At 43.8% G+C, this 72,089-nt stretch overlaps 1 long non-coding RNA gene and 1 pseudogene across 1 annotated transcript; both read left to right on the top strand.

The window, feature by feature from the left end:
- The first annotated feature begins 33,709 nt into the window (after window positions 1–33,709).
- On the top strand, window positions 33,710–61,815 carry LOC136548460 (phosphatidylinositol/phosphatidylcholine transfer protein SFH11-like; annotated as a pseudogene).
- A 9,247-nt stretch (window positions 61,816–71,062) lies between these two features.
- On the top strand, window positions 71,063–71,504 carry LOC136551442 (uncharacterized). The gene is made up of 3 exons (XR_010782564.1): window positions 71,063–71,195; window positions 71,280–71,350; window positions 71,467–71,504. It is a non-coding gene; the product is annotated as an uncharacterized lncRNA (long non-coding RNA).
- Window positions 71,505–72,089: the final 585 nt, after the last annotated feature.

Genomic DNA, 72,089 nt, shown 5'->3' with positions numbered 1-72,089 from the left:
ACACCCTTTGAAGGACTCCCTATGATGAGATCTTGTGGATGTGCTTGTAGTAGAGGTGAATTCCTTCTATCAACCACTTGAGGGGGAGGTTGTGGAGCATCAACATCTTGAGCTTGTGCCACCATTTGATCATGAGAGACATGAGTATCTTCATTTTCTACTCTCCCATCTTTATCACCATCTTGTGGCACATTTGATGAAGAAGGTGGATCAATCACTTGTACATCATCTTCATCATCTTTGGGCTTGATGTCTCCAACTGAAATGTTCTTCATAGCCTCCCTCAATGGTTCATCACCTACATCATCAAGATTCTCATGTGCTCTTTGGGAGCTGTTAGATTCATCAAATTCCACATCATATGTTTCTTCAACCAAGCCGGTGGCATGATTAAATACTCGATATGCTTTGGACTTTGTTGAGTAACCAACAAGAAAGCCAATATCACAACATCTTTGAAACTTCTCTAGGTGTTGCCGCTTCTTGTAGATGTAGCATTTGCAACCAAACACCGAGAAGAAAGATACATCCAGCTTCTTCCCATTGAGCAACTCATAAGGTGTCTTGCCAAGAAACTTTTAAAGAAATAGGCGGTTGGATGCATAACATGCGGTGTTGATAGTTTCCGCCCATAGAGCTTCGGGTGTGTTGTACTCATCAAGCATTGTTCTTGCAAGTGTGATAAGTGTCTAGTTCTTTCTCTCTACTACACCATTTTGTTGAGAAGTATATGTTGCAGAGACCTCATGCTTGATTCCAACTTCATCACAATATGCTTCAATGTTTGTGTTGTCAAATTCTTTTCCATTGTCACTTCTTATCTTCTTGAGCTTCACTTCAAATTCATTTTGTGCTCTCTTGGCAAACTTCTTCAAATATGATGCAACTTCGGTCTTGTCATGAAGGAAGAACACCCAAGTATATCTAGAATAATCATCAACAATCACAAGACAATAGAGATTTCCTCCCAAACTCTTATAAGTTGTAGGTCCAAATAGGTCCATGTGAAAGAGCTCTAGCACTCTTGTTGTTGACATGTAAGCTTTTGTAGGATGAGTGTTTGCAACTTGCTTGCCAGCTTGACATGCACTACAAAGCTTGTCCTTCTCAAATCTCACATCCTTCAAACCTCTCACCAATTAATTCTTCATTAGCTTCTTGAGTGAGCTCATCCTAACATGAGCAAGTCTTCTATGCCATAGCCACCCAAGTGATGTTTTGGTGAATAGCCATGTCTTTAAGTAGGCATCTTCGAAGGTGAAATCCACTAGATATAGGTTGTTGTATCTAAATCCCTTGAATATGACTTGATCATCATCTTTCTTAGACACAACCACTTCCTTCTCGGTAAACAAGAATTGAAAGCCAAGATCACACAATTGACCAATGGATAGCAAGTTGAAGCTCAATGAAGCAACATATAGGACATTTTATATTGAATGATCATTTGATATTGCCACTTTGCCCAATCCTTGAACCTTGCCCTTTGAATTATCACCAAATGTTATCCTTTCTTGACCATCTACTTCTTCATCAAGTGAGGTGAACATATGAGGATCACCGATCAATTACCCAATGACTTCCACTGGTCTTGTAGTTCACCAACACACAAGAGATCAAGCTTGCTTAGGGACCCAAACTTGATGAGGGCCCTTGACTTTCTCAACAAGTGACTTTGCAACCCAAATTTTCTTAGGCCTATTCTTGTTGGGAGGACCTAAGAACATGACTTTCATTTTTCCACTAGAATCCTTTCTAAGCGTATATTGAGCATTGAAAGCAAAGGGTCTAGCATGCTTGGGCAAGGGTTGTGGTGGTGGAGTATGACACTCATGGGCAAAGTGACCTTCTTGTCCACACTCAAAACACCTCTTTGGCTTTGGCTTTGGCTTGTGTTGTTGTTGATGTTGAGCTTGAGCCTTCTTCTCTTGATTTGCCAAATACCCAATACCACTTCTATCCATCTTCATGACAGTGTTCATGAGTAGCTCACTTTTGAGATATTAGCCTCTTGTGAACTTGCTCAAGCCGGTCTTGAGATGTTCTTTCTCTAACTTGAGCTTCTTGTTCTCTTCTTTAAGTTCACCATGATTTTTCTCCATCTTGAGTCTCTTGTTCTCTTCTTTGAGCTTCTCATTCTCAAGAGCTATATCACAATCATGATCAAGGTTCTCTATCACAATAGTGTTGGTGGTTGATATCTTTTCAAGATCTCTCTTGAGCTTTTGATTCTCATGCTTGAGCTTGACATACTCATCATAGTTGTTGGTCTCAACCACTTTCTTACCTTTGTCACTAGATCCTTGCTCAATGCTCTCAATAATTAAGTCATCACATGATGTAGCTATATCAATCTTAACAACATGATTAGTAGCATCATGTGGCTCATTGGATAATAACTCATGAGAGACAACAAGATTATCATGATTAACCTTGAGATTTGTATACTCTTCTTTTAGCATATTGTAGCTAGTGGTGAGCTCATTATGTATCCCCTCAAGTTTATCATATTTTTCTTTAAGCTCATTTTAGATGATTTGAGCTCCTTGAGTTTGGATGACATAGTTTTATTTTCTTCTCTAAGCTCAACACTAGCTTTTTCCGCTATGTCATATTTAGCTAAGAGTGAGTCATTCTCAAGTTCTAGATTTTCATTTTTAGTATATTGGTTTTAGTATATTGGTTTTCTAATGATTCATTTTTAGTATATTGGTTTTCTTGTCTTTCTAATGATTTTAGTATATTGGTTTAGCAACTTGACAACATCATCATACGAAGGTGATTCAAATTCATCATCACTATCACTATCATCATTGCTAGCATGATCATCACCACTACTATCATCATCATTTTGTACCTTTCATTCACCCTTGGCCGTAAGGCATAGGTGTGTAGAGGATGACGGCAGTGGTGTTGGTGAAGATAGTGAACAGTCAATTACAATAGCGGACACATTCTCATTCTCACTTTCATCATTGGATGAGCAACTTGATGAATCAATATCTGTGAGCCAATCACCAATGATGTATGCCTTGCCATTCTTCTTCTTCTTGTGGAAATCCTTCTTCTTGCCATCCTTCTTCTTGTATGGCTTCTTTTTCTTCTTCTCATCATCATCTTCATTACTTGAGTCATCTATCGCAGAACCGACCAATTTATAAGAGTACAAGTACAATGGCAGCCCGCAAGTGGTTGCACTGTCATACTTGAACCCATCTAAACCCGGTAGTCCATCGAGTACCACGACGGGTCTCGATAAACGATTTACAACAACCAAGATCGTACAGGATTCAACATACATGCCACATATTACATAAAGTTCACAGATACATTTCATCATCAGAGTACAAATAAAAGTTATTACAAACCGAGTTTGATAGATAAAGCGGAAGCAATTAAGTTCAAAAATAAAGTTTCCAACATAGTTTGATACAGTGCCAAGTAGGATCATGGTCCACAAAAGCAAAGATGGGAATTAATAAAGAAGCCTGCCCAAGGCTTACTCCTCATCCACGGCGGGATAGAAGCAACTCTTGTAATAACCGTGATACACAGTGCCATCTGCAACAATGGGAAATAAAACCCTGAGTACGAGAAGGTACTCAGCTAGACTTATCCGTCATGAACTAGAAATAAAATGACTCCAAGGATTATGCAAGGTTGTATAAGTGGACGTAACTCGACAACATTTTGCATAAAAGCAATTGACTCATTGTATAATTATGATTCCTTTATTAAGTTAATTATAACTATCCATTTCTAGATTAGCAACTATCCTGTGCCAAACATGTGGTATATCATTTAGAAGCATACAATAGTAACCATAGCAGGTATTGTAATTCCATATTCATCCGAACCATCATGTTTCATAACATAGTTACTACGATGTTGGGACTAGCCAAGTTTCTCACTATCCAGGAGAGACGGCGATTCAAATCGATTTCAACTAGCTAGGAATTTATTCCTAACACAAACCCAGGTCTACCAGCCACGATAGCCTTAGGTCACCTTTGGTACAACTCAGGTACACATTTCGTGGGTCCGTACCGCGCTGCACAATCTGGAACACTAGATGCTAGGACGTTTAGGCCTAGCCTACCCTTGGGCTTAGACTGATCGTTCCCTGGAAGGAGTGCACCACAGAACAGGTCCCGGCCTGAGTTGAATTACTCGGCTTCACAGTCAGAACGAGTTATCCGGCCAACTAAGTGAGAGGCATGCGTTCAATCTTGTCAGAAGCGCCAACAATGGTATGGTCCTTAATCGACATAGACAGGAATAGATCCACACCCAAGACCTCCATGTCTTGTTGCTTCTCTATCGACTTCCCGTCCGGTCTCAATTTTCTTTTACCCCATGGTTCTGTTCCACGATAGCAAATATAGCCAACCGTGCTCCGGTATCCACCTATATCTCATAGGTGACAGGACATCACCTGACTTCTACCGGTCTAAGCATGGCTAAGCATATATTCGATCCTGGATCTATACCGATTAAGGGTTTAATATCTAGACAAGGAATTTATATGCATCAAGTGGTTCTATTCAACTCTTATAACCTAATGCATCAATCATAAGTACTTAATTAAACATTGTAAATTACTAGGAGACTTAAAATGCTTTGGGGCTTGCCTCGTAGAAAGGAAGTAGGGCAGTGGTCAAGACACTCCGAAAGCTCTTCAGGGTTCTACTCCACGCCTTCGGGAGCTGCGGCTTGCGGATTCTCCTGTTGGTCCCCTTCCTCTGCTTCTTCGAATTCCAGCAACGTTATCTCTTCCTCCGATCCTAGATGCATGAATATGGCATAAGTATTACGAATGCATATATGTTAACAAGTGCATCATGTTTATTGAGTAGGTGCATATCTCTCCTCGATTATTTAATTATCTACTTCCACAATGCATCGATTATACCACAAGACAGTAGCTACTTGCTTTACTCATAACTAGAGTTCTACTAATCCAAATATAGTGATCCTAGACTTTCTGGAAAGCTTATCAAATTCTCTACAACTTTGTTATTAACCATTTTTACAGTACACATCATTTTCAACAAGCAACTCATCAAACTCCAGAATCTGTCCGGAAACTATTCAATATGCAATACAAAGTAACAATACTTCTACTTCATGTAATCAGTCAAAATTTGACAACATAAAATCTACCAATAGTTTAAGCATACCAAATACATTTAAGATAATATAATGGTGAAGCCCAAACTATTTATTTAAATGCCTTTATTAATTTACTTAGATTTTTAGGTTAAATAATAAACATATACAGATGTACTCCATAAATTCTCAAAAATTTATAGTGCCTTACTAATGCTATCAAAGGACTACTGTAAAAGTTTCATGCCATTTTGCCAAGTAGAACATCCTATACAAAAATGACAAGGCAGCAAGGCTTGAAATAGCATAATTAGAAAACCCTATTGAAAAGTGTCAAGCAACAAATTTCCTATTTTTCTTAGCATCCATATACTACTAGGATAACCTCCAACAAATTTCATGAGTATTGGATTCCTAAATAATTTATAAAAATTTACACAAGGATCTCCTAATTATAAAAGAAAAATCTATAACTACAAATCTACACATGCACTCATCTTCAAATTTTTACCAGAGCTCATATATGCTAAGACTAGCTTACCACAAAGGTTTCATAATATTTGGAGCACCAGAACTCTAGATATAAAATAAACAAATTTGCATGCATTCAAAAGCACATTTCAAATCTCTATTTAAATCTCCAAAAATTTCTACTGTAAATGTCAAGAACATATTTTTCCTAAATACTACACTTCCTAAGGAGCACTACCAACTTTATTTCACAATTTTTGAAGCTACCAAGCTAGAGATCTAAAAATTACAAAAACAGCACCAGATCTAGATTTAAATGAACTAGCTTTTAAGTTGGAGTCACTGACCAGTGGGACCCGCTGGTCAGCAGGGCCCGCCTATCAGTGAAACCAAAATAGAGCCGGCGGCGCTGAGCAAGCTTGTGCGGCCATGGCTCGTCGACGGCGAGTCCGCCGGTGGTGACGTCTACGCGGTATGACCAACTTGACCGGGCGCATGTGTTGGGCTAGCTAGGTGAGCGGATGACCGGCGCGAAGGGTGACAACGTCGGCCATGGTGGCACAGCAAAGCTAGACAACGGCGCTATGCCGGTGGAGGCCATGGCGAAGTCAAGTGATGCACTCTACAGGACTACGGAGACTCTACGACGGTGGCTACGCGACCAAGACGGCTAGAGTGGTTCCGACGAGGCCTGGCCACGGTAGCGGCCATGGCGGCACTCCAGTGAGGCATCCCCACAGTGGTGCAAGACAAACATAGCTTACCAACAGAATGACTGTGGATGCTGCTATGAGGGAAGGATAGAGCAGAGGGAGGAGAAGCTCTGGGCGCGACTAATTGAAGAATGGGGCGGCAGTGAGCTCAGGCGGGCTCAACAGAGCGTCGCGATGACAATGGTGAGCGCATGAGCAATGGAGCAGGAGGAGGCAAGCGAAAGCAGATGGCTGGCTCGGTGGCAACTTAAACGCATAGCTGGTGGCTTGCTGGCCGGTGATGCCAGATGAGCGGGCCCAACGCCGGCGTACGGCCGCCAGATGGAGCGCGTGGCCTTGGCGATCACCACATGGCGAGCCGTGCTAGTTGGCCAGTTGGCCACTGAATCAACCGATTCAGTCGGTTTGGTTAAGCAAAGCCGAGCCTGACGATGAGTTTTCACGTTGATGTAACAGCTAAACCGTGGCTCCAATTCATAACTGATCTAAACAACTTTCGTAGACATAAGTACCAGCTACAAATCTTGTTCAAAGAACTTGTTCTAATTCACAACAGAAATGGAGTAAAATCATCCCAAACATCGGCTGTCAGTCAGTCAAGGTTCATGACTTAGCAAAAATTTGCTAAGTGTTGCAAATGTTGATTTTTCTGATTTTTGTGATCTAATTTCACACATGCTAGGAGCTGAATCAGTTAGTGACCCAAAAATAAAAGTTGTTCCTTAAAGCAAATACTACAACTTTGCTTTAGTGATCTCCTCCATGCAAGGTCTCTAACACCTAGTTCAAACTTGGTCAAACAAGCTACATTCAAAAGATGGTACATACTTAAACTATGACTTAATGACCTAATTAGCCCTAGCCATAAATACCAAAGTTGTTCATGATGATATTCTAAACATGTTTAAGCTATTTGCAAGGTCACACAATCATCTACATGTTTACACTCATGATCATATGCACATACACATGGAAACATGAAATAATAAGAATGTTGCATATGTTTCAATCAAATGTTTCAAGTGTCAAAGCTTATATATGAATGCTTTATGATCATGCTCATGCTATGCAAGTCAAGTTATGCAAGGCTAACACCCGAGGTGTTACATCATCTTTCTTGCCCTTGTACTTCTTCTTGTACTTGTCTTTCTTGGGCTTGGGGCATTGATGAGCTAGATGAACAAGTTCTCCACAATTATAGCAATCCATCTTGGAGATTGGCTTCCTTCTATTGCTAGTGAAGAATTTCTTCTTCTTGCCATCAAACTTGACATTTTTCTTGTTGAGCTTCTTAAGCATCTTGGCGGTTCTTCTCACCATGAGAGCAAGACTTGCATCATCAATTTCATCATCACTTGAGCTCTCATGTTCAACTCTTGCTTTGCCCTTCTTCTCTTGGCTAGCCTTGAATGGCAAGTCTTTCTTCTTGGTGGAAGAAGAGCCATCTTATGGTGTGATGTGCATATACATCTCATGTGCATTGATCTTTCCCAATATTTGAGTTGGTGTAGCGGTGGAAAGATCACCTTGATGAAGCACGGTCACAATATGCCCATATTTATCAATGGGGAGGACACTCAAGATCTTTCTTACAACATCGGATGGTTGCATTTGTGTGAGTCCAAGCCCATTGACTTGCTCTACAAGAACATTCAAGCGTGAATACATCTCATTAGCACTTTCTTTAGGAAGCATCTCAAATGAATTAACCTTTTTCATAACAAGATGATAGCGTTCCTCACGCTCACTCTTTGTTCCCTCATGGAGCGCACAAATGTTCGACCATAGTGCATGGGCGTCCTTGTGGTTCTGCACATGGTTAAAAACATCTTTGCAAAGGCCTCTAAAGATGGTGTTTCTAGCCTTTGCATTCCATTTTTCGTAATTAACTTCATCGCCTTGAAGGTGTGTGGGATCCTTAGGTTTTGGGAAGCCTTGTGAGGTGGCTCTAAGAATTCCAACATCTAAAGCTTCTAAATAAGCCTCCATGCAGATTTTCCAATAAGGAAAATTATCTCCCTCAAAGATAGGAGGAGGTCCATCCCCGTGGGACATTTTTCTCTAGGCGGTTAAGCCTAATTTAGTGAGCACGAGACTCTGATACTAATTGAAAGGATCAAGATGTCCAATAGGGGGGTGAATTGGGCTAATTCTAAATTCTTTGCAATAATCAAGCCCTACACTTATCCTACTTCACCCCTTGTGCCTAGAATATATTTGTATTGTTCTACCACACAAAAGTTTAGCACCCTAAATTCCTGATGAGGACATCACTACTTCATCACATACAAGCCAAGTAGAGGAGGAGGTCTAGCATGGGCATCCAATTCATCTTTTTTATGGTGGAAGCCTAGTCCAACTCAAGTTCGAGTCTGATTCGGGCTCCAGGACCAGTCTGCCTTAAACTGGTCACCCAGGATGCATCCGGACTCCGTTTTCGACGATCCATATATGGTTGGAAAGCTGATTTGATAAGGAAGCCAATCCAAGTGCTTTCACATCAAAAGACCTTCAGAATCAATGGGAATCATTGAAACAAGTCAGCATCTAGAATCTACCAGGGTGCTGCGACACCGTCTTTTGGTCCGTTGGACCGTGTATTGTGTTTGGGCCCATTAGGGGGCGCATCTAGGGGGGTGACGCCCAAGACTCTATAAATAGCAGCCGTCGCTCTCCTTAGGGTTTGGGTTTTGTTTAGTACTTGATTTCCTCATGAAACAGACATTGTTTTGCTGCAACTTTCGCCGCTAAGGCCGCTTGCTATGAACCAGGGCCCCAGTTCTTGATCTTGTTCGCCTGTGGCGATTAGTCCTTTCGAATAAAGACTTGAACTCCTTCTTGATTTCATAAGCCTCATATTTATTTACAATTTTAGATTGCGTTCATCCCGTTCTTGCTTGTGTTCTCGATTTGCTTGCAGGAAAGCCTTCTCGGTGAGGTCAATCGCGTTCGCGTGGTTGATAACCAACGGAGCAGTGGTGTAACAGTTGTGGGGGTCTGAATCAATCTTGGTTCGAAGCCTAGATCATGAACGTCAAGTCTCCACCAATTGACGCTATCATACCTTTCAGAAGATCGGGCCTAGTCTACATCAAGTGGTATCAGAGCCCTTGTTGCCTGTTAGGTATAACTTTGTTTCCCCCTTTAGATTATTACTGTTTTTGCATTACCTACAGTCCACAAAAAGCCAAAACAAATATACATCGTCACATATTCCCTGTCCTATAGCCTCATTGTGCTGTGCAAGTTTGTCTCTGATTTGCGTTGTTGAGTTTATGCCCTAGGACAAGTTCTTGTTGCTGGTTTTAGATCGTTTTTTAAGTCCAGTTTGTGTTTTCCCCTTTGTTTTTCATCATAATCCATGAACACCTTCAAGTATTGCTGTGATTCCTTTGTATTCATCAAACCCTAGCCCATGCCATCTTATTTGTTACACTTGTCTTCACTGTTTTCATCAAATCCTTGCTGTCGTGACTAATTTTGCGCACATTGTTCCCGTTTTGTCCTCTAATTCGGAGTCCGTTTTTAAAACTGGTCTAGTTTTCACATACGAACTCGAATTTTGATGTTCCATATATCAAAATCGATCAGAAAAAATTTTTGGATCCATCCATCCCCCACATTGTCGGGGTCAGATTTTTATTTTGGTCAAAAAGTGGTCACAAGATTCTCTTTTCGTGGTCACAAGGTCTTTGTCGATTTCGAACACGTCTTCTAGAAATTCCACAGGCCACGTCTTTCACTTGTTTAAGCTCATATTTTTTGTAGTTACTTCTTTTGTACTCCTAAGTGAATAAAAAATATCAAAAAAATAAAAAGAAAAAGTCAAAGAATCCCAAAAAAACAACGATAGCCCAAAAATAGAGAAAAAAGAGGGGCAAAAGTGGAACAATATCTAGAGGAGCACATAGAGAGCGCCATTTGAGCTGTGTTTGCGTGTGCTGATTTCTACCTTGTTCCTAATCATATTCTTGCTGTTCACATCACTTGATACATCTAGTACTTGGAATGTGAGTAGGCTAGCAACTAAGACAAGTACTTGGCATACTTATTCAGCTTTGCTATTCAATTGCAAATTTTGTTATTCCTTGCTACTATATTGTGCCTATCCAAGCTCTACTTTCTTCTAACCAAGTACAGGTTTGCCTTGCAACTATTACACTCAAGCTACAACGGTATCACAATCACCGACCGATTGCACTGCCTGTTGCTTTGGTAAGAACACTTGTAAGACCGCAGTAAGACGCTTGAGAGTTGAGTGCCTTATTTTTCCTTGTCCACAACCTAAGTAGTTGGTAGGGATAATACTATTTGTGTTGTCTTTTTCTTTCTACTAACCATGTCAGGAAAAGCCGGAGGCAGCAGCAAAGGAAACGAGGACGCACCTATAGATTTCAATGACTGTGTTTCTAAGAATGAGCTTCGTGCCGTTCTTGATGACAAGTTCAATGAGATCCTTCAACAAATCACCAATTTGGCCAAGAGGATTGAAGATGTTGAACAACAACATCCTGAACCACATCCTAAAGATGATGATGATGATCTCTCTAAGGAGGACGATGGCGACACGAAGGCTGAAGCCAAAGCTCAACGACATGCTGAGGATGCATGTAACCGTAATCAGTTGAACTTTAACCGACATGGTATGGGTGGTAACAACCAAGGTAATAATGATCCTTTCTCTAAAACCAAGTTTAAGATACCTCCTTTTTCTAGTTCTACTGATCCTGAAGCATATTTAGATTGGGAGATGGCTATAGATCAAAAATTTAGCTCCCATCAAGTACCTGAAGAATATAGAGCTAGACTTGCTACTAGTGAGTTTACTAGTTTTGCTCTTTTCTGGTGGAATGATATTTGCAATAATGCTAATGCTAATGCTCAAATACCTCAAACCTGGACTATACTTAAATGACGAATGAAATCAAGATTTGTTCCTCCATACTATCAGTGTGATCTGCGATTAAAACTGCAACATTTAAATCAAGGTAGTAAAACTGTTGAGGAATATTATCAGGAGCTTTTAATTGGTCTAGCACATAGTAACATACAAGAGGATGATATGGATAAGTGTTCTAGATTTTTTGGAGGTTTATGTCATGAAATACAGGATGTTCTTGACTATAAAGAATGGACTAGATTTTCCCAATTATATCATTATGCTATTAAAGCTGAAAGGGAAGTACAGGGACGACAACCTAGGCGATCCATGACTCCATCCACGACTCCATCCATTCCTTCACGTCCAACCGAGGAGAGTAAATTTTCTAATGTGCAGACACCACCAGTGCCTATAAAGAAGAATTCTCCTATCACACCGTCTAGTGGATCTGCTACACCTTCCTCTAGCAGCTCTTCTAAAGTTGTGTGCCACCACTGCAAGGGCATGGGACATATTGCTAAAGAATGCCCCAGCAAACGTGCATATATTGCTACTAATGATGGTGGGTATGCTAGTGCTAGTGATGAAGAGAATGAATTTGCACTTGCAACTAATCTTTATATAGATAAATTTGCGGATAGTGCTAAAGATCTTGATGAGGTAATTGATAGTGTGGCATGCACTATAGACTACAAATCAATCCTTGTGTTAGCGTGTTTTGAGTACACAAGTTGAGCCAGTAGACAAGCTACAATGCCATAATTTGTTTCAAATGTTCATTGTCAATAATTTCCGTGTTCGTGCTATAATTGATGGAGGGAGCAGCAATAACTTGGTAAGTTCTAAGCTTGTCAAGACTCTTGGTTTATCTACATGTGCTCTTCCACATTCATACCATGTTTAGTGGTTCAACAATAGTGGTAAGGCAAAGGTAACACAGTCTGCTCGTGTGCAATTTTCTATTGGGTCATACCATGATTATGCTGATTTTGATGTCGCGCCTATGCAAGCTTGTTCACTTTTGTTAGGCCACCCTTGGCAATATGATAATAATGTTGTACATCATGGTAGGCAAAATAGATATACTTTTATGTTTAAAGGAAAGACCATTACTTTACTTCCTTTATCACCTACTAAAATTGTGCAATATGAAAAGGAACTTGCTGAAAAGAAAATGAAAGGCCATGATAAAGACTTTAGCAAACCAACAAATGAACCATCAAGTAACATGAAAGAAGTTTATTTGCTCTTAAATATGTTCTTATTGATCATGATGAACCATGTTATGCTCTAACTTGTACATCGCCTATATGTCCACTTGGTCCTACTCCTAGTGCTATGCCTCTTGTTGGTACTAACCTCTTATAGGAGAAGGAGGATGAATTCCCAATAGGGAAGCCACAATAGAAGTTGCCTTTGCGAAGGATGGGGTGCCAAGATGAACGTCTTCTTCTGGAACCATCGTTGCTGTCATCCAATGGAGGAGACGATCTACTTCAGTCAAGGACGACTTCAATTCAAGAAAGGGAGGATGATGAGGACATCACTACTTCATCGCATACAAGCCAAGTAGAGGAGGAGGCCCAGCATGGGTGTCCAATTCATCTTTTTTTATGGTGGAAGCCCAGTCCAACTCAAGTTTGAGTCTGGTTTGGGCTCCAGGACTAGTCTGCCTTAAACTAGTCACCCAGGACGCATCCGGACTCCATTTTCAATGATCCATATATGGTTGGAAAGCTAATTCTAGGAATGTAAAGACAAGAAATGAATTGCTAGCATGGCAATTCTAGGAATGTAAAGACAAGAAATGAATTGCTCAAATGTAAATACTCAAAGTAAAGAGAGGGAAAGGAACGCGGTGATGTTTTGTAGAGGTATCGGAGAGTCGCCACTCCCCACTAGTCCTCATTGGAGCACCCATGCAAGGGTGTAGCTCCCCCTTGATCCATGCAAGGATCAAGTGCTCTCTATGGGCTAATTCTTCAACACTCCATGGCGGTGAATTGTCCACAACCGCTCACAACTTGAGTTAGGTCATCCACAAGTTCAGCTAGATGATCACCAAACTCCCAACCACCACCGAGCCATCTAGGTGATGGCAATCACCAAGAGTAACAAGCACAAACTCTCACTTGACCACGATAAGCCTAATGTGAAGGGTGGATCATACTTGCTACTCTCCTTGCACTAATGAGGACCTTAATCTTGGATTCTCAAATCTCAATCACCTCACTAGGCTCTTGCTCTTCTTTGCACTCTCAAGGGTGTTTCTCAGCTGAACAAATGGGCAAGAGACCTCCCTTGGATGAGTGGAGTAAGTATTTATACCCCCTCATTCAAAACATAACGTTTGGAGGCTGAGTCATCACTCTACGAGGTGACCAGATGCTCTGGTCAGGGAGACCAGATGCTACAGTCAGTTATCCCTACCACTATGTCAGAAAAAGCCATTAAGTTCTAATCGAACTCTGACCTACGTCCGGTCAGCACTAACCGAACGTGTCTGATAACAAAAAATGCTCTCTGGAACCTTACTGATGTTGACTTAATGCTGGCACCTAGAGTTCAATCACTTTGCTCTGCCACTATGTCAGAAAAAGCCATTAAGTTTTGATCGAACTCTGACATGCGTCCAGTCAGCACTAACCGGACACGTCCGATAACAAAAAATGCTCTCTAGAACCTTACTGATGTTGACCGAATGCTGGCATCCAGAGTTCGATCACTTTGCTGTTTAGTGTTCGGTCAATTACTGGATCCTGACCAGCATTTGGTCAGCACTGACCGGACATGTCCAGTCAAGAAAATCCCTCCCTGGAACCTCTCTAGAGTTGACCAGACACAGGCACCCAGCGTCTAGTCAAATTTCACTCAATGTCCAGTCATAACTAGACGACTTTAGTTGATCAAATGAACTGACCGAACTCACCCTCTAGCATCTGGTCACAACTAGACCAACGTCCGGTCAGTCATTTGACCCTCCATTCACTTCCAACTCAAAATCCTATGTGAATGAAGTTTACTCCAATTGATCTTAGGGCTACTCTTGAGCTACATAGTGCTAGATTTGACAAGTGTGCACCACACCTAACCCACTAGACTCACCTAGATCAAGCTACTAGTCCATACCCCCCCTTAATAGTACTACCAATGGAAAAACAAAGTCCTAAACTACTCTAAGTATCTCTTCAACACCAAATGACACTTAGAACTAGTCCATCCTTAACCTTGTCGTCCATCCTTTGAAAACCAAAATGATTTCCATCGACAGGGGCATGACAACCATAATTGCCCAATCAATTGTCATTACCATGACCTAACTCAAATTGCCTCTACAAAACACATGTTAGTCATAGTAATCTCGTGTCGTCATTAATCACTAAAACCCAACTAGGGGCCTAGATGCTTTCAACCATTTCTATCATGGTCTCTCTTGTAGTCTGTAGAAGGAGTTGTACATAGGGAACTACCAGACTTTTGGTGCTATGATGAATTTTTCTATTGCCATGGAGGGACTTCAGCGTGACTCCTAGGCTAAGTGGAAGCGCAAGGGGGTGATTACTAGGTCTTTTAGTCACCCTCAGGCTCAGAAGGTGCAGGTTGTCAGGTGGGTGCCCTATCAGTCTTTGGGTGGGCAGTCATTACATCAGCCTCAACAGACCGACCAAGCACCTCCCACTCAATATCATGCTCCTACTCAGCAGGCGCAACAACAATAGCCCCTGGGATAGTAGGTTCCGCTGTGTCAGGGGTAGGGGAACAAGCCTGGTGCTTGTTTCAAGTGTGGTAAGGAAGGCCACTATACTCGAGAGTGTCCACAGAACTAGCCTACATAGTCTGCTTAGCCCTCACCCAACTCCCATCTGATCAAGCGAATGATCATCCAGAAGAAGGTGCCCGTAAGCCGCTCTAGGCAAGTCAACTTCACAAAGGCTGAGGAAATCTTATAGAATGAACCGGTGATGGCTGGTATGTTTACCATTGATTCCCACCCAGCATATGTGTTGTTTGATTCTGGTGCATCACATTCATTCATGGGCATGGGGTTTGCACAAAGGCACAGTATATCTCTTATGGCTATACCTATTGCCTATAGAATCAGAACTCCGGGTGCATAGTTGTGCATTAATACTTAGACGAACACAATTGGATTAGTGCTAGCCACTCACACTTATCACCTCCAGTTAATGGTGCAGCCTAGGCAAGGCATTGATGCAATTTTGGGCATGAACTATGTCGGTGTTTCGAACAAACACCGGCTAGTAAATTTATGATTGTTGCGTGTTAGGCCTAAATGGTGCACTAAAGGACACAAGATTTATACTGGCTTGAGCTGAATGTCCTTACATCCAGTTTGCAGTTGCTCGTGTTATTAGTGCCAAAAAAGGTTCATAGTAGGGGGGACAAACTGTCGAGAAAGGGAGAGGTCCTAGGTCTCTGATGGAATGGTCGAAAGGGATGCCAAGAGCTCGGTCACTGCTCGGCTGTATGCGTGATGTGTTGTGTATGTTGAACTGATCCATCAAAAGTTGGTCCCTCTAGTGGGGAACCCTACCCTACCTTTTATAGGCCAATGGGGGAGCAGGGGTTACAGATGGGAGAAAGAGGAAAATGCCAAAGGTATAGAAGGTCCTTTGAGGGAGCCGGGTCTTCTTTTTTCCTTGTGCCTGCTCTGCTTAACACGGTAGGCCATGTCAGAGGTGGCGTGTGCGCTGATCCTCATAGGCCATGCCCTAGCCTCTTTTAGCAAGTGGGTGCATCCCATCCTACACTGCTGGACGGTACGGCATGCTAGAGAGCCGAGCTGTGAACCCTCGGGGAGTAACAGGGGAAGTGACCATACGCCCATCATTGTAAATGATGTGATTTCTATCTTGGACCATAGTGGCTATCGTATGCCTGTGTAAGTATCCACACCTAAGGACTCAAGGCAGCGCCTACTACACTATGGGACAAAAGTTAGTGCCTACAACACTATTCAGGCACTGTTACGTCGGAGAGGACCTAAAGCGCCCGTCCCATCGTAATCTGATGATACCTTCCTATAGGCGTGCAGGGCATGGTCCTTGGTACTACATTTGACTTGAATGTCTAGTCGTACCATGTGCTTGTCATCATGAAGGAGTAGGGTGTAATCGTCGGGCGAGGCAGAGCCCGCCCTCGGTTGTCGGGCGAGGCGGAGCCTATCCTTTTACGTCAAGTGAGACAGAGCTAGCCCTTAGCCATTTGGGTGAGGCGGAGGCTAGCCCTCGGGGGTCGAGCGGGATAGAGCCTGCCCTCAGACATCGGGTGAGGTGGAGCCAGCCCTTAGCCATCGAGCAAGGTGGAGGCCAACCCTCAGGGGTCAGGCGACACGGAGCCCGCCCATGGACGTTGGGTGAGACAGAGCCAACCCTTAGTCATTGGGCAAGGCGGAGGCTAGCCCTCGGGGGTTAGGCGGGGCTAAGCCTGCCCTCGGACGTCAAGTGAGGTGGAGCTAGCCCTTAGCCATCGGGCAAGGCAGAACCAGTCTTCCGTCATTCGGGCAAGAAGCGTAATAGTGCTCTTTGTCTGACTAGAAGCATCAACATTCGATGGTCATTAGCCCCACCTCATTGGGTACCCTGGTATTACGTCCCCGATAGTAGCCCTCAAGCCCTCGAGAGATTCAGATACAATCACTCGGAGGGTATTTCGATTCGCCAGAGGGTGCGCGCAAGCGCACCCGTTGGGTGTAGCCCCCGGGCCCCCGGGTGATTCGGATAGAATCGCCCAGGGGGTAATTTCAGACCCTTCATGGGTAAGGCTGTGAGATTTAGTTTTTATCAACTAGGTAGTTTTTTAGGGGAACCCTGGTATCTCGTTCACAGGGATCTCGTCTAGGGTCAGCCCGGTTGGGGCTCGACTGCGGGTCAAGGTCCTACTGATGCTCGTGTCCCTGAATCCTGGTCGCTTGCAGGCCCATCCCTTGTTGGGACAACCATTGAGACTATTGTGCTAGGCCTTGGACTTCTGGGCCTAGGTTGTAACACCTCAGGTGTTTGGCTTCCACATTTGCACTTGCATTTCATAAACATGAGCATCATTCATCCATTCATGAGTTAGAATCGTATGAAACATGCTTTCGAAACATTGCAACATATTGTTATAGTCTATGTGTGATTGTTTTAGGAAATGCATAGTGTGTAACACTCAAGTGCAACATGTGCAACACACTTTAGTGAAACATGGTTACCTAGTACAATGCCACAAACTCATGAAACGCATGAAACATGGTTTTGAAACAGAAGTAACAAAGTCACTTGTTTTTCCTTATTTCAATACATGTGATGCTTGATTTTGGTGTGACCAATGTGTGGTGTGGCTAATTATCCTCTTAAGCAACTTAGTTATACTTAGAATATCATTAGGAACAATGTTCATGTTGATCATTTTTGCCTAATTAAGTTTCCAAGTCATGGTTTGACTATTATGGACCCCTAGAGCTCCTTGGTTTGACTATAAAAAGTATAGCTTAGATTGTTTGCATGTCTAAGCAACCTAAAGCAAAGTTGTAGCAAATTTTATAAGGAACAAACTTTGTTTAGGATCCAAGTCATGAAAATGTGCAGAACATGCTCAAATAAGGCCCACAAGTCAGTTTTGAGGTTTATTTGGAGACTAAAAAAATTGTAACTATTAACTGCATTCACCGTTTGTTGTGGCTGACTTTGGCTTAATGTAACTCGTGATTCTTTGAGAATTAGCTGATACTTTCTAAAGCAATGTTGTAGCCCTATCATAGCTCTACATTTTTGCTTCAAGGAGATTTTGCTAACTCACCACTGATTAGGAGTTTGAAGGTCATCAAGTATCGTTGTCAGGCGTCGATGGCTTAACTGAATGGATGCTACAGTGGCCTGACCGGTAGCAGAGCTTCACCGCCACGTGGCGCCGCATGTCGCCGATGCCCTGACTGCGTATGCCACATCGGGCTACCGCGCACCAAATGAAGCCCCAACACGCGCCTATGACTCCACTTCGCTCACATTTCATTTTCCCATTCTCCTTTGCTCTCTCGCTGCAGCCATAGCGGACCACCGCCGTCGCCCTTGCTCCGTCGAGCTCGCATAGGCTCGCCACGGCACCACAGCCAGCAAGATTCTACCCAAAGCTCTGCTAGCACCCCACGAACCTCGTTGACCTTCTCGCTGAGCTCGACAAGCCATAGGTGAGGGCCTTTAGCCATTTCCGACGCCATCGCCATGACCGTTACCTCGCTGGAGTTGGAGCTCACCATGGCCAGCATAGCACTACCTTTCTCCTCCTTCCCTAGACCTCGCCTAGTCTTCTACATCACACGTAGATGCTCAGGTGATGGTGCTACTACCAATGCAAGTCCAGCAATGCTGGAACATGGCCGAGCGCCACCGTGCGCCATGGCCGAGCCACCGTGCGTCATGGCCGATGTACCTAGAGGCCGATAGGGCTTAGGTTGAGTAGGTCAATCGACGCGGGAGGTCGAGGTGGTCACGTTGATGCCATCCTCGTCACCGGAGACACCGCCGTCGGTGAGCGCTGCTGGTTCCGCGCTGTCCCGAGCCACCTCCTCTGCTTTCGTCCCACTGTCATGCGGGCTCGGCTGACCATTGGGTCCCGCCTATCAGTCACTATGAATAGAAAGCTAGTTCAATTATTTCCAATTTTGATGCAGTTTTGTAAAAATTGTATCTCCAGTTTTATGCATCCAAATTGGGTGGTTCCAATTTTTTTAGGATCATAGTGAAGTGTAGTATTTAGAAAAAATATAACATGAACATTTGTAGTAGAATTTTTGGATGAATTAAATAGAAACTTGAAATGTGTTTTTAAATGCATGCAAACTTATTTAAATTATATCTTGAGTTCCTGTGCTAAAAAATTATGAAATTTTGTTGGTGAGCTCTTCTTGCTTAGTAGAAGCTCTGGTAAAAATTTGAGAGTCATTGCATGTATGGTTTTTGAGTTATAGATTTTCCTTTTATCATTGAATGATCCTTGTGTGAATTTTTGTAATTTATCTATGAATCCAATGACCATGAAATTTTGGGGGGATGTCCTAGTACCTTAAGGATGCTAGGAAAAATATAAAATCTATTGCTTGACACTTTTTACTAGGGTTTCCTAATTATGTCATTTTAAACCTTTATGTCTTGTCATTTTTGTGTAGGATGTTATACTTGCTCAAATGATGTGAAATTTTTATAGTAGTCTACTTGGAGCATGTAGTACCTACTGTAATTTTTGTAGATTAAATGGTGTAGTTTTCATATATGTTTATCATTTCTCTTAATTAATTAAATAAATTAAGAAAGGCATTAAAGGAATGAATTGGTGGTGAACACTTTACTTTTTGGTGTTCTTGTGATATGTGTGATAAGTGAGTAAAGTTGGTTTTGTCCAATTATTTGTTTGCAACGTAAGTTAATAAATATTTCCTTGCATTATGTCTTTCTGGACAGTTTTCCCCATGATATTTTGGTTTGCTGGGAAAGTGGTGAATACAAAAGTTGTAGATACATTATGTATCAAGCTCCTGTCAAAATTTGGTGGCATTTGGCCTAGTAGTTTAGGAGCTACAGTCATTCAAAGTTAGATCACAGTTTTGCTTGCTCTCTGTCTTGTTTGGACCTGATTATGTAGTTCTATAAATTTGACCTAATAAAGGTTGGAATCATGCCTTGAGGTTTGAAAATGAATTGTAGTCAATTTCATAAGCTTTCCAAATTGTCTTATTGCCTGTCATTTCAATTTGTAGATCTCTAGTTATGATTAGTTTACTATACCGCTATATAAGTTCCTGTTTTGCTGAATTTCGAATGATTGTGTGTGTGCTCAGTTGCGATGTTCTTGTTGATTGTTTAGGTGCTAGCCTAACTTGAGAACATGCTTAGGTGTAGGTGCTAGGTATTTAACTGAAGATGAGCAATTGTACATTAGATTGTATAAACTTGGTAAGTTAAAGTGATTTTAATAGAGCTTAAGTCGAAAAATGCGGACTGCAGTGAGCATGTGCATTCCCCGAGCATTTCTAACTTTGTTCATGTGCATCCATGATATTTATCTTACACATACATGCAATAGGTGTGCCAGAGGGAGTGACGCTTCTAGAGTTTGAGGGAGCGAGCCAGGAGGAGGAGCCCGAGGTGTAGGCAATCGACGAAGCAGCCGCCGAGGAGGAGTTGCCCGAGTGCCCTGACCACCGTCCTTCCTCTTTCCTAAAAGGCAAGCCCCAGAGCATATTAAGTCTCCCATGTTTTTACAAATATCTTGAGTATCTCTTATTGTTGATGATGCATTAAGTATAGGAATTGGTTGGAACCAATTGTTGCATTATATATTTATCCTTGTCCAGGTATCGCACTTGAATCCTATTTAAGTTTAGGAATGGGTTAAATGCTTAGCCATGCTTAGTGCGGTAGAAGTCAGGTGATTTCCTATCACCTGTGAGCTTTAGGATGAGGTGGATCATGGTTGGCTATATTTGCTATCATGGAAAAGAACCATGTTAATAATGAATTAAGACCAGGTGGAGTCTTGTGTAGGTTTGGACATAGTGACTCTGTCTGTGTCGTTTAAGGACTGATACATTGTATGTCCTCATGTCATGTTGAACGCAGCCTAACACTTAGCTGGCTGGATAACTCATTCCGACCGCAAAGCCTAGTAGCTTGACTCAGGCCGGGAACGCGAGTAGTGGCGCGCATTCTAGAGGTAGTAAGGATGTGCGGAGAGCCATTAGCATAAGTCCAAGGTGGGTTAGAGTCCCGAGCAACCTTGGCAGAGTGGTTCTCTGAGAATGCCGATCTGTTCGGACTCGCGACTCCTTAATTGTGCCAAAGGTGACTTGATTGCGACCCTAACAGGGGAAGCAGGGTTTGTGTTTAGGAATACCCCTCCAGCTGGATAGCAATCGATTCGAATCGTCGTCTCTCCTGGATAGTGAGAACTTGACTGAGCAGTGGCAACGTAGATTCAATTAATTTAATGGTATGGTTAAATGGATGATGATGATGATAAGGTTGCCATGATTTATACCTGCTATGGTTATTAATGTTTGCATCTTAATCAAATGATTACTTAGTATAGGTGCTAATATAGATGACAGGTTAATGGCTAAAAGTCACTGCTAGCTCAGGTTAAGAGTTGCTCATTATTACTTATGCTTTTCCGCAAAAAGAAAGTGTCAGCCAGATCCACTAAATTAAGCTATGCATGATCCTTGGTGTCTTTTGTTTTGGTTTCCAACGGGTAAGTCTAGTTGAGTACATTCTCGTACTCAGGGTTTATTCCCTCTTGTTGCAGATGACCTTCTATATCAGGGTTTCTGTAAGTATTGTCTCCACCCAACGGGTGATGAAGACTAGATCATGGGCATGATCTCTGTTTCTCTTATCCGAATGCTTTTGTGGGTTGTGATCAGCAAACTGGTATTCGTATTTGAACTTGGGTGTGTAAGTTAAACTATTTGCTTCCGCATACTTTACAAGACTTGTTTTGTAATAACGATGACTCTGAGGTGTTGTAATCTAATTGCAAACCATCTGTGAAATGTTGTAACGTATGATATATTATGTTGAATTACTGTGATCTTGGTTGTATGCAAGTTGGTTTGAAATCCTTTATGGTTTTAGTTGACTACCGGGTTTATATGGGCTCAAGTGCGAGAATTTGATCGTTTTAGCAATTGTTTTTGTACTTGTGCTCTTATAAATTGGTTAGTTCTATGACAGCTGGTATCAGAGCTAGATTCAATACTAAACATGTCATATGGGTATTTAAAAACAAAAGCTTTTGTTGTGAAAACGGTTTTCCAACTTATAGTTATATATAAGTGTTCAAAAATCAAAAAAATTATAGTGTGCTGGTGATCACATCCCTTGTAGCCCACTTAAGGACTTCTAGGTGGCTTATATAATTACTAACTTGGGGGAATTGATTGTTTCTATTTTGTCGTCCATGCAGCATGCTATTGCATGGGTGCCATTCGCTTGAATGGTAATGTATGGATCAATTGCCTCTATGCTAAGGTAAGTGTGAGTTGTGAGAGCATGACCGTCCAACTGTCGGTCTAGGGGAGAGTTAGTTGTGGTTACTAGAATATTTACATGTTGCATACATGTATATATGAAGGTACTTAATTGTGGGTACATCTGTTGGGTAGTTTGGATACCAAAGTATATATATCTGAGGATAAATATACGGAGAGTGTGGGGGATAGACCCCCTATACCCTCATGGGTATACATGGGCCGCACCACCGGAGGTAGCCCGGCCCGCAAGATCAAGTTGTACATCGCAAGGCTACAAGTTGTACTAGATATTGTAATAGTACCAAATAGGATATTTTACTTGTAACCTTGTCCCTTCGGAGTATATAAGGAGGGGCAAGGGTCCCCTAGAGGACAGATCCATACAGATGATATAGTATACATCTCAATACAATACACCAAAGACACAGGACGTAGGGTATTACGTCGATCAGACGGCCCGAACCTGTCTAAATCGTTGTCTCTGCGCCTTGTGTCACCATCTGGTTCCTGATTACACGCATCCTACCGATAATCTACCACCACGGGCACCCCCCTCGGTGGACTGCCGACCATATTTCGTCGACAGTGGCGCGCCAGGTAGGGGGTGTGCGTACTGCTCTCCAAGCAAACAAGATGGTCATCGACTCCGGCTCCATGGCTACGCCCAATGGCCTCACGTTCACCGTCGGCTAGATCACCTAGACCACCGGCCCCGACATCTCCATCGCCATGACCGCGGAGAAGGCGTGGATTCAACCCGCGCCGACGACTACTTCACCTGCATCGGCTATGGCTCCGACCACGGGGAACACGACTCCGACCACGGTGAACACGGCTCCGACCACGACGAACGTGGCTCCGACCACGATGGATCTGGCTCCGACCACGGTACATCTGGCTCCGACCACGCCTACAGCCACGCCGACAACCCGTCGTCCGCTTCCCCGCTACAAAGGAAAGCAGATCGACGACACCGACTTGCTCGACTCCATCGATCGGGTCGGCATCAAACTCGCTGAAACCCTAGCTCTGGTAAGTACGATTCAAATCCAACCTAACGAGCAGGTAACAGCTCTCCACAACAGACCTACCCGACCAGCTCGGACCAGTCGTCCTGTGCGACTCGAAACAGATCTTGTGGTCGTATCAACTCCTGAGGAGCGTTTCGCTCATCGCCGGCCAGCCATCGCGACGGGTCTCCAACTCTGCGAGTACGAAGCCCCGACGGAGAACCACCAGGTCCATCCCTACGGCCTGCAAAACGTTGCCTCCAGCTACGCATACAACCTGCGACGCCGCTCGGATCTATGTCCTATACGCCGATCTCAGCCAAAGCCATGCAACATCGTCAACATGGTCCGGATTGAGGATTATTAGGAAGGATCCGTCCACACAGTCCGAGAGGGCGACTCCAGCTCCTCATCCGGCATCGCGTCCAACGCATCTGTCCACACCGAGCTTCAGCGTCACGAAGATGAAGGCGTCAAATACGATCTGGATCTACCAGACCACGCCCCGGGTTTCCCCCAATTTCCGTCTTTCCCGCCAAGACGAGGGGATTTAATCCATGTTGTTAGCAACGACGAGCCGCCAGCGGTTGGCGAAACAGAACAAGAAAAGACTGCACGCGAAGCACGCAATATTGACCGGTTTAATCGCCGGCAAACCGAAGCTGAAGCAGACCAGGAGGCACGACGCATAAGGGTCCAGCCACGTGACCTCAACAATGCTTTCGACAGGGTGGGGGACAAACAAGTCTTCAAGACCCCAAGCGCCAACGTAGCCGTCGCCATGGCGACAATGCAGCGGCTGCCCAACACTCCCGAGACTCAAGTAATCCGTGATGACATACAAGCTTATCTGACGGCAGCTATGGCTCAGACCACAGAGATGAACCAAGCCCGGGCTCCATCCGTTTCTGTCGAATCAAGCCACAGCCGCCAATACTCAAGTCGCTCACAGCCACTCAACCAACGTGGCTCGCGCAATAACGACCCATCAAACAATCGTCAAGACGGAAACGGTGGTCGTGATGGTGGTCGGGACGACAACCGCCGCCGGGAGGATAACCGCCACGACGTTCGAGGTGACAATCGCCGTGATAACCACGGTTGCAGGGCTAACCCAGATGGCAATCGAGATCGCCGCGATGGCAATAACGATCTCCGCCATCACCTCGGTGGACGTGATCTACGTGCTCGCATTAACCAGAGAGCCGACGATCGTGCATCCCATGAAAGCTATCGCCGTATGGAGTATGACACCGTCCACGGTCCGCCGGGTCTGAAGCAGTTCACTCCACACCTGCGCCAAGTCATATGGCCCAAGAATTTCAAGCTCGAGAAGCTTCAGAAGTACGACGGCAAGGAAAACCCCGAATTATGGGTCATGCTCTACGAAACTGCGTGCCGCTCAGCCATGGCTGACGAGCACGTCATGTCTAACTACTTCCCAGTCGCTGTTGGTCATGCAGGTCACCAATGGCTGGTTAGCTTGCCAGCGAACTATTTTGACTCTTGGCAGGAGCTCAGGCAGGCCTTCATCGACAACTTCATCGCTACTTGTGAACAACCCGGCAACAAGTATGATCTGCAGCGGATCCGAGATCGAAAGGATGAACCACTGCGCGAGTACGTTCGGCGTTTCTCGGAGATGCGCATCAAGGTCCCATCAATATCCGACAACGAAGCAATCGAGGCTTTCGTCACCGGCCTTCGCTTCCACGACGCCCTAAGAGACAAGCTCCTCCGGAAGAGACCCGAATCGGTCACAGCGCTTTTAGCCACCGCTAAGAAATATGCGGACGCTGACGACGCTAAAAAGATAATCGTTGAAGAAGCAGCAAGGGTTCCACGCTCCGACCACCCCCCACACCGCGACGATTACCGTGGCAATCGTGGTCGGAACGACAATTTTGACCGCCGCAACCAGCGCAACGACTCCCGCGATCACCGTGATCAACGTAATCAACGGCGCAACCGCCGCGACGATTATAGGAGCAAGCGCGCTCGGGAAGACGACGGCGAGGTCAATACCGTGAAAAAGGGCAGCGGACGTCGAAACTACGAGGACGACTACGCCAAAGCATTGAAGGGACCCTGCCAGCTCCATCCCAAATCGAACCACACCATGGAGAATTGCCGCGTCCTCAAGACTATCTACACGCGTCAACAGGCTCCGGATACGTCCGACAAGCCTAACGACGCGGGGGGGACAGCGCAATGAGGACAATGACGACGACGATGCAGATCCTCGTCATAAATACGTCAAGCCGACTGATCGCGTGCACACCATCATCGGCGGCAAGGTGTCCATTGAGACCAAACGAGAACGCAAGCTGCTCGCCCGCGCTTGCTTGAACGTGGCGAACACCGATAACCTTCTCACCGATCCGCGGCTCCCTCCGTGGTCTCACCGTGAAATCTACTTCAGCAGGAAGGACCAATGGGCCGCCATACCCGAGCCAGGGCGTTTTCCCCTGGTCCTCGATCCTTGTATCAACAAGGTTCAATTCGACAGGGTACTGATCGACGGCGGCAGCTCCATCGATATTCTGTTCAAGAACAGCCTGCCCGCTCTGAAAATAGCCCAGGCGGACCTAAAGCCGTACGAGGCACAGTTCTGGGGCGTTCTCCCCGGACAGAGCTCCACACCTCTCGGGCAGATCACGCTACCTGTGCAGTTTGGGACTCCGGACCACTTCCACACCGACTCCATGCAGAAGATGAAAAGCATCACCGACTCCAAATATGAAGACCACATACAAATCTACACCATCGCCGATCGTGAGCTGTCCGAGTCTCCGACCACGTCCCGAGCGGCTCTGTCGAGCTCCAACCACATCGATCACCAGACCACGTCGCAATGATGATTGCCGCGAAGAACGGCGCTGTGACAACCGTGACCATCGTCGTGCTACAAGTCGGAAAGCTCGAGGACCGGACAACTTCATCGCCACCGACCAGATTTCATCGCCATCGGGGACTTCGTCGCTCGCTCCTCGACCTGTGCTCGGGGACTGCCTCGACAACTCTCCGACCACAGCTTGGGGACTTCATCGCTCGCTCCTCGACCTGTGCTCGGGGACTGCCTCGATCACTCTTCGACCACAGCTTGGGGACTTCGTCGCTCTTTTCTTGACCTACGCACGGGGACTTTGCGTCTCGGCTACATGCGACTGGCAACTCGCATACAGCTGGGATATTTTTCATCGCACTTAGACCTTGTTACAAGGTTTATACCTCACCTTCCAGCAAGCTCGGGGACTACATCGGTACGATGCACCTGCCGGTGCATTTCGTATCGCCTGTACGACGATTGGGTTCTCAACTTAACTGGGAATTCTTTTTAGACCCTGGCACCACGGGACTACGTCACCTACTACCAGGCTCGGGGACTAAGTGGGCACACTTCACCTTCGCGGTGATTGTGCTCGATCTGATGATCAAAGACGCTACGCTTCAAGACGCACTTACATTTCTTTTCAGAAATACAAGTGGGCACACTTCGGGGGAAATATTTTTCAAATTTTATCTTGAGCCCCTTACATCCTTCTGGCAAGCTCAAGACGGCGCTACTCGAAGGATACAAGGCGCTCGGGGACTAGCTGTGGGGGATAGACCCCCTATACCCTCATGGGTATACATGGGCCGCACCACCGGAGGTAGCCCGGCCCGCAAGATCAAGTTGTACATCGCAAGGCTACAAGTTGTACTAGATATTGTAATAGTACCAAATAGGATATTTTACTTGTAACCTTGTCCCTTCGGAGTATATAAGGAGGGGCAAGGGTCCCCTAGAGGACAGATCCATACAGATGATATAGTATACATCTCAATACAATACACCAAAGACACAGGACGTAGGGTATTACGTCGATCAGACGGCCCGAACCTGTCTAAATCGTTGTCTCTGCGCCTTGTGTCACCATCTGGTTCCTGATTACACGCATCCTACCGATAATCTACCACCACGGGCACCCCCCTCGGTGGACTGCCGACCATATTTCATCGACAGAGAGTATCTTAGTTTACTACTTACATTATTAGCATTATATCTTGTTGGGTTGGGCTGCAATAAAATTTTCTGCAGGTACGCTAACAACGCAACATGTAGATCGACTAGTTACCGCCAATTGAGAGAACGTATGTATGCCACCGTATATTCCGCTAAAACTTAACTTTTCTTAGGTTTGTGAGGATGTACGGAACGAGCATGCATCATATTCACTCATGTCATTCATATTGCATTACTCCCTCCCTTATAATTGCTTATCCCAATTATTAAGTTCCATCTCTCAACAAAGTAATCCTCTCACGAGAGTTGCATCCCTTTTTGATACAGATGGCCGTGCCCATGTTTCTTCCTAGTAGCAGCACCTTTTTGGACCAGTTTGGTACGCCCACCTTGCTCTAGAGGGTGCTAAGCTTAGTTGGGTACCTAGAGGCACCCCGCTACACGTGGAGGCAGGCGGTGCCATTGGGAGATGTGCCATGGTACACTATGACCTTGATAGTGCCGCAGAACCCCACGAGACCGTTGTGGCATGGGTGGAGCATCGAGACTGATGGGCAAAGCCCATGGGAGGCCACTCAAGTTGTTGCCCTTGATGTGCTTATGGACATAGCACAGAGCTTCGGGGATGAGTTAGTGGGTGGACTAGCTTCATCCATTGATGAGGACATGACCTCCATACATATGACCATGCTTGGAGAACCATATGGAGACCAAGGAGATCAGCAAGTGTGTCCAAGTCAAGAAGGAGGTCCGAGGCTAATTCGGTTCGAGTCCCTGAGGTGGAGGCCCAAAGCAACTCAAGTTCGAGTCTGTCTCGGGTTCTAGGACCAGTCTGCCTTAAATTGGTCACCCAGGATGCATCCGGACTCCGTTTTCAATGATCCACATATGGATGGAAAGCTAATTTGATAAGGAAGCCAATTCAAGTGGTTTCACATCAAAAGCTCTTTGGAATCAATAGGAATCGTCAAAAGAATTTAGCATCCAGAATCTGCCAGGGTGCTGCAACACCAGTTTTTGGTTTGTTGGACCGTGTATCATGTTTGGGCCCATTAGGGGGCGTGTCCAGGGGGGTGACGCCCAAGACTCTATAAATAGCAACTGTCACTCTCCTTAGGATTTGGGTTTTGTTTAGTTCTTGATTTCCTCGTGAAACAGACATCGTTTTGCTGCAACCGTGCCGCCAAGGCTGCTTGTTGTGAACCAAGGGCCTAGTTCTTGATCTTGTTCGCCTGTGGCAATTAGTCCTTTCAAATAAAGACTTGAACTCCTTCTCGTTATCATAAGCCTCATATTTATTTGCAATTTCAGATTACATTCATCCCGTTCTTGCTTGTGTTCTCGATTCGCTTGTAGGAAAGCCTTCTCGGCGAGGTCAATCACGTTCGCGTGGTCGATAACCAATGGAGCAGTGGAGTAACGGTTGTGGGGGTCTAAATTAGTCTTGGTTCGAAGCCTAGATCATGAACATCGAGTCTCCACCAATCGACGCTATCATACCTTTCGGAAGATCGGGCCAAGTCTACATCAAGTGGTATCAGAGCCCTTGTTGCCCGTTAGGTATAACTTTGTTTTCCCCGAGTGGCTCCTACTGAGGCTAAGTGGACTCAAGAAGTTGGCCAGGCCTTGGTTCTAGGCCATGGTGAACGTGTTCAGAGCGACAATGCAGGAATGAGTGCTATGATGGCCATCTTGAAGCTTTGTCGAGTCAGGCAGGACACCCTTTCTAGTGTGTTACAAGAGCTGGCAAGGCAATGGCAGCCTAGCACAAGTTCAGGTTGCTTGTTCGCAAGTATTGCCGTAGGGCGGAGGCATGTGGGTGAGCTCAGCTAGAAGTAGATGAGATTTGGGGTATTGCAAATTATCGCCTACAGCAGTGGGGGCAAACAGCACGCGAGAGAGATGAGCTTCATAACCAGCTTATGAACCTCACCATAGAGAGAGATGAGGCAGTACACGAGTTGGACTGTGTGACCCATCATAGAGATGCATCCCTAGAGCTAGCAGAAGAAAGATGTCAGGGCTGGATCATGGCTAACCATAATGCTTTTCAAAGGGAGCATGAGCTCCAAGAGCAGCTTGAAGAGCTTCAGGTTGAGCACCATCAACTGAACAACCGTCTATTTCCTATTTCGCACCCCATACCAAGGTATCCTAATGTGGGTGGACCTCAAGTGATTGAGGCTGATGAAGAAGAAGAGGACATGTAGATGGATGTCAGTGCAGCTGAACCTACAAATGAAGAAGAAGAGGAAGATCCTGAAGAAGTTTAGGGCGTCTCCGATGTGGACAGCAATCACTTCGATGAGTAGTTAGTTAGCAAGTCTCACTAGTTTAAGCTTTTGCAGTCATTGGTGTAATGGACCTCATACTATGACTAATGTTGGATGTACCTTTTAATTCAAACTTGGCATGTAATGTACCTTAATCCGCTCCCTTCGGGATGCGTATCTTGTTGGTTAAGTTTAAAACTTGTCATGTTGGAATGCACTGCGTATGGTGCTAGTACTCTAATTGATGATGTGGTGATTGGAGAATGAATTATTGCCTCTGTTTATTGTATGAATTTTACATTCTCTCTAGTAAATTCAGTTTGGCATAATTACATTATTCCTCTCCAATGTGCTAACATCACCAATAATTGCTAGTTGCGCATTGTTGCAGACGCCTCGCACTCGTTCCACTGGTGCAGTTGGTGATGATGATGATCTTCCACTGCCACCACCACCCACACCAACGGAATTGATGGCAATTCTTGCTGAAGGATAGCGCACTATGGCTGAGGCTCTCCGCACGATTGCAAATCATGATGGTCGTGGTGCACGCCAAGGACTAGAACCAAATTAGTATAGCGACTTCAAAGATTTCCTTGACACTAAACCACCGATCTTCAAGGAGACTAAAGAGCCCCTCCAAGCTAATGAGTGGTTGAACACTCTTGAGCAAAAATTCCATCTACTTCGCTTGACTGGGGTGCTAAAGACTGAGTATGCATCTCACCAACTACATGGGCCAGCTGGTATTTGGTGGAGTCATCATCAGTCCATGCCCAAATCACTTGGGATCAGTTCAAGTCTGCTTTCAAGGGAAATTATATTCCTCCTAGTCTCATGGCAATCAAGCATATAGAGTTTATGAAGCTGACCCAGGGGAACAAGAGCTTGAATGAATACCTACAGGCTTTCAATAACCTTGCAAGGTATGCTACCAAAGACTGCCATTCAAAGGTAGAGCTGATAACTTGACCTCAATCTAGTTCAAGCAGTGGGGTGTGAGGCAGAATCACACAGGCCATACTTGAACTAGGCAAGAGTCGATAACTAGCCTATACCAGAGTTGCAGTGGGGGTCGACCGGATCAATGCAGCCATATGAACAGAGGTATAAACCATGATGGTACTTACAGACAAGTAGTGGAGGTCAACCAAATCGATGTAGCCATACTCACTGAAGAACTCGCTGAGATCTACTCTACTCCTACTCCTAAGGGGTGGCTGGAGCCGAAAAAAGCAAATTGACTCGTATTTGATTGATTGATTCATTCTTACAATAGTCGGGGTTCGGTATTTATACCTGGAGCCTAAACATGAATCCTACTTGAGCACGATTTGTTATAGACTTTGCCATAAAAATGAAAATATTCCTAATTTAAGATAAGTTGGACTCTAATCTTTCCCTTTTTGTAGAGTCCAATATGTTTTTCGTTCTAGCGTCGAGCGTAGCCTTGTCGATATCTGCTAGCGCTGTCCGAAGAAAGCCGATTCCAAGATTTCACATTTGAATCAGCTATTTCTAATCCACCCGCAACTGATCCCTTGATGATATGATCCTGTAAGCTTCTAGGTCCCTATGATTTTCCAAATTTTGGTGTAAAAACATGCCCCCAATTTTGGGATAAAAGTAATTTTATTCTAAAATTATCCAATCTGCATCCCTGATTGATCCACAGTCATAGGTAGAGAACCTCGATCTAGGGTCCACTATTTGTCGCCGCTTGCATCCATTCATGAGCCTATGCCTCAAAACTTTTTACAAGAGCATCACTGTTTCACGGGCGTTTGGATTCATCTTCCTGGGCCAGCTATAAAACACTTATCTGACCCTGGCGAGAGCAACTCAGCACTTTAGCCATGTTTCCCTTCCATCCGTCTTTTCGAGTGCTCGTGACTCCGCTGGACCCTCCATGGTCTATCCTTTTGTTATGATAATCTCAAGTAGTTAGAAGATTCTTGTGCATGGGGTGATTATGTCACTTATTCTAGCGCTTCATTGAGCAAGAAGACCAGCCATCGCGGTTAGAAGAATTCTTGTGATATCACCTGAGTCTTCTCTCCATGCTCTCAAAGCTGTTTTAGTGTTTTGTGAAGACTAGAATATGTGGACACCTTCCCCTTGTTTGTTCCATCAAATGCCTATTGGGAAAGCCACAAGCTTCTTTCCAGCGGTCTCCCAGTCACCGAGGAATTAGCTGGGTACCTGCTAGGCAGGAGGCTCTTCCCTTTCTCTTGCACAATCTTATCAATGGGCCAATGTGACTCGGTTCATGATGACCCTCAGCCTTATGGGGATCCAGACTCCCTTCAATCCAAAGAAGCCTTGGTGGGTAGATCTCTAGTCAATGTAGATTCTTTGTATCCGTCCCATGATGCTTCATAATTTGGGGAAATGATAAGTTCGAATTTGATACCCTTCCGTTATCTGTCTCCTAAATTCCTAGAGTGCCGATCCGTTTCCGTTTTTTATTTCAATTTCATATCTCTGGTGAAACTGATTTTGCCTTTCTGGGCTATATATATGGGCCATGGCTGTGGACCGAAGAACAACTCACTTCATCTCAAACCTTCTACGTCCTTAGTATAGCCCCTGCCTTTCCCGTAGATTTGATACTATGGAGAACAGCAAGAGGTCCACTGAGGAGGTCTTCACCGGATCTGCATCATCGCGCCAGCGTCTTCGCCGCCAAGAAGGTACAACCTAGGATGCTCCTACCACTCTAGAGTAGAGGGTCGACTCTGTTCAGCCTTTGGGGTTCCCTGTAGCACCAATTCATCGCCCGCTCCCCTGCTATCAGAGGAGGCGGATCGATAATGATGACCTTCTTGCCGCCTTGACCATCATGGCTAGGGTCTTGCCAAATGTCTCTCTCTTCTTAGTACCTCCAAAATACAAGTATTGTCAAGTGCATATTTGATCCGATAAGGTCTTTCCTAGTTGGGTGACCTTTCACCGAACCTGCTATTCCCTGACCTCTTAATTGTGATATCTTGCAATCCTCAGTTATTGGCTTTAATATTTTTCAAGAGTATGTAGCCGAAGGCAACCCAAGTCTTTAAAGTAATCCATCCCAAAATTCTAGTAGACTTCGGCTTGATAAATCCTTTTACGACGTGACACACCTTGAACTTCCCAAAGAAAGACTGAGCTGTGTCCATGCACAAGTTCAAAAGGCGATCACATTAGCTCCTTCGCTCTTGGTCACCAAGGGCGACCTATTTTCAGCCCTCCTTAGAGTCTCGTCTCCCTTTTCGGCCAAGGGGCATTTGAATAGGCAAGAGGTTTAAAGAACCACTATAGTCGACTGAGCATGTCCACTTCGGCTAAAGAGCCGATCCTTTGAGAATAGCCGATTCCAGACTTTCAATCTTAATCCCACTCAAGTGTAAAAACATGGCCATCATTAAGGGAGCCCCTCGATCTTCTATCCTCAGTTATCTGGTGCCGTATTTTCTTTGACACTAGTGAAGCGGCGCTTTGCCTCCTATTAATTGTGGTTGTCTTTTGTGCGTCCCGAGGCGTCCGTCCCTTCGCTTCATGTCTTCAAATACCAGCCGATGTCTTTTGCCTCGAACACATCTCCATCTGCAACTTTTCATTTGCTCTTCTCTGCCTGCCAAAACCCTGTAGCGCTTTTGTGGATCCAATTATTCTTTATGGCCGGCGAATATAACCGATGCAAGCACGCGGCAGAGGAAATCCTAGAAGAGAATATGTCGATGAATCAGTGCCTCCGGCACATGAGGTGAGATTGGCATTTCTTGTTCATGATGATGAATAGTTCTAATCCACCTACAGGCTTGTTGTGAATGACAGTCTCCGTCCTCTTCCTAGGGCTAGTGGGCCCTCTGACGCTGCATCTTTTGTGTCGGCCTTGTCATTGGATTCTACCGATTCCTACAATGGCGACGACGCCGGCGTTATCTTCACGAGTGGAGGATGGCTCAAAACCGTTACTCCGAGGTGACTTGGGAGAACAGCCAACTAGAGATTAGCCTTGGGGTTTCCTAGGCCGCCCTTCATGTAGCTGATGAGGAGGCCAGTGCCATCCGAGCACGGCTGGCCAAATCCGACGCCATGGTGGCAGGTAAGATGAATCCCATGGAGGCTTTTTACTCTAACTTCCATTATCTTCATCTTGACCGTCTTCTTGTTCTTATGATTATTAGCCATGATAGCATAGTTGGAATCTCTCCAACTGGTGGTGAACGCAGCCATGGACGCCATCAATGCCCAAGGTTCCTCCACCAACATTCATCTCCAAGATATCCTAGTCCACGTTTGGGAGATCGCCCTCCATGGCATTCGTCATGGTGCAGCGGTGGCACTGACCGTGGCACAAGTCTGAACTGGGTATGAGCTTCACACCATGGAAATAGGTTTCCCAATGGGTGATGGCCCTGAGGAGCATGAGGACCTGCTTGATGAATTCACCGTGGCAGCGGAGGCCATAGTAGACATCACATCCGCTCAGGATGTGGTGAACAAGGTCTTTGATTAGTTTGTACTTAGGGTAATCTAATGAACAATGACTCCTGTTCTTTCCGTGGATGCACCTTGGTACAATGCTCTTGTGTATGACTGTTTCTATCTTTTGTTTTTTTTTTTTGCTCTATAGGCGATACATATCGTATCGGCTTTTATTGCCTTCGAAGATTTTCATTTTTGAACTAGAGGCAATACCCTTACGGCATCGGCTATTAGAGCCAAGAATGAATCGTCTATCGAATGTTGCCCAGACGCTAGGATAACGTCCAGTAGAATTTTTAATATCAAAGATTAGACGAGTAATCAACCCAGGTCAAGCGCCCGATTAAGCGAAACAGAACTTCTCTTAAGAAATCCATTAACTCTAAATCGCACTTACACTTTAACTCAGCATTCACATACGTCGGCCTAAACCCATCTCCAAGACTTAATGCTCATTTTTCCTTCGATCCAACGGCCGACGTGAAGCTGTGACTTTTCTACTGAAACAAACTCTCAGAGCCGATCGCTTGCATCGGTTGTTGGCTTTCATTGCTGATTTTAATGAAGCCACCTTCCCATGACTTGCTAGAAAAACACTCGAAATCTCCTAGTTCCCAAAAGACTAGATCGGCTATCGCAATGCTTACGGATTCATCAGCACAAACCAGTTCAACATCGTCTCCATATCATTGAATCAAACACTGATGCATGGTCGACGGTATGCAGCAATTCGCATGAATCCAATCACGACCGAGGAGTAAACTGTATGATCCTTTCCCATCAATAACAAAGAACAAGGTGAGCAGAGTTTTACTCCCGATCATCAGTTTGACGTTTATTGCCCCTCGGGTCTTGGATGTATTTCCTCCGAAGTCTCTAAGCATCATGTCGGTCTCAAGCAAATCTCCTAGTCCCTTGCCAAGCTTATAGAAAGTGGTGTATGGCATAAGATTGACAGAAGCACCTCCGTCCACCAACATCTTGTTCATCGGCTTCTCATCAACAAAACCTTTCATGTATAAAGCCTTTAAGTGTCGATGCTTGACTGGCTTATAAAATATTACTTACTGCACAACCATTAACTTGGCAACCATCTTTTCATACTCTGACTCGTCGAAGTCTGAATAAACTTCCTGATCTGCCGAAGCTCTAAATTCTGATGGTAACAGAAAAGCCATTTGGATATTAACCGATGGTTGTCTCTTATCAGCTATCTGCTTGGTACGCTATACTTAAGTTTTACTGGGCGCCTGAGCCTATTCCATCTTTATGTTCCTTAGGTGTTGCACCCTCCTTTTTTGGATTCTCATCAAATCTCCTGGGCACCACTGCCCTTCCTGCCACATGTATATCCTTTTAGTGCCTTCCTCTTCATTATCAGCCTAGTTCTGTCCAATGACTCTCTTTCCCAACTGATCATGAACACTTTTGTTTTTTAAGCGCTGATCCATGTTGTTATAATGATATGCATCTTGAGCATGGATAGACCAGCGGTTGGTTTGAGATTGCCTATACTCCTAATATTGATTGCTACATTCTAGATAGTTGTGTCTGGTAGGCAACTTCAAACCTTCATTCCAGCAATGTCTAAAGAAGGGACAATTCCAATGTAATTTAGCTTGTTCTCTGTCATACTTCTCTTCTTCTAATTGATGCTGGTATGCTTGATCTTTTAACCAATGCTGATAATTCTTTTTCTTCTGCCGCTGCCATTTATTCAACAGAATCCGAGATGTGACCCATGGCTTTGATGTCTCTGCTTTTGATGTCTTCCCCTGCTCGTATCAGCTCTTTTGTTCAGCATGATGTCCTCTAATCTCTCTATACTCATCAGCCGATATTAGCATTTCAGGATTGACTGTTCTAGTTTCTCTCGATTTGGTCAATGTTAGGACTTTGGTTTTTCCTTTGAACAGCCTAGCATCAACCATGTTCTGATCTCCTAGGAAAGGATTATCATCGACTTTCATCTTCTGAGGCGTATCGAATTTGAGCCTCCCTTGCTAAATAGCTCTCTATATATGCTGCCTAAAGATTCTACATTCATTAGTGGAATGAGAAGTAGCATTATGGAATTTGCAAAACTTCTTGTTTTTCAACTGATCAGGGGGCAACATGACATGACCATCGAGCAACTTGATATGCCCCTTCTCAAGCAAGAAATCGAAGAGCTTGTCTAATTTGGTAACATCAAAGTCATAACTCTCCTCAACTCCTCTTCCCCAAGGATTTGGCACCATCACTGTCTTCTTGCCCCAATTCCATTCAGCTACAGCAACCTCTTCTTTTTCATCTTCATAGCCATCATCGACTGAATATGGATCGTAAGCTTCGGCCACTGAGGTACTCTTCTAGAATCGGGTGTCTCTGCGTATGCTCTAGAATTGGCTATTAAGTGCTACCACTCATTGAGCCAATTGACCCAAGTTGTCAAATTCCTGTCCCAGCAGTTTTTCTTTCCACATCGGCAGCAATCCTTAGACAGCTAAAGCAGCTAACTGATCATCGGCCAAGCTCAACGAGAAACACAGATTCTTAGTCTCTTGGAATCTCTGAAGAAACTCAGTGCCTGATTTATTAGTCCTCTGCCTCATGGTTGTCAAATTGGTTATTTTCTTCTCTCCAGTCCCAGTGTAAAAATATGTACAAAACTTCTTCTCTAGGTCAGCCCAATTGGCAATGGAGTTGACTGGTAGTGACGAGAACCAAGTGAAGGCTGGCCCTGACAGGGACAAGGAGAAGAAACAAACTCAATGGGCATCCTCAACTGATGCTTCGCCCAAATGTGTAAGATATCGACTGACATGTTCTATTGTGCTTGTACCATCTTAACTAGTGAACTTGGTGAATTCCGGGAGCCTATAATTTATAGGGAGGGCGACCAAATCATACCATTCTGGATATGGGCATTTGTACGAAAAAGTCATTCCTTTTGGCTTTAGACCAAACTAATTTTTCATCATCTCGGTCACCTTCAGCAACAACTCGTCAGCTTGTGGATTTAGATTCCTTGGTATTTGCTGACCCATCTGTGGATTGAAATCCCGCGTGCCTTGATATCTTGGACTTGGTATCATGTGGAGGGTGTTATAATCTGTGCCATAATGATAGCCTTGTGGAATCTCAATCTATTGGGTCCTTTGCTAGCTTGCTGCTTGAAGTCTCTGATTATAGACATAAGGATCTATATCTCTATAGATCCTCTGAACGGATGGTGCTATCTTCTAAGTCGACGATGGTATGTGGCCTGATGTGCCAAAATTGATCATCTAGTTTTGACTTTGCCCCGCTAGCTGCTGCACACGCTGTATTGATGGTCCAGGATTGTACTGTATCTAATTCATAGTAGTACCTAGAGTTTGTTTAGATGAACCTTGAAGTGCCTAGACTTCACCATTACCAGTTGCTGCTACTTCTTGATGGCTGGTGCCGACTTGATTAGTCCCTTGGATCAATGGATCTGGAATGTTGTAACAAGTCGATCCAACCTAACTAACTGGAATTCCATGAATCGCCTCTTTCATGGCATTGTGAAATGCGTCAATGAAAGCTTCACTGCGGCTTGATAGGGCATCATGAACAGATTTGTCTATGGCTTCTGCAAAGAAATGCCTGTCTTCAGCTTCAACTGTATCTGTCTGTCCGTGTAGTAGAACTCTTGGTAGTGGAAATTTCTGAATAACTATGCTGTCACGTGTTTTGGTGTAGGACAACAAACACTTCTTCTGAAATTCTTCTGTACCTTTGTTGATGGTATCCCTATCTTCATCAGGTAGGTCTTCATAATGTACCATAAGGATGTCATTGTTGTTGTGAACCACCATGACGATTGTGGTGTCCCACCGAGTGTGCCAGAAACATGTGTCGACACATAATTTCATCCCATGCCGAGGACACACACAGCAAGCCAGAAGGGTCCACTCGAGGGAGCAGATCCGCCTAGCTTCAGCGCAAGGGTGGTTGATCCTACACAATCCTTCCGAGGCATGATAGTCAATTTGACCCTACAATTGACAAGGAGAGAAAGTTTATCAGTAATTAAGGGCGGAACTTACCGGTGTTGCCAGACAGTTCCAAAAGTACAGCTGTGAGAGCCGATATAGAAGAAAATTGGCTAAATAGCCGATCCCAGTACATTCATGACAATAAGTTAGTTAAAGCTTATGGGGTTGTGTAAGAAAAATCGGTTATCATTCAGAATAAATATCATTTAAGCAAACATTAATCAATGGCAATAAGATATCGATGATGGTCAGTTTATACTGAGCCAATGATTACAAGTAACCGAACTCCTATTTATGTAAAGAAACAATTCAACACCACTCAACCATCTAATAAAGATAAATCTAATGAACATGTTAGATCTCATCTATCACTATGACCAGTGGGGCATGAGGCAGAATTATGCAGGCCGTAGAAACAACAATAGACTAGATGACCCTAACTCATTACTAATATCAGTGGGGCATGAGGCAGAATCATGCAGGCCATAATACAATAACAAGATCATGAGGCTAACATATCTTTCAACTTATCTCTACTTCAATGGTCTCATAATGTGATCTGTTCGCGAGAGCGCTCGATATCGGCTAAACAGCCGATTTAGGCATAGCGCACAGTTAAGGTCATGCCTTCTCAAGAACGGATCTATCAACTAACGATCCCCACTCCATGGTGCTAACAGTGGGGTGAGAGGTAGAATCCCATAGGTCATGATAACGGGCCATGGAACGGTTCTCGCTAACCAATAGATCTACTCAAGATCGAACATGCCTTAACCGCACACTATGCACGATTAAGATTGATATAAAACAATCGATAAAAACATAACTCGTCATTTAAGATGTAGATTAGATCAGTTTTAGATTAGCAAACGATGGGTTAAATAAGATATAAGGCCGATCTAGATCAATCTCAATCGGGCAGAGTGATATTGCTGTAATTTAGATAAACAATGAAAGCAATAAGCAATATCGGTAACTTAATGAATCTACCAAAGACTGTCATTCAAAGGTAGAGCCGATAACTTGACCTCGATCTAGTTCAAGCAGTGGGGTGTGAGGCAGAATCACACAGGCCATACTTGAACTAGGCAAGAGTCGATAACTAGCCTATACCAGAGTTGCAATGGGGGTCGACCGGATCGATGCAGCCATACGAACAGAGGTATAAACCATGATGGTACTTATAGACAAGCAGTGGAGGTCGACCGGATCAATGCTGCCATACTCGCTGAAGAACTCGTCGAGATCTACTCTACTCCTACTCCTAAGGGGTGGCCGGAGCTGAAAAAAGTAAATTGACTTGTATTTGATTGATTGTTTCATTCTTACAATAGCCGCGGTTTGGTATTTATACCTGGAGCCTAAACATGAGTCCTACTTGAGCACGATTTGTTACAGACTTTGGCATAAAAATGAAAATATTTCTAATTTAAGATAACTTGGACTCTAATCTTTCCCTTTTTGTAGAGTCCAATATGTTTTTTCTTCTGGCGTCGAGCGTAGCCTTGTCATTATCTGCTGGCGCTGTCTGAAGAAAGTCAATTCCTATATTTTGCATTTGAATCAGTTATTTCTAATCCACCCACAACTGATCCCTTGATGATACAATCCTATAAGCTTCTGGGTCCCTATGATTTTCCAAATTTTGGTGTAAACAGAAGTCATCATTATCTGCACCACCGGCTTGATAGGCAAGCTGATAGTCTTCAAGCCAAAGCCCGGGGTTTGTCTCCCTGGAGTACTTATGGATATTAGTAGGTGGTCGATACCTTGGCGGGAACACAGCATTAAGGATGTGCCGACTGAAGGCTTGAGGCCCTAGGAGGCCAGGGCTCGAGCTTCGGTCCTCACCGCTGTCGTAGCATCTGTCGAGTCAAGGATGATAGCCACAGCGTGCTCCTTCCCTTGGGTTGCTATAGGCACATCTGTGGGCGTCGAGGGTGCTACATGCATCACGGTTGTGGTCGAGACATTGATGTACTAGAATTGCAATGCGCTGCCCACCGCCTTGCGGCGCTTGGTGGACCGATGTGTCCCTAGCGGGACATACCAAGGGTGTATGCTAGCTGGTGTCGGGCTCATGTCACCGAGACAACAAGCTCTTCGCCTGTTGCACTGCCGCACGCTCAAGTAGCGTGCGGATTTTGCGATGGGCCTGGCGATCCTTAGGCATTATGGCCTCTAGAAGGCCACGGAGCAAGGCCGTTGTGGCGGCGATGTTCTGGCTCGCCCGAGCGAAGTGGGGAAGGGTTTCATCATTGGTAATGATCCTTTAGTTTATGTCATGGGCCACGGCACGTGTGTGCCCACCATCTCCGCGGCGCCTGATCTCCTCATCGACCTCCACGTACTCCTGAACAAGTTGTTGTCCGGCTTCATCTATTTCCTGCTTTTGGGCACTCAGTTGCTCCACCCCTACGTGAGGTGGGGCCGCTGTCCCCCTCTTGGTTGTGCATCCGAGGTTGCCTGCCAGGGTAGTCTCCTCCGCGGAGACACTTTTGACATGCCCCTCGGAGGTTTCAGCCATAAAACATTCCTAGGAAGGATGATGGCTCCCCCTACCAGAGTTAGAGCCAGAGTTTGACCCCGGCCCCTCCACGGGGAGGCCATGGAGGGATTCCGTAATACTTTCAATCATCCCTATCAACTCAATGATCGAGGGGGATAGGATCATGCGATGTGCCACCAGGTGGCTAACGGTCGCCACGGCGTTGCGGAGACCGAATGGAACACCATTGGGGCTCTCCATGCGGAGTGTTCCAAAGAGAGGGTGAGGCGGCATGGGTCCTCCCTAGACGGTTGTGGTCTAAAAGAGATGTCAGGCTAGCGCTCAAGCCTCCTATAGTTGAAGTTGACGGAGGGGAGAGACTAGACGGCGGCGTGCACCAGCGCCAACTCTCCTCCCAGTGTGATGATGAAGTTCAGGTCACCGAAATGCACGTGTGCGCCCGGGACCTAGCTAATTGCATGGTTAGCCATCTAATGATTGATTTGGAATGTGCAAAGGCCCCTACTTGGTGCGCCAACTATCGATGTTTCGAACAAACACCGGCTAGTAAATTTATGATTGTTGCGTGTTAGGCTCGGATGGTGCACTAAAGGACACAAGATTTATACTGGTTTAGGCTAAATGTCCCTATGTCTAGTCTGCAGCTGCTCATGTTATTAGTGCCAAAAAAAGGTTCGTAGTAGGGGGTACAAATGATCGAGAGAGGGAGAGGTCCCAGGTCTCTAATGGAATGGTCGAAAGGGATGCCAAGAGCTCGATCGCTGCTCGGCTGTATGCGTGATGTGTTGTGTATGTTGAACTAATCCATCAAAAGTCGATCCCTCTAGTGGGGAGCCCTGTCCTCCCTTTTATAGACCAAGGGGGGAGCAGGGGTTATAGATGGGAGAAAGAGGAAAATGTTGAATGTATAGAAGGTCCTTTTAGGGAGCTGAGTCTTCCTTTTCCCTGTGTCTGCTCTGCTTAACATGGCAGGCCATGTCAGAGGTGGTGTGTGCACTGATCCTCGTAGGCCATGCCCTAGCCTCTTTTAGCAAGTGGGTGCATCCCATCCTATGCCGGCAGATGGTGCGGCGTGCTGGAGAGCCGAGCTATGACCCCTCGGGGAGTAATAGGGGAAGTGACCATACGTCCGTCACTATAGATGATGTGATTTTTGTCTTTGACCATAGTGGCTGTTGTATGCCTATGTTAGTATCCACGCTTGAGGACTGAAGGCGGCGCCTACTACACTATGGGACAAAAGTCAGTGCCTACAATACTATTCGGGCACTGTTACATCGAAAAGGACCTAAAGCGCCTGTCCCATCATATCTTGATGGTACCTTCCTGTAGGCATGCAGGGCATGGTCCTCGGTACTGCGTTTGACTTGAATGTCCAGTCGTACCCTATGCTTGTCATCATGAAGGAGCAGGGTGTAATCATCGGGTGAGGCAGAGCTCGCCCTTAGTCATCGGGTGAGGCAGAGCCCGCCCTCAAACGTTGGGTGAGATGGAGCCAGTCCTTAGCCATTTGGGCAAGGTAGAGGCTAGCCCTCAAGGGTCGGACGGGGCAGAGCCTGCCCTTGGACATTGGGTGAGGCGGAGCCAGCCCTTAGCCATTGGGCGAGGCGAAGGCCAGCCCTCGGGGATCGAGCGAGGCGGAGCCCACCCTCAGACGTTGGGTGAGATGGAGCCAGCCCTTAGTCATTGGGCGAGGTGGAGGCCAGCCCTCAGAGGTTGGGCGGGGCAAAGCCTGCCCTCGGATGTTGGGTGAGGTGGGGCTAGCCCTTAGCCATCGGGCAAGGCGGAACTAGCCTTTTGTCGTTCGAGCAAGAAGCATAATAGTGCTCTCTATCTGACTAGAAGTGTCAACATTCGATGGTCATTAGCCCCACCTCATTGGGTACCCCAATATTAGGTCCCCGACAAACTGGTTGCGAGTTTATGGGGTAGTCTTGGACCTTACGCAGAGAGTTGTTGAGTTACGGCTTCCTTTTTCGAGGATAGGATGTTTCTTCTTATGCCCTTAGATCTAGCCTTACCAGTTGCTGCTCATGTTGAAGCTTCTCCTAATCTTGCCTTTATTCCTATGGTCTATGAGTTTTCGGATGTCTTTCCTAAGGATCTACCTGGGTTACCACCGGATAGAAATGTGGAGTTTTCCATTGAGTTAGAACCAAGCACTGCTCATATTTTATGGCGTCCCTACTGCATGGCTCCTAAAGAACTAGCTAAAATGAAGAAGCAATTAGAGGAATTATTGGAGAAGGGATTTATCCATCCTAGTTCTTCCCCATTGGGTTGTCTAGCTATTTTTGTGAAGAAGAAGGACGGTACTCTACGAATGTGTGTGGATTACCGCCCCCTCAATGTGGTAACCATTAAGAACAAGTATCCTTTACCTCGTATTGATACTTTGTTCAATCAGTTGGCAGGTACTAAAGTGTTTTCAAAGATTGATCTTCATTCTAGGAATCATTAAATTAAGATCCGGCCACAAGATATACCAAAGACAACTTTCTCTACAAGGTATGGGTTGTATGAATACCTAGTCATGTCTTTTGGTCTCACCAATGCTCCTGCATTCTTCATGTATCTCATGAATTCAGTCTTTATGTTGGAGTTGGATAAGTTTGTAGTGGTGTTCATTGATGATATTTTGATATACTCCAAGAACAATGAAGAGCATGCACAGCATCTTCGGATAGTAATGGCTCAATTAAGGGAACACAAGTTATATGCCAAATTCAGCAAGTGTGAGTTTTGGTTAGATCAAGTGCAGTTTTTGGGACATGTTCTGACACTTGAAGGTATCTCTGTAGACCCAAGCAAGGTGCAGCATGTGTTAAATTGGAAATCTTCCAAGTTAGTGCATCAGATTCGTCAGTTCTTTGGTCTTGTTGGTTATTATCGGCGCTTCATTCCTGACCTCCAAAATAGCTCAGTCGATGACCAAACTGCTCTAGAAAGATGTCAAGTTTGTATGGAGTCTGGCTTATGAAGAACCTTTCCAAGCCCCAAAGAAATTTCTTTACCACTGCTCTTGTTCTTGCCCAACCAGATATTGACAGGCCATTTGATGTGTATTGTGAAGCCTCAAGGATTAGATTGGGATGCATGCTTATGCAGGATGGGCGTGTTATAGCTTATGCTTCACACCAACTGAAAAAGCACGAGGTGAATTATCCCACCCATAATTTAGAGCTAGCTGTTGTGGTGCACGCTCTAAAAATTTGGAGGCATTATTTGTTGGGAAATAAAGTACATATTTATATGGATTACAAGAGCCTCAAATATATTTTTACTTAGTCCAAGCTGAATATGAGGCAATGGATATGGTTGGAGCTAATCAAGGATTATAATTTGAAGGTTCATTACCATCCTAGAAAATCTAATGTGGTAGCCGATGCTTTGAGCCAGAAGTCATATCAAATTGAAGAAGCATGTTTGTCTCTCAACCATGCTGAGTTCCTAGCCCATATTGCTCTAGTCTCGGAGTTACTTGAGCAAATTATTATAAAGCAAAGGCAAGATGTTTTAGAAATTCCTCACATCAAGAAGTTAATTGCCGAAGGGCATGGTCCTTAGTTTAGTATTGATGACCAAGGTGTGGTGAGGTTCAAAAATAGATTGGTGGTTCTATCAAGTGAGGAGCTTAGAAGAAAGATTTTGGATGAAGCTCATCATTCCAAGTTGTCCATCCATCCAGGAAGTAACAAAATGTACCATGATTTGTGCCACTTGTATTGGTGGTCAAATATGAAGCAGGATATCACCAAGTACGTCATAGAGTGAGACACTTGTGGAAGAGTTAAGACAAACCATATGCGTACACCGGGATTTTTGCAGCCCATGTTATCCCTATTTGGAAATGGGAAGAGATTTCCATGGATTTCATTGTGGGTCTACCCCATACATCCAAGGGCTATAACTCTATTTGGGTCATTGTGGATCTTCTCACTAAGTCTGCTCATTTTCTCCTGGTAGATACTAGGTATTCTGCCAAGAAGTATGCCAAGTTGTATTTTGATCGGATCATGATCCTGCATGGAGTTCCTCTTACTATCATCTTTGATAGAGGGTCAGTCTTTGTCGCTCATTTTTGGGAGCAACTCTAGGAATGTCTTAGTACTAGTCACCTTAGAAGTTTAGCTTATCATCCGCAAACTGATGGTCAAACAGAAAGGGTCAATCAGGTACTTGAGGATATGTTGAGGGCTTGTGCCATTTCTTTTCTAGAAAAGTGGGACGAATGCTTGACTCTAGCTGAGTATTCTTATAACAATAGCTATCAAGAAAGCATTCGTATGGCATCTTTTGAAGCTCTGTATGGTAAGAAATGTAGAACACCTCTTAACTAGGTTGAGGTGGGTGATCGTGGATATTTTGGGCCTCATTTTATCAAAGAAGCTCGAGAGCAAGTCAGTATTATTTAGAGCCATTCGAAGGTAGCTCAAAGTCATCAGAAAACTTATGCGGACAAGCGAAGAAGGCCCTTGCAATTTGAAGTTGGAGATCATGTGTATCTCAAGGTATCTCCCAAGAGAGGTCTACATCGATTTGGTGTCTATGGGAAGCTAGCCCCTCGCAATGTTGGACCTTACAAGATTTTGGCCCGGTGTGGTTCTGCTGCCTATCGTATCTAGCTCTTGGATATTTTATCAACAGTACATAATGTCTTCCATGTTTCCTAGTTAAAGAAATGTTTGTGGGTCCCTGATGAAGTGGTGGAAATGGAAGGACTTCCCCTCTAGCCTGACTTGTCTTATATTGAGCATCATGTCAAGATCTTGGACAAAAAAGAAAGAGTGACTAGAAACAGTGTGGTGAAGTTTTACAAAGTTCAGTGGCAAAATCACTCAGAGGACGAAGCAATGTGGGAGCAAGAAAGTTATATCTTAAAGCATTATCCCTACCTTCTTTATAGTTAACTGAGGTAATGGTTTAAATCGGAATTTATTTCTTATCGCTTTTTCCACACTAGGCACATGAAATCTCGGGATGAGATTTTGTCTTAGGGGGGTAGGTTTGTAACACCCTCAGTGTTATACTATAAATCATTTACTAAAACATGTTAAGAGCATCATGTTTATGTGTTAATGCATGTAATAGAGTGTGTAGATCAATTTCCGTAACTCAAAATGATCAACAGAAATGCGAAATGAAAGTTAATTCCATAGTCATGTTATATCACTTAGGGTTTAAAACCAATTTTATTAAGCAAAAATGCTATAGAACATGTATGTGATACTTGAATAAAGTTTGAAGTACAAACTTTATAGATGACAATGAAATACATGTGGTCGAAAAATGATATTACTAGCTAAGATTTCCAATAGCTTAGAAATGCAATTTGAAATAGAGGTTTGGGTGAAGATGGTTTGGGTGTTTGGCCAACCGGTTAGTTGTTTTGGATGCTTTAAAAAGCATGCATGGCACGTCCTTCTTGGTTTCCCCACGTAGGTGCGGTCACCGCGTCCCTGAGCCATGACATCGACGCACTGGCCACTCATGCATGCGTCTGGCCATACTCGGTTGCCCGCTATGGCCGACAGCCCTAGCGCATAGCTGCCCCACCTCACTGCCATGCTACTACCCTGTCGCTAGCTCCCAGCCATGCGTCGTCATGCCGTCGTTGCCCTGCCTCGCATCACGATGTTGCCATTGCCGTTGTGTCACTCTAGTATGCGTGCTGCATCACGCTGCCCCTCCCTGGCCCGGTTGGGTGCCGTCCGCATGTGGCCATGCGCGTCGCCGTCGCTTTGCCATTTATGGCACTACGGCCATGTGGGCCACGCCGGTCGGGTGCGCATGCCTATTGGCTAGCGTCGTGTTAAGGCATGGATGAGACAAACCCACTACCGCACCCATCTCTCCCTCCCTCTGCTTTTCGTCATCGTCGTGTCGCGTCATGGTGAAGCCAGAGAGCGAGCACCTCATCAATTCCTCATGCTCGTGTCTCTGCCTTCACACCCCCTCTCCATCTAACCCCGCCCTGCTTTGACTCGCATTGCGCCAAGCTCCAATTTTGGAATCTTGCTACCGTCGTGCCGTTAAGGCTCGTCGCCACCCACGTCGTGGCTAGTCTCCACCACTTTACCCCGCGCCAATTCCTTTACACCATTAGTTCGCCTTGGCTTCCTCTTCATCATGCGCATGCTAGTTGCAGCTTTTGTGCCACCTCCTCACTGCTGACGCGGCCATGCCTTAGCGGTCTGCTGTTCACCTCACCACACGCACGTGGCCAGCCTTGCTCGGGTCGTCTCCGGTCGAGCTGGCTTCTTAGTAAGGTCACTAGTGAGTTGTCCTTGCTCACCCGCTGCCCTACTACCTTGATTGTTGCGGTGGCTCACCTAAACATCATCGCCATTGCCGCAGGGTGTCTGTCATCATGGAGAGGTCCTTCTACGATGTCTCGGCTCACGCAACCACCGCCCATCATCTTGCGTCGAACCCTAGGTGAGTGTCAGCCTCGTAGCTAGGTCAATGGGGGTCCCACGTAGCCGGTGTAAGCGCTTGTGCCACTGCTCACCGTGCCAGAGCGTGTGGGGATGGCCGAGGGCCTCACCGTTGTAAAGAGGAGAAAGGTCCGAGGGTTCTCTTGCATAAGTGTTGTCTATAGGAATAGTAACATGGACTGCGGGTTGTTTTGCTCATAGTCCAGGGGTGTTTTTGCATATGTGCCAGCGTAAGCAGGCCTCCTCACCGTGGGTCGCCTCCATGCATGGGCCATGCCTCGCCTATGGGCCACCGCGCGCTCACACGCGCGCACGTGTTGCGCTGTGTGGGCCGCGTGGGCCAAAATCGGTTTAGATTTTTCATGGAAAATAGAAATAGCTTTTCATTTGTAATTCTAAGCTAAATTTTGGTAAATCATATAAAATCATGTAGATGTCCAAAAATTATGAAACCAATTTTGTTAGGTTCTAAAAATTGTGCTCTATCTGTTAGTGTATTTAGTTCATATATATATTTGTTGATACCAGCTGCTATTAAATCATTTGTGAGTGTTTAGTATTATTTAGATTAGTATTTGTAGGAATTTTTGTGTTAAATTGGTAATAGCTTTGACCATAAAATTTTTATAGTAGATTCATTGTATTATTATGTGCTCACTGTAATTTTTGTAGCCTTAGAATAGGTTGAGAAATATGGTAGCTAAGTACTCCTTGTTGTAGTATATAGGAAATCGTTAATAAGAGTAAGAATATATTTTAGTTGCTAAGTAGCACTTGTAGGTGAAACCCTACTGGTTTGATGGGAATGATGATTAGCTCGGTATCTTAGTCATTAGAGCTAGTTTAGTGGCTTAGTAGATGTATTCTTATTTTAAGAACTATTGTTGCCTTAATATTGGGTGTTGCATCATCATTGCATGCATGTAGAGAATGAGTTGGTGGAGTTCATGACTGAGGGTGAGCAGGAGTACGAGGAGGTGATTGAAGAGTATAAGGAGGAGATCCTCGTGCAAGAGGAGGTCCCGGAGCCACCATGGACTGACTGAGCTGACACCGCGCCTACCCAAGGCAAGCCCCGGTGCATAACCCTTATTTTGAATAAGCATTGAATGTATATCTATAATGTGCAATTACGTTATAGGCATTTTATAGAAACCACTAGCATAAATATATTTGTCCTATGAGTCCTACTAGTACAAGTGCGAGTAGCTGCTATGCTTAGAATTTTCGGTAGCGTGAGTAACCTATTGTTACTCACAATAGGTGACTATTATTATCACTCTTATGATACAATGGTAAAAGAAAATGGAGACCAGGCAGGGATATGGTACGGGTATTGGTGGGTGTAAGAGGATGTGTCCCACGACCAATTGGGCATAGCTTGGTTACACTATTTTCTCTATCCGTGTCGGTTAAGGACCGGCCGTTGCATTGGATTCTAGTTAGGTCACAAACTTATTATCCTAAGCATATACTTGTTTATGGGAGCAGGAAAGTCTCATTGCTCTCTTGTCATGGGTTCCAACTCTTTCCAGACCGACTAATTGGAGGCGGGGATGGTGGAGGTCTAATCACCACACTGAGTCCAGGACTCAAGTGTGGGGGCTTGGAGTCCAAGTTTGGACGGGGACCTAGACCCCTTGACAGGAGAGTGGTAGGTTGGTCCTGCTTGTGCCTGGGGTACAAGCAGGGCATGTGTTTCGGGGTACCTAGCTGGGCACATTGATTCATGAATAGCCAGGTAATCCGGTACGACTTGTCTATAATCTAGCACCGTAGTAAGAACTAGAAAATGAAAAATGGTGAAATAGATCTATTTGATCAACTCTTGCTTGGAGGTAGAATAGGTGCTTACCTAGCATGGTTAGATAATGAACTAATCATAACTGCTAATAAGAAACATACATAAGGATTCACTAGTAGTATTGCTTTCCACAAAAAGAAAACCCAGCAACCCAAAAAGCTTATTATATCCTTTGGAGTCAGGAAGTTATCCCCACTAGTCAGGTAAGTCTTGCGAGTATATTGTGTACTCAGGGTTTATTTACCCTATTGCAGGTGCAGCTTGAAGAGTAGCTGTTGTGTGGAGGATTCTTCTAGTGGGCATAGATGGATCCTTGTATTCTACCGTTAGATGTTTATTGTAATTCTACTATTTAAATTCTGCACTCTGAACTTGGTACTATAATAATGTATTTCTAAGAACTCTGGTTGTATGAAATAGACTAAGTATTGTAAACTTATTCTCATTATTGGATCCTAGAGGAAAAACATGGATTATTCGAGTTCTCCCTTAGGGTGTGCTCGACGGAATTCGTCCGATGTAGCTTGCTTTCGGGGTGCTTAGTGTCTGGTGGAAGACGAGCGCCTCTGAAGGTGTGTTATTTCGGGTGGTTCTACCATAACTGGCTAGGCCCTTGCTCTTAAACCTTTTCCCCTAGGCCCATAGTAATCTCTCTCTCCCTTCATTCCTTTCTGTTTGGACTGAGTGGCTGTGCTATTCCTTGACCGCTAGCATGTGCTCTGTCCATGGTTCAAGCTGTCTCCTCTTCTCTATCTACTTCAACCTATTTTTAAAGATGGCTTCGAGGAGGAGAAGGACAAGGAGGACGATAATGATGGTGATGGTGATGACGATGACAAGAATATTCATGAGGATGAGTGAGTGTTTGTGATTTTCTTTCTTCTCATTTTCTTTTTTTGGTGCTTGTTGCCAAAATGAGAGGGGTACAACAAATTCTCACTTTTTCATTTTTCATCGCCATGCTTAGAGGATCAACAGGAACTACATGTCATATCTATGCAGCTAAGAGTCAATTTAGTTAGTTGTGAGTTGAGAGTCGCTAAAACTCTATTTATGTAATAAGTTCCTATGTACTCTTTTTATATTTGGATATGGACATGTACTGGTTGTGTGCTTAATTAGCTTATCATTTTACTACTTTGATTAGATAATATTATGTGCTAGCTTTGTGTTGTGGCTGATTTTATTTTTAGCTAGCTGTCACTAGAGCAGCAGTGCTACTCAGTCGAGCAGAAGTGCTGCTCGAGCAGCTGTGCTACTTAGTCAAGGAGCAATGCTGCTCTATGTAGTTTCAGCCTTGTTTCTTTGTGTGCATAATTATCATAAGCATCACAGATATCTTATATTGACACATATATGGAGCACCTCACAGCAGCAATGGATGTAGGGGGAGCCCTCACTTCACTCAATATGTGAATTTTGGCTTTTCAAGCCAAAGTTGGGACTTCAAATCCTCATTCACATAATCAGGGGGAGCTCCTACATCCATGGCTGAAAAATCTCAGTTCTAATTTAATTCTTTTGTAAGCTCTAATTGTGTTGTCATCAAACACTAAAAAGGGAGAGATTGTAAGTGCAATCAAGCCCTATTGTGGGTTTTGGTGATAATGACCACGCAATTAGGGGACTAATGAGATTTATCGAGTTGACAAGCAGGTAAAATGACAAGGAGGATTATACATATGTTGGTGAAGCCCCCAATTACAAAAGGACATGGTGACCGACTCAAATGCGCTTAATTATTTTATATTTTGAATTTGAGTGTAAGAAAAACCGCACTATAAAGGGGATGCAATGCACAAGCTTTAATGTGCAACTATGAGCTCAAATACCCACCAAATTATCCTCATTACCTAGCCAAGACAGCAAGCCTTTCACTCCATCCTTTTGGCTGTCTTTGGCCGAGCAGCAATGCCGCGTGAGCGAGGAGCACTACTGCGACTTAAAATGACCGTTCGGCCTGAGGGGGTATTTTATCCGCTCCCTCATCCCCTCCAATGGTTACCTCACCCATTTCCACTCAGCAACCAGAACACCTCTCCTCTCTCCATTGAAGGCTCCCTAAGCTTCCAAGCTTCTCTCCCTTGATTCCCTTGCTAATCTTTGAGAGATTGAGCCTTTAAACTTCGATTGAGAGCTGCTCCAACTGATCTCCAACTCTTAGAGCACATGGTTCATGTTTAAGCCGATGGATTGCATCTATTACTCTTGGAGCTTGCTCCTAGGCGGCTAGAGCGTCGTCCGTGGAGCTTGCCAACTTGTGTGGCAGCCCCAGGAGGTTTGTAATTACCTCAATCAGCTAGTGAAATCACCCCTCATCTCAAGAGTTCATTATCTTGACTTGAGAATATGGATAAGGTTACGTGAAACCCAAGCCTTAGTGGCTTCCTCAACAACGTGGACTTAGGAAAGCCTTAGTGGTGAGATGAACCACGGGATAAATCGGTGTCTCACTTGTGTTCTTGTGATTTGCATTGCATTATTTGTGTTTGTAGTGATTCTAGGGTTTGGTCCCGATCTACTTGTGCATAAGCTTCTGATCTAATTCAAGTGGTGGAATAGGTTCAATACTACCCCAAGAAGCTTAGTAATTTACCTGATCTATTTTTCCTTGGGCGGATTTTAAATTGTAAGCTTGTGGGATTGTGCGAGCAGCAGTGCTGCTCGAGCAGCAGTGCTGCTCGAGCAGCAGTGCTGGTCCTCCGAGCAGAAGTGATGCTCAGGTTTTTAACAGAGCTTTTGAGTTTTTTGTTTTGATAGGCTTATTCATGTACCCCTCTCTAGGCTTAGCACGTCCTTACAACGTAACACTAAGGTGACTAAGCATAGGTGGACCGACCTATAGGGTGAGGTTGGGCGGTCACCCTACCTCCCCTTCAGCCAGGACCCCAACCCCCCGGCGGCACTCCTGCCCCCGGCGGCGCCCGACCAGCTGAGCTCGAGGAGTCGAGAGGTTGATGACGATACGGCAAACAGGCAGAATGGCGTCCGGCATGGAGTGGGCTTGTGCCATCTGGCCTTCTGAACCCTTACCTAGCCTATTGTGTTATTGGGCCATTGGGCCTTGTTTAGGCATTAGGGAGACCAACCCGCAACCTCCACATCTCGGGCTCTCGGCTGCCCCGGTGGGTTGTGCGCTGCCCCGTTGTTGTGTGGCCGGTGGTCTTATCGAAAGTGTAAATCTTGTGATGGTTTGTCCATAATTGAAAAGCTTCATTAGTACTGAGAGGAATTCATAAAGTAACTTAGTACTAGTAGAAATTCAACAAGTCGTATAACTTGGCCCAATCGTAATGTTGCTGAATCAAAAGAACAAGAAGTACTAGGGGAAAAGTCTTTCATAAGCCCTTTTCTAATTGATTTATCTTTTAAATTGACACATTTTGTTCTATAATTCTCAACTGAAATATGCATTATTGTGGATTCATACTTAAAAGGTACCATCTTGAGTCTCGTTTGCAGTTCTACAGCTTTTGTTCATGTTATGCACATTTTCGTTTTTAGTAAAAAAAAAATAGAGTTTAAGTCAGTAAGTAAGTCCGCCCTACCTCCATTTTTGGGTTGGGTCCGCCACTGTGACTAAGCTAAGAAGAAGTACAAAGTTTTTTATATGATTTTATCTTGTTAATTATAAGTAAAGCGATAGAGATATTGCATAAATATCTGAAGCGTTCTCTTGTCTTCAGCATAAAAATGTTTATCTTGGTAATGTTTCTTATGCTTATATTAAGATTCACCAAGCTAGGTCTTTCCAAAAGTCGAAATATAAGGTTATACTTCCACTTAAGGGTGATAAATTTTCATCGTTAGTTTTATACTGACATAAGTATTATATAATTAATCCATAAGTATTATATTTTTAAGCTATCATAACAATTAAGCTATGAATATTATATAATTAAGTTGTCTTACACCCTTAGCGTCTGAAACCGGGATTTTAGCAAACATAGTCTAGGATTGGACCCTAAAAGTTGTAAACTAACTTTGCATTCTACGTGTATAAAGTACTGCATGCTCATGAATAAGAAGTAAGGCAACCACAAAGGGTTACTAAAAGTAGCATATCCATATTTTTGAAGGGTGCTCTCTTGCAAGAGAGTTCTAAAAAACCACAAAGGGTTACTATTATGATAATAATCTTCCTTTGTAAGGTGTGTGGATATTTTGAAATTCACATAAGGGTTTATCATCAGTCTTGCCAAAGGGAGACATATTGTGAAATGGCTTCAAACTATTTTAAAGCATAGTTAGTGATGCAAAATATGTTATGTCATGTTTAATTGATAATATAAGCTAAGTTTATTATAACTTAAGAATAAATTTGTAATTAGTTAAGAATGAGATACTCTTTAGCTTAAGATATTCATCCCAGAATATATTATATAAGAAGTAAAAATTTTGTTCGAGTAACATGTCAAGTGGTATTGTCAAATCGAAGTTAGTGTGAAGCTCAATCGGAATCAAAAGTGCAACCATATAAGTTTGAGATGTTAGTGCTCATTATATAATTTTTAAGTGTTTATTAAGTGGTGAACAACATATTTAATTTAATTATTCCCACCACCAGACTTAGCTTAAGTTATTGACATAAAAACTATTGGTAACCTATCATATGGGATAAGATTGAGATATCAAAAGGCCAAATTATAGTTCTGGAAGTAATATATTTCCTTTAATGTGCACAAAAATATAGGTAAAAACAAGCTACACAACAAAACTGTAAATAAGCCATCATAAGACTAAGACAATACCATTCTAAGATGAGAGGGTGAATTATAGAAACTGAATTCATTAATACTTAAGTGACTCTTGCAATTCTTTTGTTTTGGTGTATTGTTTTATTAAAATATGGTTTTAGGATACTTAGTGTTATCTTCCTATAAACTTTATCAATAAGTATAAATAATTGTCCTATCGGTATAGAGTGGCTTACTATAGAGAGCTCGCTTGTATGTACCGGGGGAAGATTTGGAGACCTACTACATACATAAATTAAGAATTTGAGTTGGACATGTTTTTTTTTTGCTTTAGCACAAAAAGTAGAGTAAACATCTATTTAGGGCCTGGAGATTCTTTAAGCTAGGGATGTTTGGTTCCACCTTCTAAAGTTTAGTCTCTGCCACATCGAATACTTATTATTAATTACAATATTAAACATAGACTAATTATAAAACTAATTGCATAGATGGAGGTTAATTTTCAAGACAAAACTATTAAGCCTAATTAGTCCATAATTTGATAATGTGGTGCTATTATAAACATGTGCTAATAATGGATTAATTAGACTTAATAGATTCGTCTCATGAATTAGCCTCCATCTGTGTAATTAGTTTTATAATTAGCTTATGTTTAATCCTTCTAGTTAGTATCCGTGATGCGACGAGGACTGAAACTGTCCATCCAACACCTTAGCAAACCCCAGCAAACATACCATGTACGGCTTACCTAGAAATCAGCTTATACGGCTTGTTTTTTTAATCGAAAACATATTTTTTTCTCACAGCAGTTTGGATAGAACTGTGTTTTTCAGCTAGTTTCGGTAGTTTCGGCAAACCGAACCGGGCATTAGCGACGTATGCTTTGCTTCCGAGTGGCGCGAAAGCATTGGTCCTTCATTTCTCGAATCTCGACTCTCCACCGTCCCGCGCCTCTTCCAGGATTCCAGCTGGCAGTTGTGCTGCTTGTGCAGAGAGAGGCTGGCGGCCGGGCCGGGTCGGGCGCACGTGATCTTCTGCCGTTCTGGAGGCGCGCCGGTGGCCGCCGCCTCAGGTTGCTTCGCCAGCGCGCCGTGCCGGCGGAGGAGATGGCAGATTCGCGCACCTTATCGCCGCCCACCGAGGAAATCTCCTGCGCGTCGCCCGGACCCGCGTGCACGCCAGGCGCTCGACCTAATGCCGCGGCGCTCCCACGGCATTCCTCCAATCTTTATATGAAGGTTAGTTTTTATATGGAGAACCGTACATCAATCCAAGCCGAGTTCCACCCCAAGGTAATCCTGAGCCTCTCTTTCATTCTTGTTCTCGCTCTATTGCTGCCACTGAAATCGCCTGGGAGTACAGCATCGCATCCCAGCCGCCAGCCACTGCTGGTTCTCGAAATCGGGTCGTGCAAATAAGCTTCTTGCCATGAGGCTTAATATACAGTTTCTTTATTTGGGGAACTCTACATGCTTCTCAGGATTGGTGGCTACTACATTTTTTGTCTTGCCTTGTTCTATTGCAGTGTCCCCTTAAGCTGTAGCAGTAAGATGTCCCTCATCAAGACCGTGCAATTCCAAGTGGAATTGCATACTAAATTCGTCAGCTGAGGTTTTCTAGTTTTTTCTGCGGGCCAGAGAACAGCTTAACATATCTGAAGAAGCATCATAAGAAAATAAAATGAGGGCATCAGTAGCTAGTGCTTATCTTTTCTTGCCTTTGTTGTTTAAAGATGAATTTTTGCTGCTTAGGTATGTTAATTATTACGACACTTGTCAAATGGTTGTTCTGCTATGATTAACTGTTGTGTTATTTCTGACAACTGTAGGTTTCCTACTTCCTCCTTCATGTAGGAACCTAATATATTTTATGTCGCTGAAGAGTAGAATAACTATTTGGACCGTTATTCTAGTTACACTATAGTCAACTGAATACTTCATTTTGTTGGTATATATTTTTATTAATACTACTAGAATTTTTTTTACCTAATATTGGGCTATATAGAATTATAGATAAACATCTTTAAATGACTTTTTAACTTTCAGAGATTATGTGAAATTTAACTTGGGCAAAATGACCATATGCTGCACAATTTTACCTAAGGGTGCATCTGTATCCTGTTTCTTTATTCTGTATGAGATTCCCATCCTAACTATTTGTACATGTTTAAACCAAATAATAGAAACTGGAATGCTAAAAGACCATAATGTACTCAAGAAGACCAGCACTGTTTCTGGCAATACAAGCAATATGTTCTGTTCCTTTATTGAGGGCTTTGATATCAAATTCATAGCTTCAGAATTAATTTATTGAGTTACTATTTGAAGCGTATTGGCACCTCTTTCAAGTACAAAGCAAAAACTCCATATCAAAGATGAGCTTCAGATCCATCGAACAGTTACTTAGGAGGAACAGCAAAACCAAAATTTCTCGCAATATTGTTGACGGTGTCCATGACCAGAAGGAAGAGCAGTTAGTGCAATCCTTGAGGGAGTTACTTCTTGCAAGCAACCAGCTCCCAGATAAGTTTGATGACTACTATGTCCTTCTACGGCATGCCCATTTCATTTATTTTCTGGAAAATTATGTTATATATTGTTCTTAGACTGACATAATCCATCCAGTAACAGGGTAGATGTTTTATTCTTCGATAGTTCTAGGATGTCTGTTTCCTTCCAGTTTTGCACTGAAGAGATCATGACCTCATCGCTCTCTCATCTTGCAGCTTTCTTAGAATGAGAGGCTTCAACATCTTAAAAGCAAAAGAGATGTTCTTAAATATGTTAAAATGGCATGAAGATTGTTCTGTTGATGCCATTGCAAACGTATGTAGTGTTTTTATTGTGTGTTACATTTCTTTTCTCTGGTTTGTTACAAGAATTTATGCTTACAGTTATCTTGGTACAGTTATCTTGGAACTTTGCTCTATCTGTACCGTAAATGTCGTATGCACTTTTATTGCAATTCGAGCTTATGGCTGTGGCACTGTGCATATCAGCTTAGCTGGAATTTTATTATGGATAAAGCTTCCTTCATCTAAAAAATGAAATATCAAGCTTAAATGTCTGTTTCTATGCTACAGGATTTTAAATTTGAGGAGTATGATGCTGTGAAAAGATGCTATCCTCATGGATTTCATGGAGTTGACAGATTTGGCAGGCCTCTATATATCGAACGGGTTGGCTTGGTGGATCTCAGTAAGCTTCATGCAAGTGACTAGTATTGATCGATATGTAAAATATCATATATCAGAACAAGAGAAAACTATATCTTTGAGATATCCTGTTTGCTCACTTGTGGCTAAAAGGCACATAGCCTCGACAACAGCCATATTCGATGTGAAAGGACTGGTGCGTCATAGCTAAATGAAGCACTTCCCTTTAATGTTTCATATATTCCAGTTTATAAGAAAATAGTTGCCTAAATGTTCAGCCATTCTTCATTCTCTAAAACAGTGACCCAACTTTCATGTTAGAAGCAGGCAGTATTAGAGAATAGAGCTGCTTTGACTTATTACTGTCTTGTAAGTTTTACAGGGCTTTGCTCACATTTCATTTTATGTCTAGACATGTGTTCCACATACATGAAACTAATACATATCTACCTGGAACTATCAGACATTTTATATGTTAGTTTTTAAGTTATCTATCTGGCATATAATGAAGTTATTTGACTATCTGTACGCAATCATATATTTTTTCTTGGCTGCCGTTATGCAGGGGTTGAATAACTTTTCAAAATCTGCAAGAGAGATGTTCGCAGAGATCCAAAAGATCGATAGTAATTACTACCCAGAGGTTTGTCTTGGTTATGTCCATGATCGAACATCTAATGTGGCTTTTGCACTAGCCACAGTCTGCTCATTCGTATCTTGCTTCTTGCTACTTGCTACAGACATTAAATCAACTTTATATAATTAATGCTGGAACAGGATTTAGAGCACTGTGGAAAGTATTGAAAGCATTCATGGAGGCAAGAACCTTAGCAAAGGTTCAGGTAGTATATCTTTTTGTTGCACTATTATTGTTTGACAAAATAGAGTGAATGCTTACCTCTATGTTACTTGTTAGGTTCTGGGGACCAATTACCTTAACACAGTATTAAAAGCTGTTGACCCAAGGTAAAAGTGCATCAAGTCATGTGCAACGTTTGCATCTTTAGCTGCTTGAATGATTGCTCCTTCTGCAGCAATTTACCAGACTTTTTAGGCGGAACATGCGCTTGTCCAACAGGAGGATGCTTATTCCAAGATAAAGGACCCTGGACTGACCCAGAAATGATTCGTGCTTCTAAGGTGTAACACCCTAAAATTTACATTCTTTTAAAATAGCTAAATTTGATTTATTTATGTAATTATGTGTGCATTCAAATATAGGAAAATAATAATTTTTGTGAAATTAAAATCAATCATAAGGATAGATACATGTTGATGCACTCATGCTGCAGCATTGTATTTAATATGTTGAGTGGTTTTGATTTAAACTCATAAGGATTCAAAAATCATTTGGAAATGAAGTTGGAAATTTGATTTGAAAAAAAAAAAGAATTCTTTCGTTTCCCCTCCCTTCTTTATTTTGGCCTGTTGGCCCATTTCCTTCCCCGCCGGCCCAGCTCGGCTTTCTCCCTTGCTCACCGCAACGGCCGGCCTCGCGCAGCCCAGCAAGGCGCCGGCCCAATCGGGCGGCAACTGTTGCTGCACCCCCTCCCTCCTTCTCTGTCGCTGACGGCCCGGGCCTGCATGTCGGTGCCGTCGCCCACCTCCCGCGTCCCGCGCCAGTCAAGGCCGTAACCGTCGCTGCGCCCACCTCGCGTCGTGGGAGCGTCCTCCCCGCGCCCCGACCTCTACAAAAGGAGTTTCGGACCCTGTCGCCGCCCTCCCCGCTGCCTCCCCCGCTATACTCTCGCGTTCGCCCGTGCACACGCAAGCCGCAACCGCCGCACAGGAGCGTCGAGGTCCGCCGTCTGTCCCTTCGCGCGGTCCGCCGTCCCTGAGCCGTTTCCGCCTTCATTTTCCTCCGCGGTGAGACCCCCTTGCTCCCCTTCTTCTCCCTGTGCCTTTAATTTCGTGTTTCATGGCCTCTAGGGCCCAATTCGCGAGCGCCATGGATCTTCACGCCGCCGACCATGGTGACCACCGCGTTGGCCATGTCCTCCGACCGTGTTCTTGGCCTGGGCAAGATCGCCTTCATCTCCTCTCTCTCCCAGTGCTTTTGGCTTGTCGAAACAGGGTCCGTAGACCTCGTTTCCTGTGCGTCGGCGAGCTTCTCACCGCCATTCATGGCCGCCGCCGCGCCGGCCTTTATTCCGGTGGCAGCACCCCTTTCTCTCTCCCTCCCATCTTTTCTCTGCCGTCCATCGCTTGATCAACGTCCCAGGGTGGCCGATACCCCTTCGCGGGTCATTTTGCTAAAGAGACCCCCAAGTCTTGCCATTTTGAACCCGCTGTCCTCGGCCGGTTTTAATTAATCCCAGATTTGATTATATTTAAATCCAAAAATAGTTTATTCTAATTACATAAATGCCACTGGATTTGTTTTGCTCATAAAAACTTCGTTTGAACTTCGATTTGACCCATTCCACTTACTTTAGTTTCGTAATTGCATAATCTACGTGTTAATGCCACTGTTAACCATGTTTGCAACTTTTAAATTTCATAGTTAGATTTACTTAATTAATTTGCTATAGAAAATCTTGTTTAAATCATAACTTTCGTTTTTTAGCTCTGATTTTCGTGAACTTTGCGTTGACGTGATCGTAGCGAGAGATAGAATCTTTTCATAAACATTTTATCTTATTTTCTATACTGTTGGTGTACTGTTCTAACTATAGGTTTGTTTGCTTTGCATGAATGTTCCTGAAATGTTGTATGTTGCTGTGTTGGTCGTGTTCAGACGGTGAGGAGAATGTTGGAGACTAAGAGTTCTTTGACGATCAGCAGGACCAGCAGGAGTTTGTTAACCAAGACAAGTATAGCATGGGATCTACCTTGATGTCCTATTCACCATTTATTAATTACGCATTTGCATGTGTCTAATTTTGATACCCGTAAGGACATCCTAGTGGTTGAATATCCTATTTTCCTTGACTCCTAAGGGTTATATGCACATGGGTAGTTGCTAGCGCTCAATGTAACTGTACATGATCCAAATATGAATAATGGTTCTATGGAAGGAAAAGGTAAAAGTTGCTTTTAAACAACTGAATTATAGGGCGAAGGAGCAAATGACTTTTGATCATGATGCTCTCAGCCCTCCATAAGGACTTATCTGTCGACAAAAGCTAGGACTGACAGTGCAACCGTGAGGGTCACATGACTCTGACTTTAGCTCAGTAATAGGACCTTTTCTAGCTTGTTAGAGGTTATCTTTATTGCGCAAAAGGGGCTTGCCACGTTGGGTATAGGACTGCCCCTGTTCTTATGTGTATAGCCGCGAAGGATTTGTGCCATAAGAAAGGGAGTTCCTACATCTGCCTACCGAGAAAACCTAGCGGCCCTAACTTGTTAGCGAAACCTATAAAATGGCTTCATGGTGTACCCCGCCCGCTCACCTTGGCAGTGATATGGGAGTAATTAACCCGGGCATACGAGAATCACGACTCACGGTGAATGTGCACAACCTCTGTAGAGTGTTACAAACTGTTATAACAGTCATGCTCACGGTCACGAGCGGCCCAGAAAACTCACAGAATAACTGGTTAATTATTGTTGTTCATTTATGATGTTATAAGGTGATAATATGATTCAAATGGTTCTGATATCTGATTATGTGGGTTTAAATGGGGGCTTAAGCATAGCTTGATAATAGTTGATGATAAAATTTTGACTTACTAAAAGTGCTAACCGCAGTAAACCAGAGTCATCCTTTTTTAGCTTTCATAACCCCATGTGATCTTGTTAAGTACAGGAAGTACTTAAGCTTGTTTACTTTCAATATTTGGATAAAAATCCCGGATGGGTAACAGATGTCAACGAGTATGAGGAGGTTCCAGAGGACTTTTAGGCTTGTGGTCAACCAGTTGACCATCCCTGTGTTGGAGCTACCTTTTTATTTTCTACTGTGTTGCATAAGACTATGTGATGGTATTATTCGTGATGTAAGAAACACCGTGATGGTACTCTATGTAATTTATCAACTTATGTGTGTGACTAATTCCTGGGCACACATGAGTTTTATGCATTTAATTTTATCTTTAAAATTGGGTGTGATAAATTGGTATTAGAGCCATGTTGATTGTAGGACACAAGCCTAGTTAGAGATGGTCGTTTTAGTATCTTTGCTCCACTGGTTTTATGATTCCTGTCTCATTCTTGTTATTTTACTAAAATATTTATGCTTTTCATACCTTAATCTATTATATAAAATTGTTGATCCTAATTCTATCTTACTCTAAATCTATAGATGTCTCGTAACTCGAAGACCGCCCACCTCAGCACTGCAGGCTATTGTGCCATGTTCACCCCCCGTGCTCCACAGGTGGAGAAGGAGATTGTGGTCATCTCCGATGATGAGGAGTGGATGGCTACCCTGACTCCTGCACCAGCACCTGCTCCTACTCTAGCTGTTGCACCAGTATATGTTGTTGCAGCTACACCAACGGAGTCATCAGCTACTTCACCAACGCCTGTGCCACCCCCAGCTGCCCCTGTGGTGGATGAGGAGATGGACTGGACGTGCAAATACTACTTCAAGCAAGCCCCGGAATGGTCTACTACCACACCCTCCTTACCTAGGTGCTGGATGACTACTACACTAACCTGCACGTCTCCATCAACTATCACTGTGCAGAGTACCAGCACCCTTTGGAGACAACTTTTTGGAAGGTAGAGCTGGTTGTCATCGCTTGGAACGACATAAAGAATACACATGAGGTGGAGACTGTCCACAGTGTCACTACCAGACGGGCTCATGCATTGGATGGCATGGAAGATGCAGCGCAGGACGCTTACATCTACTACCATGGTCGTCGTTTCGAGGCCATGAAGGAGGATCGTTTTAGGTTCCTTCCTCGCAATGATCATGAGGGTAATTGGCAGGTCCTGGCACCACCAGAAATTGATCCAACTCTGGAAGCAATAGTGCAACATGTCCATGCCATGCAGGGGGTAGATGAAGAAGTCAAGGGAGAGCTGCATGCTTTGCAGGGGGCCGGGAGGCGTCTCCAGAAGCAAGTTGACAAATTGTGTGCTCAACTTAGGCTACCACCGATCTACAAGAAGCCCCGGTCATTCACCATGGTTGACACTGTCCCATAGGTGTTAGGTGCCTTGTTTAAAGCTACGACGTTGTTAGTTCATGTGTCATGTCTAGTCTTGTTTGGCTTGTGAACTTTAGTGATTAGATGTTTTTAATTGTGAACTTGGATGATTTGGAGTTTGTTTGATTGCTGGAGGTTTGTGGGCATGTTCATAGATTCCATAGATTTGAACCTTAAGTTTAGATGAGGTCTTAATGCAGATGGGTTTGCTTTATCATATCTCTGTTGTGTTGTTTTCTAGAGCAGTCTGTGTTCTTTATCTTGTATCTCGAGATTTGAGCTGCCAAAAATTCTGAAATTTTCATGGAGGTATCTAGACTTCTGTATCTTTCCAATGTCTCTGGAATCACGTCAATATCTGTTCAGGTTTGTGAGATCTGACTGTCACAAGTTGATGTTTCTACGCAGCCTAGAACCTAGAACAGATTCGGTTTAGCTCTGTTTTTTACCATGTGTATATTAGAATCTGTAAAAGTGTTCTAAATAAAAGTTGTAGCTGATCTCCTAAGCTTTCTAACCATTCTTGGTACGCCTCTGTTGCGTCTCTGAAACTCAAGTTATGACAGATTTATCGAACTGTTGTAATTGAATCTTGTCCAGAAAAATCCTCAGTGTTGTTCCTTATCTTTTATAAGTTCTCTATAATTTGGAAATCTCTAAAATTTTGCGCATTTATTTGGAAAACAGATGGCCGCAAAAGGAGGAAGAGGCAGAGGTCGTGGTTGTGGTGCTCCCATGAATCCACCACCACCGCCACCAGTGACTATGGAGCAATTGATGGGAATGCAAGCGCAGTTGATGCAAGCCATGATGCAACGCTTGGATAACGAACCTGCAAGAGGACCACCGCCTGTTCAGGTCAGAGACAAGCATGGTGAGTTCATGAAGGGTTGCCCTCCGGTGTTCACCCACACCTCAGACCCCTTGGAGGCAGACGATTGGTTGCGTGCTGTGGAAAAACAACTTAACATAACACAATGCAATGATCTTGAGAAGGTGTTGTATGCTTCTGGTCAACTCTAGGGAGTAGCTCAGGATTGGTGGGATTCTTTCCAAAATGGACGCCCCAATAATGCTCCTGTTATCACCTAGCGGGAATTCAAGGACAATTTTCGGTCATATCATATCCCCGATGGACTAGTAGAGTTGAAGCAGGAGGAATTCAGGTCCCTTAAGCAAGGATCCATGACTGTGGCGGAGTATCATGACAAGTTCGCTCAACTATCACGTTATGCTCCAAATGGTGTAGCTGAGGATAGGGAGAAGCAATGTCGTTTCCTCAAAGGACTTTATGATGGCCTACAGCTCCAGCTTATGTCCAACACATACCCTAACTTTTAGTCATTGGTGAACCGTGCTATTGTGATTGATGATAAGCGCAAAGAGATAGAATCTAAGAAGAGGAGGCTTCAAGGGCAAGCTTCTAGAAGCAACACCCGCCCGTGTGCCTATCCCTAGTAGGGTTTTCAGTAGAGGAATCAAGGACCATCTAACCAGAAAAACCATGGTCAGTATCCTCAGCGTAACTAGTTCCAGCAACGCCCTTAGTACTAGCAATAGTTTGGTAATCAGCGTCCCCCGCAACAGATCGGCAATCCGGCATCACGCCAGGGAATGCCCAACAATGCTCCTATGAAGAGTGGTGCACCTAATAACCCCAACGCATGCTACCGCTGTGGAGAAGTAGGTCACTATGCTTATCAGTGTCCAAAGAAGCAGAACCAACAAGCTCCACAGAACTAGAATGGTAATCCGAAGTTCAACGCTCTACCACCTCACACTGCTAAAGTGAACTATGTGTCATCTGATGCAGCTCAGGAGATGTCCGAGGTCATGTTGGATACGTTCAGTGTCAACTCTATCTCTGCTACAGTACTTTTTTATTTTGGTGCTTCGCATTCATTTTTTCCCAAGATTTTGTTAGAATGCATAGCATACCTTTATGTGCCATGAAAAACCCTATATTAGTAAATTCACCGGGAGGTAGCATGTTAGCTTCTTATTGGAGTCCCTCAGCTAGCATTTCCTTAAGGGGGTAGACTTCAAGGTGAAACCTATTGTGTTGAGAACAGCGGGAATTGATCTTATTCTAGGTATGGATTGGATGAAACAACACCGGGCAGTGATTCAGTGTCAGGAGAGATCTGTTGTTGTGACATCACCTAATGGAGATAGAATCTGTGTAGAAGTGGTAGTGCAAGCTCAGCCAACAGCCACTGAATCAGCTGGATGGTGATGCCAATAAACAAGATCATGTTGTGGAGGAGTTCCCGGATGTTTTTCCCGATGACTTGCCAGGTATGCCACCTGACCGTGACATTAAATTCATTATTGAATTATTACCTGGAACTGCACCAATAACTAAATGTCCATATAGAATGAGGGTTAATGAATTAGAAGAGCTTAAGAAACAACTAAAAGAGCTGTAAGAAAAAGGTTTCATACGCCCCAGTTCTTCCCCATGAGGGGCACCTGTGATCTTTGTGGATAAGAAGGATGGTACCCAACAGATGTGTGTGGATTACTGTCCACTTAATGAGGTTACTATCAAGAATAAATACCCTTTGCCAAGGATTGATAATTTGTTTGATCAGTTGAGAGGAGCCTATGTGTTCTCCAAGATTGATCTCCACTCAGGTTACCATCAGCTAAAGATTCGAAACTCGGACATACCCAAGACAACATTCACTACACGGTATGGCTTGTATGGGTATACTGTTATGTCTTTTGGATTGACCAATGCACCTACATACTTTATGTATCTAATGAATAAGGTGTTCATGGAGTTTCTTGATAAATTTGTGGTGGTATTCATTGATGACATATTGATATTCTCCAAGACTGAAGAAGAGCATGCTGAACATATAAGGTTGGTCTTGCAAAAGCTTAGAGAACATAAGTTGTACGCTAAGCGAAGCAGGTGTAAGTTTTGGTCAAAGGAGGTCTCTTTTCTGGGTCATGTTGTCTCCAATGGTGGAATAGCAGTGGATCCAGGCAAGGTGCAAGATGTATTGAATTGGAAACCACCAACCAATGTAAGTGAGATTCGTAGCTTTTTGGGATTGGCTAGATACTACAGGAGGTTCATTGAAGGTTTTTCCAAGCTTGCTAAGCCTATGATGGCTCTATTGGAAAAGAATGCTAAATTTGTATGGTCTGATACATGCCAGGCAAACTTTGATGAGCTAAAGAAGAGATTGACTACAGCTCCAATGTTAATTTTGCTAGATTTAAGCAAGAACTTCTCTATATATTGTGATGCATCTCGTCTGGGCCTCGGATGTATTTTTATGCAAGAAGGAAGAGTAGTGGCATATGCATCTAGACAATTGAGGAAGCATGAGTTGAACTACCCTACTCATGACTTGGAATTGGCAGCTATGGTTCATGCTTTGAAAATCTAGAGACATTACCTAATTGGGCATAAGAGTGATATCTATACAGATCGCAAGAGTTTGAAGTATATCTTTGCCCAATCATATCTGAATCTAAGACAACGTCGTTGGTTAGAATTGATCAAAGACTATGATTTGGAAGTGCATTATCATCCGGAAAAAGCAAATGTCATAGCTGATGCGCTTAGCAGGAAGAGCTATACCAATGGACTTCGGATAACATATATGTCAATAGAGTTGTGTGCTAAAATGGAGTATCTCAACTTGAGCTTTGTCAATTATGCAATAGAATTGGTGATAGAGCCTACCTTGGAGCAAGAAATACACAAAGGACAATTGGAGGATGAAAAACTTAAGGAGATAGCGGAGAATATAGTGCTTGAAAAGGCACCAAGATTCAGGATGGATGAGAATAGTACTCTTTGGTTCGGGAAAAGGATATGTGTACCTAAAGTGAAGGCTATCCGTGATGCAGTTCTATAAGAGGCACACGAGTTTGCTTATTCTATACATCCTGGAAGTACCAAGATGTATTTGGATCTCAAAGAGAAGTGTTGGTGTTATGGTTTAAAGAGAGATGTGGTAGAGTATGTGGCTTTGTGTGACACCTATCAAAGGGTAAAAGCTAAGCATCAAAGACCTGCAGGGTTGCTACAACCAATGAAGATTCCTAAATGGAAATGGGAAGAAGTTGGTATGGATTTTATTGTAGGTTTGCCCCGCACTCAAAGAGGTTATGATTCAATATGGGTAATAGTGGATCAACTCACCAAGGTTGCTCACTTTCTACTAGTCAAGACTACCTATATAGGTGCAAGGCTAGCAGAGTTGTACATGGAAAGGATAGTGTGCTTACATGGTGTTCCTAAGAAAATTGTGTCTGATAGAGGCACTCAGTTTACGTCACAATTCTGGTAGAAAGTACATAGATCTTTGGAGACAAAGTTGAATTTCAGTTCTGCTTACCACCCACAAACTGATAGACAGACTGAAAGGATCAACCAGATTTTGGAAGATATGTTGAGAGCTTGTGCACTGCAATATGGTACAAGCCGGGATAAGAGTTTACCATATGTTGAGTTCTCGTACAACAATAGTTACCAGAAGAGTCTCAAGATGGCACCTTTTGAGGCGCTGTATAGGCGTAAATGTAGAACGCCTTTGTTCTGGAATCAGACTGGTAAAACTCAAGTGTTTGGACCCGATGTCCTTAGAGACGTAGAAGAACAAGTGAGAATGATTAGGGACAACTTGAGAGTGGCTTAGTCCCGACAGAAGAGTTACACTGATACTCGCAGAAGAGAGCTGACTTTCGAAGTTGGAGATTATGTGTATTTGAAGGTGTCACCAATGAGAAGTGTGAAAAGATTTAATATGAAGGGAAAGTTGGCACCGAGGTATATTGGACCTTTCAAGATCCTAGAGGGACGTGGAGAAATAGCCTATTAGTTGGAACTGCCTGAGAGTTTGTCAGGTGTGCACGATGTGTTTCATGTTTCTCAATTAAAGAAGTGTTTGCGAGTATCAGAAGAGCAGATTCCTTTAGAAGAACTTGCTTTTAAGGAAGATCTCACATATGAAGAGTATCCGATAAAGATCTTATAGATGGCAGAAAGAGTTACAAGGAGCCGAGTTATAAAAATATGCAAGGTACAGTGGAATCGATATATAGAAGATGAGGCTACTTGGAAAAGAGAAGAGAATTTGCAAAAGTCTTATCCACAACTGTTTGAGTAAGCAATCATCCGAATCTCGAGGACGAGATTCATCTTAAGGGGGTAGAATTGTAACACCCTAAAATTTGCATTCTTTTAAAATAGCTAAATTTGATTTATTTATGCAATTATGTGTGCATTCAAATATAGAAAAATAATAATTTTTGTGAAATTAAAATCAATCATAAGGATAGATACATGTTGATGCACTCATGCTGCAGCATTGTATTTAATATGTTGAGTGGTTTTGATTTAAACTCAAAAGGATTCAAAAATCATTTGGAAATGAAGTTGGAAATTTGATTTGGAAAAAAAAGAATTCTTTCCTTTCCCCTCCCTTCTTCATTTTGGCCTGCTAGCCCATTTCGTTCCCCGCCGGCCCAGCTCGGCTTTCTCCCTTGCTCACCGCAATGGCTAGCCTCGCGTGGCCCAGCAAGGCGCCGGCCCAATCGGGCGGCAACCGTTGCCACACCCCCTCCATCCTTGTCTGTCACTGATGGCCCAGACCTGCATGTCGGCGCCGTCGCCCACCTCCCGTGTCCCGAACCAGTCATGGCCGCAACCGTCGCCACGCCCACCTCGCGTCGTGGGAGCGTCCTCCCCACGCCCCGACCTCTACAAAAGGAGGTCTAGACCTCATCGCCGCCCTCACCGCTGCCTCCCTTGCTATACTCTCACGTTCGCTCGTGCACACGCAAGCCGCAACCGCCGCACAAGAGCACCAAGGTCCGCCGTCCATCCCTCCGCGCGGTCCGCCATCCCCGAGCCGTTTCTGTCTTCGTTTTCCTCCGCTGTGAGACCTCCTTGCTCCCCTCCTTCTCCTTGTGCCTTTAATTTCGTGTTTTATGGCCTCTAGGGCCCGATCCGCGAGCGCCATGGATCTTCACGCCGCCGGCCATGGTGACCACCGCGTCGACCACGTCCTCCGACCGTGTTCTTGGCCTGGGCAAGATCGCCTTCATCTCCTCTCTCTCCAAGTGTTTTTGGCTCATCGAAACAGGGTCCGTAGGCCTCGTTTCCCGTGCGTCGACGAGCTTCTCACCGCCATTCATGGCCACCGCCGTGCCGGCCTTCATTCCGGCGGCAGCACCCCTTTCTCTCTCCCTCCCATCTTTTCTCTGCCGTCTATCGCTTGATCAACGGCCCAGGGTGGCCGATACCCCTTCGTGGGTCATTTTGCTAAAGAGACCCTCAAGTCTTGCCATTTTAAACCCGCGGTCCTCGGCCGGTTTTAATTAATCCCAGATTTGATTATATTTAAATCTAAAAATAGTTCATTCTAATTATAGAAATGTCACTAGATTTATTTTGCTCATAAAAACTTCGTTTGAACTCCGATTTGACCCATTCCACTTGCGTTAGTTTCATAATTGCATAATCTACGTGTTAATGCCACTGTTAATCATGTTTGCAACTTTTAAATTTCATAGTTAGGTTTACTTAATTAATTTGCTATAGAAAATCTTGCTTAAATCATAACTTTCGCGTTTTAGCTCCGATTTTCGTGAACTTCGCATTGACGTGATCGTAGCGAGACATAGAATCTTTTAATAAACATTTTATCTTGTTTTCTATACTGTTGGTGTACTGTTCTAACTATAGGTTTGTTTGCTTTGTATGAATGTTCCTGAAATGTTGTATGTTGCCGTGTTGGTCGTGTTCAGACGGTGAGGAGAACGTTGGAGACCAAGAGTTCTTTGACGACCAGCAGGACTATCAGGAGTTTGTTAACCAAGGCAAGTATAGCATGGGATCTACCTTGATGTCCTATTCACCATTTATTAATTACGCATTTACATGTGTCTAATTTTGATACCCGTAAGGACATCCTAGTGGTTGAATATCCTGTTTTCCTTGACTCCTAAGGGTTATATGCACATGGGTAGTTGCTAGCGCTCAATGTAACTGTACATGACCCAAATATGAATAATGGTTCTATGGAAGGAAAAGGTAAAAGTTATTTTTAAACAACTGAATTATAGGGCGAAGGAGCAAATGACTTTTGATCATGATGCTCTCAGCCCTCCATAAGGACTTATCTGTCAGCAAAAGCTGGGACTGACAGTGCAACCGTGAGGGTCACATGACTCTTTAGCTCAGTAATAGGACCTTTTCTAGCTTGTTAGAGGTTACCTTTATGGCGCAAAAGGGGCTTGCCACGTTGGGTATAGGACTGCCCCTGTTCTTATGTGTATAGCCGCGAAGGATTTGTGCCATAAGAAAGGGGGGTTCCTACATCTGTCTGCTGAGGAAACCTAGCGGCCCTAACTTGTTAGTGAAACCTATGAAATGGCTTCATGGTGTACCCCGCCCGCTCACCTTGACAGTGATATGGGAGTAATTAACCCGGGCATACAGAAATCATGACTCACGGTGAATGTGCACAACCTCTGCAGAGTGTTATAAACTGTTATAACAGCCGTGCTTATGGTCACGAGCGGCCCGAAAAACTCACAGAATAACTGGTTAATTATTGTTGTTCATTTATGATGTTCTAAGATGATAATATGATTCAAATGATTCTGATATCTGATTATGTGGGTTTAAATGGGGGCTTAAGCATAACTTGATAATAGTTGATGATTAAATTCTGACTTACTAAAAGTGCTAACCGCAGTAAACCAGAGTCATCCTTTTTGAGCTTTCATAACCTCATGTGATCTTGTTAAGTACAGGAAGTACTTACGCTTGTTTACTTTCAATATTTAGATAAAAATCCCGGATGGGTAACAGATGTCAACGGGTATGAGGAGTTTCCAGAGGACTTTTATGCTTGTGGTCAACCAGTTGACCATCCCTGTGTTGGAGCTACCACGAGAGAGCTACCTTTTTATTTTCCGCAGTGTTGTGTAAGACTATGTGATGGTATTATTCGTGATGTAAGAAACATCGTGATGATACTCTGTAATTTGTCAACTTATGTGTGTGACTGATCTCTGGGCACACATGAGTTTTATGCATTCAATTTTATCCTTAAAATTGGGTGTGACATAAGGTAAGGTATGTTTCTTTAATAGGTCATTTGAAATTTTCTGGGAAGCTGAAATAAAAATAAAAATTGTTGGGAGTGATGGAATCTATTTGTGATTCTTAGGAAGCATTTGGTAAGGTCAGAAGTCTTTCAATGAATTGACTGCCACAATTGCCTGTGAAAGCTTTACAGGTTGTGAGGTATTATGGTATATATTGTTCTTATTGTTCTTTGCACTTTAACTTCAACAGTTAAGCCTTTATCAGCATAGGCCTATTCCTATAGGGTGGTTGTTATATTGGTGTGTGGTCATCAGCCATTGATATGAGTGTATTAAGCCTTTTGAAGTGTTAAACACTCAGCACCTTCTCAACCATGATTGTTCAGTTTATAAGCCTGATTGAGCATCTGTTGACCTAGTTTATAGAAATAGAGGCCCCATTGTCACTTTTTTTTTCTCGAACACACAAGAGAATTGCGCATCATTTCATTAAGAGAGAAATTGTCAAATCTACATCTTCCTTTCCTCTAATATGATCCCATCTTTCCCTACTGCCCTTGCTCACCTCTCCACTGAGCTTTCTTTTTCCTATCCCTCTTTATGCTTTCCACCACTTGGTTTTCTTTTCTGAAGAGAGATAATTATCACACAACTTGTGTGCATGCACACCTTGCCTTACCAGAAAATTATAGTCTGAGAGAAAATAATCATTACATTGTATCTACCTGTTTATTTCCCTTCCGTCGCTTAGTGCCATGCCCAAATGAAGTTGGCTCTCCTGTCTTCTAGTTCTCCCTCATTTTCCTTGACAAAGAATCATCATGGATTCTTGATTCTTCGTATTTTGTTTGCAGGAGCCAGGGGCGGATCCAACGGTGGGGGGGGGGGGGGGGGGGGGCTCAAACCCCCTCTACCCACATACCGGAACAGTGGAACCGCCTGTGGAGCCCCGATGAATTTTTAGGCAAAGTTCTATAGTCTAGGGAGGGCTGAGACTTAAGATCGAGCAGCAGTGTTGTTCAGCCCCCCTGAAATATTTCCTAGATCCGCCGCTGGCAGGAGCCTTCCACAAAACAAGTAGATTCCATTTCTCGTAAGAAAAGAACTCTTGGCATGTTGTTAAAAGATGACCAGGTCTTATTTGTGTCATCTTCTTTATTTTCGAATTTCATTTCTATCCCAGTGGAGTTTCACTTCATATCAGGGAAAAACATGTGCCAGTAAATAATTTTAAGTTTCACAAGGCAGCAAGTAAAGAAAAATACGTCTATGCCAGTTCAGCCAGTATTCCTTGCGTTATGCACGAAAAGTCGCATTAATACTGAATTCTCTATGGGACAGGTTGGAATTGATACAGGTGAAAATATTTTGCGGAAACAAGTCGATGAACAGATCTCGGAGAAGATCCGAGAACTTGAACACTGCGCTGCTCAGAGTAATGAGGTGAGCAAAGGAACCCAAATTCAAAAAATTGCAGCCAAGAAAATATTCTACATAGCAACTGAATGTAGTTTCTTTGTAATTCAGACCCTGCAGACACTAATATGTAAGCAACAAGAACTCACTGGCCACATCGAACAGCTGAGGAAAATCCTTCAGTGAGAATGGCACCCCTCCTAGTTCATTCATTCCTTTAGTTGCTGTCTTGCATAGCATTCAGCATCCCAAACTAAGAAGATAATCTCTCTACTTTTCTTTTATTTTTCAAATACAGGGATGGCATGGGTGCAGATATGAAAGGCGACACACGAGACACAAAACTCAAAGTAGTTAGTGCTTGCCGAAGGTGGAGAAAGTCAAAAGGGACAAGAAACGAAGCCATCGTTGTAATGTAATGTAATAAAGAAAAAAAATATGCACCTTAGATAGTTTTCTGTGATGAATCTTTAAGACTTTCCCCTATGAGCTGTTAAAACACTCAGTTGTGAATATCATAGTATTACACCATGATTATTCTCGCAACGCTGTCCACGGCTGTCTGGACGTCCTCTCAGTAGTATTGTTAAATAAATGTTACTCATGTCATTTACCGTCATCCAGGTTTCATGAGTAAATTTTGTCTCTTACCGAGATTAGATTCAAGTCACACATCTTCAAATCACTCAGTACTTTGAGGTTTCATATGCACTGGAGCTAAACCGCAAGGGGCTTCCAAACAAAAAAATGGCATTCCCCTGTTTTTTTTTAAAGAGCCGATGATTATTGTGCTCGCGCTTTTTTTAAAAGAAACTACAACATCCCTATATGTACTCGCTCATTACAAAATAGAAGAAATTGTTTGTTTAGTTTGGGCAAGGCTTTAACCAAAATTAATATACTAATATGTCAATTATGTGA

The sequence above is a fragment of the Miscanthus floridulus genome, chromosome 4, assembly GCF_019320115.1.
Source record: "Miscanthus floridulus cultivar M001 chromosome 4, ASM1932011v1, whole genome shotgun sequence".
Classification (NCBI taxonomy): Eukaryota; Viridiplantae; Streptophyta; class Magnoliopsida; order Poales; family Poaceae; genus Miscanthus; species Miscanthus floridulus.
The sequence above is the reverse complement of the archived record's forward strand: the minus strand, read 5'-3'. Positions and strand labels throughout refer to the sequence as shown.